Genomic DNA, 72,089 nt, shown 5'->3' with positions numbered 1-72,089 from the left:
AGTGCCAGAACTTTCCTTTGTTCTAAGAGTCTAGAGTGGAGGTTGCCAGAGAGTAACCAGCAACAGGTCGGAACTGTGGACAGCTGAATCACTATTCAGAACTAGCGCTTCATCAGGAACGAACCGGTCCTCTTCCTGACTTGCTGGGACCCACAGTCATCTTTTCTCCTGTGCACAAACTGTGCTAGTTAAAGCCAACACTAACTAGCTGGTCAGTGAGCATCAGCAGCGCACCGTCGCAAGCCGCACAGCACAGCCTGGCACACAGCCAGAGAGCGCGGATTGGACAGCAACAGCCTGCAGCTGATTCTTTGTGCCCGCTGGAGATCTGAATCCCCAGAGATTGGATGAGTATTCAACTTCAATGCATTACAGCTCGAGAATTCAATTGCTATCCCAACCAGTTGATATCAATTTAATTCCTAAGAGTTATGTACTTGTTTTGAGTATCTAATGTAGAAGTTGTAACCAAGTTCATTTATGAAACGGTCTAAATGAATGATATACTGAACGTATGTCCTCTTGATGTGTAACACTTCGTAACTGATTGAATATATACCTTTTGTATTCTGATAACCCTCTCGATAAGATCTGTTAGGTTTATATGCATATTCTATGTATTAATAAATGTATCCTCGTGTATTAGTACCTGTGTGTGCGCGTTGTTTGAGTTATGTCGCATGGTTGGATTCTAAAGCCATCAAAAGAATCAACTTTGTGATTTACTGCTACAATTAATAATTGTCTCAGTAAATGCCCAAACCCTACAGAACTGGTGCCTTCAGAGAGCCACTATGATTACATATTTGGCGTCCCTGAACCGGTTTTCCTACATTTTTGGCGTCCCTGGGTGGGCGTGGCAAGACTGAAATGAATCAACCAAGCGGAATAATTCAATATAAAACGCCGCGGGTTTCATACACGATAATACAGTGTGCTGAAAGCCGAAAGAAAAAGTTCCCCTTGCTCTTTAAGCAGTGCTTGAGTGTTTTGTGATCTTTTGCGATCTACAGGGTTGATTGCATATTTGATCTTGTGGTTTTCTGTGGTAAAACTGTGATTTCGTACTTAAAAGTAATACTCTTTAAGTTTAACGATGGTTGCTAAAAGGTCTGAATTCGATTCGCTATTAAGCACTCTCTCTAGCAGCGACAGGTCTGACCACGATCTCCGTCATATCTCCGTCAGCGGAGAAGCTAGGAGAATAAATCTCCATTCTCTGAGAGAGCTAACGAAGGACATAGAGAGATTTGACCCTGCAGTGTCAGAGAATAATATCGAGAGTTATATTCAAGACCTCAGGTATAACCTGCAGTACCTGCCAAACGCCACAGAACAGGAGAAAGTGTTTCTGGTCAGGAAAACTACCAGCAGAGCTGTACATGAGTGGATGGCTAGGCAGATGAAAGAAGTCTGTAATGACTTTGAACAGCTTTGTCATGCACTTATCGAAGAATACAGTGCGTTTATTGACCCGACTGCCGCGATAGCCGCCGCTCTTAACATTAAGCACGAGAGAGCAGAGTCCCCTCGCGAATATTACGAGAGACTTAGACGAACTTATTTTGCAGGGCGAAATGATGAGGGTTGCGAAGAGAACATACATTTCAAGGGTTTATTCATTGCGAATCTCCACCCATCAGTCAGAAAGATGATCTTAATGCATACAGATGCACAGACCATGAAAATGACTGATATTAAGAGATTCGTGCAGAAAGCCTGGGAGTATGATGTCCAAAGTCGCTCTGAGCAAAAAGCTGCTAAAGCGACTGTGTTCGCCGTCAGAGCCAGCAGGGTTAACTCCCTCCTGCTCGAAGGAGCACAGGCTCCTGAGCTGGCTAAGCCCCGTTCCAAAGCAGGCACACAGGACCGCACCCAGCGTCCTAAGAGCCATGAGAACACTGGGGGAGGGAAAGGGCTAGATAAAGCTGAGCAAAAGGATTCAGTAGCCGCCCGCCTGGCCAGGCTTGAACAAGTTTTATTAGGACAGAGACTACCGCTCCCCAAGGCTGCCGGAAGCGTGAATGAGCTGATACTCTCCACTGGAGGAGGCGGAGACCTGCCCCCTCTCCCTCCCTCAGTCTATCTGATTGAGCGGAAGGGTTCCTGCCTGGATGAGGTCAGCCACTCCCAAGCGAGTGCTGACTCCACCCCTGAAGTCACAGAGCAGGCAGTAAAACACAGAGGAAAAGCAGGAAGCTTTTACCTTAAGGCTGCCATGGGAGATGTCTTACCCAGTGAGACACTGATTGACACTGAGGTTGAAAGGTGTTTGATGTCACACGGCAAGCTCAAACGTGTAGAAAAAGAAAAGGGTATGCGACTCAGAGTGGAACCTTTGGTGGATCGCCAGAAAGGCAAAGTGTGGAAACAGGTCAAGGCTCCTAAGCCTTCTGTACAGAAGGAAAGGGGGGCCAAGAGGCAGACTGTGCTCACACAGTGCCCACCGAACACAGAAGCCTATGCGGAGATTCCTTCTGTTCCCTCTGGACAAGAAATAAAAATATTTTCTTGTTCCCCGGATATACAGGGAAGTCGTGCCCTGGCCAAGGTCCCAACAGCCTCCATGCCACAGGAGCGGTGCTCCGAGCAGCCGCCTGATCCACCAGGTAAAGCACACACCTTTTACATCCCTAAAGAGGAGCAGATCTCCCCACCTGGCGATGAAAAGGAGCTTTCCCTGTGCACCCTGGCACCCAAGAGGGGTCAGGAACACCACCCTGCAGTGGTGGAAGGGATCCAGATGGCAGGAGAGCAGGTTGGTGATGTAGCCCTCACCCTTAGCCCTGAGAGGTCCTCTATTAGTGAGGATCTGCTTGAGCAGCTGTCACAGGGCCACCGCCAGGTGCCCCTGGTGCAACATTCACAGGTTAGACAGGAGGTCCAGCTGGACGCTGAGACTACTGCGCTGTGGACACACCTGATCCCAGATGCCGATTCCCTCTGCTGTGACCCAGGGAACCTGCAGTCATGTAACATTATTTCTCACAACTACCAGGTAGTGAGTGAGACTGACCTGATTGTTCCTGCCTCAACGGCAGGGTTGCCAACACACCCAGTCCCCCAGAAGGGACAGGGAATGAAAGCCGAGCCGGTTTTCTTACAGCCACCAGCTCAGTCTGTCAGTCTGAGTCTGACCAACAGTGGTTCAGCCAGACTGGAGCTGGATGGTCAAGTCACCCGCCTGCCAGTGCAGGACATCGCAAAGAGGGGTGTCAGAATCCCCGCCTGTACTGACATGGGCCTGGTGGGTGATAGTAAGTTCAAAGACAATGAACTAGCTATCCCAGTGCTGGGGCAGCTCCCTGAACCCTTAGCGAGGGAAGGGGGGAGCGAGCAGGTGTCCTACACCCACGCCCAGCTAACGATTGTAAACATGCCAATAGAGGGATTCCTCAATCAGGAAGTGTGCAGGGTGGACCTGAACAGTGAGAATGGGGTAACAATCCCAGATCACTCAGGTGCTCCAGATGACCACTCAGCCGAGGGTCAGGCATGCTCCACCGCTGCACCGCCCCCTGCAGGTTTCCTAGAGCACAGGCATGAACAAATCGAAAAAGTAGATGCCCTGGAAAAGGAGGAGCAGCATCAGCAGCTGCGTCAGATCTCCCCAGATTTCCAGGATGTTGGTGCCCAAGATGCCACATGGCTTACTGAGAAAGACACCATGTACACGCTGCGCCAGCTTAGAAAGGCGACAGTCACTCAGAAGGAGATGACTGGGATCAGCCACCCGAAAAGACTTTTGGGAGGACTGATTGCTGCCGCCACTGTTGCACGTTTGCTTTTTCTGGTAGGTTTGTGTGCTACTGGCACTCTCACCCTGACTGCCCCAAGAAGGCAGGTGTCAGAGATACCAGAGGGTAGTGACAGACTGTATCGACAGCAGCAAAAGTTGGAAAGCTTAGGGAAAACCCTACAGGCAACTTCCTATGCAACAGGGTTAAACCTTATTCCCCAACCAGTGGACATGATTGTTGGTGTTATACAGTGGGTATATGCTTGTGTGCAACAGGCCAGAATGTTGACACAAGACCTGTTAAGGGAGTTTAGTGCCACTGTAGCCAGTCTAACCACGGCACAATTCCCAACCCACTTGATTCCACTCTTCTCAGTAGAGGAGTGTGTGACATTAACCCCATCGCTCATAGCTCACCCAGAAGGCAATCCAAGATTGAATTTGGTTCCAAATCTTGAGATGGGTATGGCTACCAAAGCTATCCATTGGCTGTGTCTAAACGATTCACCAATGAAGGGTGTAAAGCTACTAACGAGCAGAGGAAGGTTAATGAACCCCATGAAGAGCAGGTGGGAAGTAAATGGCTGGTCAGCACACCACGTTTAACTGACACTGTGACTTGTGACAGGCATGATGCAGCTACCTAATAAAACAGTTCCTGTAAGTTCCTGAGGAGGCCATAGTACAGCATGGTAACTTAACACTGTACGGTCTGGAATCAGACAACATAAGACCAAACTTGAGGTCATGGATGCCTTCAGGTGCCACACTAAGGAATTGGATAGAAATCCAAGAAACAGTAAGCCCTGAAGAGGTACAGGTAGTTGAGTTTGCTTTAATGGAACAAACCTCCAAACCACCCTAGCAGATACCCAACACAGGTGTTGTGGTTTATCGGGGGGCTGGGAACAGGAACTGGTGTTATTGTAACACTGCTGCCGGGTAGCTGGATCATGACTGACAGTGTACTCTGAATGATGTACTCTTACATCAAGATGTACTCCGGGTAGCATGAATGAGTCAAAGGTAGCATGCCAAAAGAAAGGAAGTGACTTCTCCCCAAATATCTACCACAGAGGTATCAGATATTGACAGTGAACTTCCTGATGTGTAATTCCTAGACTTAGATAATGTCTCCTACCGTGTTTATACATACTCCAGATGTTATTCATCCTGTTTGTATCCAATGCTGGTTCCGGTATGAATTCTCGAGGAGTAATGTGGACATTTAAGATTAATGTTCTAATGGCAAGGGACATCACTTAACTCTGTTTTGTTTTGAAGGCAACAACGCCTCAGGACCTCGTGACCTTCAAAAAGGGGGGATATGTAGCGGCGAGGCTTAATAATAAGGCAGAATTAAGTGTTTCTGAGCTTCCCAAATGAGGCCCCATTTCTCTGTTCATCTCTGTGGTGCAGCCACAGAGAAACTATTCATGCAAGATGATTTAAGGTTTCCTAGGACAGCTCCCAAAGGGGGATGCAAGTAGCTAAGCCTGGCTATCATGATCAATGGTCATCCATTGGCGCCTATCTGTCTAGGGAGTGCCAGTTGGACATCTGGACTGCATTACTAAGTGTCAGGACTAAGTGACTCATATCTCACCTTAATCAACCAATCAGGGACTGGTAGGGCCGAGTAACCCACGTGGGACTCTGATGCCCATGGAACTTTCAGCCAATCGACGAGCTGAAGTTCCTCCAGGTAAAAACAGGCAACACAGAGAGCCTGTGAGATTCAGATTCAGAAGATTCAAGGGAATTCAAAGGAGAATTCCAGGGCAGGACGGCCCAGGAGCAGAAGGCTCCCAAGGGCAGGACATTCTCGCAGCGTGCCTCCTGACCATCCTGAGACTCAGCCCGGACAACCACGGAACGGCCAGTGTGTCCGAGTGCCAGAACTTTCCTTTGTTCTAAGAGTCTAGAGTGGAGGTTGCCAGAGAGTAACCAGCAACAGGTCGGAACTGTGGACAGCTGAATCACTATTCAGAACTAGCGCTTCATCAGGAACGAACCGGTCCTCTTCCTGACTTGCTGGGACCCACAGTCATCTTTTCTCCTGTGCACAAACTGTGCTAGTTAAAGCCAACACTAACTAGCTGGTCAGTGAGCATCAGCAGCGCACCGTCGCAAGCCGCACAGCACAGCCTGGCACACAGCCAGAGAGCGCGGATTGGACAGCAACAGCCTGCAGCTGATTCTTTGTGCCCGCTGGAGATCTGAATCCCCAGAGATTGGATGAGTATTCAACTTCAATGCATTACAGCTCGAGAATTCAATTGCTATCCCAACCAGTTGATATCAATTTAATTCCTAAGAGTTATGTACTTGTTTTGAGTATCTAATGTAGAAGTTGTAACCAAGTTCATTTATGAAACGGTCTAAATGAATGATATACTGAACGTATGTCCTCTTGATGTGTAACACTTCGTAACTGATTGAATATATACCTTTTGTATTCTGATAACCCTCTCGATAAGATCTGTTAGGTTTATATGCATATTCTATGTATTAATAAATGTATCCTCATGTATTAGTACCTGTGTGTGCGCGTTGTTTGAGTTATGTCGCATGGTTGGATTCTAAAGCCATCAAAAGAATCAACTTTGTGATTTACTGCTACAATTAATAATTGTCTCAGTAAATGCCCAAACCCTACAGAACTGGTGCCTTCAGAGAGCCACTATGATTACATATTTGGCGTCCCTGAACCGGTTTTCCTACAAGTGGAAGACAGCGTTTATGACAACCCATGGACACTACGAGTATTTGGTCATGCCTTTTGGTTTGGTAAATGCCCCGGCAGTGTTTCAAACCTTTATTAACGATATTTTTCGGGATCTGATACAAAGGTTTGTCTTAGTATACCTTGATGACATTCTAATTTTCTCTAATACCTTCCAGGATCATGTTCTACATGTCAGAGAAGTACTCACCCGGCTCATAAAGAATAAACTTTATGTTAAACTGGAGAAGTGCACTTTCAATGCTTCTAGGATTCACTTTTTAGGTTACATCATCTCTCCAGAAGGGGTGGAAATGGACTCGAGTAAAGTCTCCGCTATTACTGATTGGCCCACACCCAAGAACCTTAAACACATACAACGGTTTCTTGGCTTCGCCAACTTCTATAGAAGGTTTATTCAAAACTTCAGCTCGGTGGTTGCTCCCATAACCTGTTTAACCCGCAAAGGACACAGACAAGGTAAATGGACCCAGCGGAGCAAGAGGAGATTCGCTCAGTTTTGGATCAGCACTGGCAAGCCTTACTCCAGTTACAGGCTTCCGTACAACAGATTTCTGCGCACCTGTCGGCAATGCCACCTACTGGTAATAGTGTAAGTAACGCTGGAGCTGCCACTTCGGCTCCGCCTCCGCCTGCTTCTACACCTGCTCCTCGACCTCTTCTACTCACACCCCCTGACAGGTTTGACGGCAACCCTACAAAATGCCGGGGCTTCTTGGCACAGTGTGTGCAGGTTTTCAGGCTCCATCCGGTAGCTTTTTTTTCTCCTCAAGACAAGATTGCCTTCGTAGTTTCTCTGTTAAGGGTTCGGTAATAGGGACCGAACCAGGTAATGAACCCACTTGCAGGAGCGAACAAATCCGAGTCGTAATCCGTAAGCAAACCGTAATCGTAGGAACGAGCCGAGAGTCCAGGGGAAGCAAGATATCCGAAGGGAACGAGTACCGAAGCCGAAGGGTGATCCGAAGTCGTAGTCCGTAAAGCAATCCGAGAATCCAGAGGTAGCCAGTGATCCAAAGTAGAGCGAAAGTACCAATCCAAGCCGAGATCCGAAAAGCCGAAATCCGAAGGGAAAAACCGCAAACCGAAAACCAAGACAAACACAGTGTAGATGAAGTGCAACCAGGAAGCTCGAAAGGGAAAACCAATACTGAGCCAGGAGGTAGGGAAAGACTAATGCTTAAATACCAGATGAGACGGAGGTGTGGTGGTGAATGCGTACCGTGATAGGTGGACTGATGAACTAAGGCTACGCCTTCTTCTGCCTCTTTCGTTGCCGAGAGGCAGGGATCGTAACAATTTCTCTGACCTCGGAAGCCTTTACCCAACTATTGAAGTTATCGCTCTATCTGCGCTACTTTACCAAAAGCTGTTTGTTTTTACCACGCCCCCTGGCTGCTTAAATCTTTTGGATGTGATAGACGCTCTCAGCAGTGGGGTTTATCTTCTGTAGCTCTTCTGTGTAGAAGGAGCCCTTAATGTCATCGCCTGCGTAGTCCTGCAGTTTGTAATAGTGTCTTAGAGCCGGGGTCCACTCTTTGACAATGAAAATTTCATCTGTGAAGGTCTGTTCATACCCCTTCTCAAACATTCCCTTTTATTTTGGACACCCGCACATGATCACCCACGTTAAATGAAAACTTAAACTTAAACTTTTCGCTTAAAGTGTTCGCCATAGACGGTTCTCCACATTTCAAGGGAGTTATCGGTCGTAACAGATGCCGGGGTTCGTTTAATAGTCATGTGGTAACTATGATTATAAAAGTAAATAAGATCAGACAGATCGATATATCGAAAGGTGTTTTTGTGTGTCAGGTACCTCACATTTTTGTTTTAATAGTTCGGTTAAACCTCTCTATCACACTACTGCTCGGTGGGGGAAGGCAGGACATCCGCCCTATAACAACACCATTGGTTGAAAAGGGGGCGGGACATGGGGTTTTAAAGTTTTGACAGAGGCTGCACACCACAGTGGGGCAGACTTGAGTTTTTCAAGTAGCTCTTGGTTACCAGCGTTGGCTAGCAAGGTGCCCGGTACGTTGATTTCGGCCATTGCCCCCGTGAACACATCCCAACCTTTTAGCTTCTTACCGGCCGCAACTGATTGATCTTGTCAGAGCTCTCACACAACAGCAATCATGTGAGAACCCTCAACGGGTGCCCCCTTGTACACAAATTTTCCTTTTTAATTCCAGGCTATTAACGGTTTATTGTGTGCCATAGTCTTTAACAAGATCTCGGCATTTCTCTGGAACCACTGAGACGCGCTGTCTAAAATATACCCAAAGTCAGAGTCTGTTGATGACGGCTGTTGTGGTAACGCGTGTGATAGATTGGTGGGTGCATTTTCTGGTAGTACAACAGTTCAAGTCCCCTTTTCAGAAACCTCCTGGCGTACTAATGTCAAATACCGTTGTAACACCTGATTATAGAATTTTACTTTTTCATATTCAGGCAGATGCGAGTTCTGAAAAATGTCTCTCATTTCGTCATCCAACCTGTGGGTTATTTTTCTCACATCGCTTTCGTTGCCGGACCGGTCTCGGAGTCGATCGAGCTGTTTCTGAGGTACAAGTACATTTTTTTTCAGCGTGGTCCATTATCGGTGTTGTAGAAGCCCCGTAATCAATGGTACTGCAATACTCAACAGTGTCCCAATAAAACTGCCGGACTGGTTCACCAAGAGTCTTTCTTTTAGGAGAAAGACCCTTTTGACTCTTTAAAAGGTGTTTTTGTGCTTTCTCTTCAGGGTGCCAAACTGCTAAGCAGATAACGGTATGTTCCCTTTCAAGGTGTTCAAGGTGATTTTAGCTATTGCCTGTACAAGATCACCTGAAGCCCCACAGAGAATAGGTTTCTGCTGACTGGGGCTGGCTTTCACCAGAAAATGTAAGAGTCAGGTTTCGCTGAACTCGTGAAGACATGTCGACGGACCGAATGTGTTTTTTTTTACCGAGTCTATGGTGGCAAGATCACAGACTTTTAGATTTTTTTAAATACGTAAGCCGTGGGTACATCTGGGGGGGAAAGACCTGTTCGCAAGCGATAGTCATCTGGGGTGTCGGCATTTAAATCCACCAACAAGTAACTGAAAGGTTTTTTAGTAGTGTCATCGAACACTTCCAAAAAATATTTGGCTTTACCGGGGTACATCTGCCGGGACAGGAATGTAATCTGTAGTTTATCTCTAGGGTTTTTAAACAGCACTATGTACTTTGTATTTAATGCAATGGTTCTACTTTTCCAGCCTTGACAAAACACATTTTGGACAATATACATAATGCTAAGGTTTCGGTGGTGTATGTATTTGGTAAAAGCTTTTTCTATCATTATTTTCACAAGCAGACTCCATCAAATCATCAACTGTAATCAAATGTACTCTATCAGGCGGTAGTAACTGATCGTCGGAAAACGACGTTGGTAGACCACCTAAAAGCTGAATGTATGGAAATTTCACAAGCAGCTCCGCGTATAGAGGTTGCCGGCAGCTGTAACACCAGACGATGTTTTCAGGTTTACGAGTCATAACGGCATCACCATTCTCCCAGAGTAGTTTTATAAAATAACTTTTACTGCAATTTGAGGGTCCGGACAAAATGCATGAAAAAGGGTGCTTTACCTCTTACTACCATTGGCTCTACAGGGTTAATTTCCGCCTGGAAGCAGGTACCCCTATATATCTTGCATTTTATTGGAAAACATATATAGAACAGGCCTTGTAGAGAGTTTGAATTCAAGGTAACCCATTGGGTATTAAGTCTGAACCATCTAAACCTTTATATCCCTGACCCAGTACACACCCTAGAGTTGTAAATGCAGAAAAAAAAACAAAATGCTTTTGTTTTTTATATTTTCCATAGTCAAAATTTGAAGTTTTAGTATTGGTAGAGAACTATAACTTTGTCCAGGCCTTCTGCAATATGTCTACAGCTTTGCGTAAAAATCTGGAACTTGTGAAAAACAGTCAATTTCTGCATGGGTTTTTAGACAACCAGGTCCATGCGTCCCCAAAACCTCTCCAAACCTCTCACAACTGTGAATTTGTGCCAATATTGGTGGCCAACCATACCTTGGTTTTATGAGCAAAATTTAGGGATGTCATTTTCTGTTATTATAGATATTGTACTTTGCATAAACATTACAATTCTCAATCCCCTTATTTTCCTTTTCAATTCAATATTCTATCCAAAAGATGGCCTTTTTGGAGAGGTTTGGGTACCCCTGTCAAGACACTTACTTCCACTCAATTCTGTAAACTAACAGACATTTTATGTGTATTCATTAGTACAAGTTCTGATTTACTTGACAAGTTTTTTTTTGTTTTACCCTATCAGATATTTTCTCAGTCTTTCAAAGTAAGCCGTTTTTCCCTGTGAAGATAATTCTATTGATCATTTGAAGTTGAACTGGTTACCATATTCTCTCTCCACAGCCATTCACACTTCTTTTGTGCTCACAAGAGATAAAGGAGGTTGACAAAAAAAGGCCTCACCCTTTTGCTCACTCCATTGAAAACACCAGGCAGACAGGAAGAGAAACAGCCCACTAATTAGATTATTCAAATCCACAAATAACCAACAGCAAATTTATCCTTATTTGCTTGAATTTGAAAACATCAAAAAGAAAGACATGGAGACCTTTTTATCTATGGTTTTTACTAGCTTTTCAAAACAAAAAGTGTAAAAAAAAAAACAAGAAATGTAAAAAAACAAGAAATGTAAGAAGTGAAAAACAGTTATATACAAAAACAGCAATGAAATAGAAAAGGTGTCCTATCTACTTTTTCTGGTGCCACTCTCTGAAACAATTCCTATCAATAATCAGGCCCAATGCCACATCACACCTTTTGCATTTCCATGGAGTTTTGATCTTATGCTTTTTTTTTTGGTGCAGACAACACATATCTTATGCCCTAGTGTTGCCTTTTTTGAGGTGACCAACACCTGCCCGTGGGAGAATGAGACGGGCACACAGGTTGCTGCTGTGCTTGCTGATGCCTCCCGTTTTCCTTCATCACCCAAACTGCCAAGCTGTTTGCACAGCTCCTCTCTGAAAGCTTTATGAGTCAGAGCCTGATGGTCACCTCACGTGTGTCCATCCACTTGGTGAATAGTAGTTCTCCAGACCTTATCCAGCGCAAGGAGCCCCTTTCAGCCTTTCTAGGGAGAGTGTTTTGTTTTGTGCAAGGGAAACCCACATGGTTCTCTCTAATAGTGCCACAGGCACCAAATTTTAATTTTGAAGAGGTCCCGGAAAAGGGCTGAGCTACTGTAAAAATTATCACCGAAAACATTATAACCATAACCCAGGTATGAAACTTTCAAAAGGTTCACAACCGAGTCATAGCTCAGCCCTTTTCCGGTGGCAGAGGGTGATTTCCCCGTGTAAATGGAGAAGTCACAGATGTAACCTGTGGAGGCATCAGCAAGCACAAACAGCTTGAAGCCCCACTTAGTGGGCTTCCCCTTCATGTACTGCCTAAATCCTATTCTTGTCTTTGAGGCCACCATCCTTTCATTGACAGACAGATTCTGGAATGGCTGATAAAATGATCGACAGGCAGTTAGGATGGAGTCTAACAGGGGTCAAAGGCAGCAAAGGGGATCATACTCTGGGGTCCCCCTTTTTAGATCATTTCCCCCCCATCTTCCTCTGGATCACTAAGGTGAAGTGTCCAGGATATGGCCTCAAATTTGGATCGGGTCATAACCGACCTGCAGAATGGTATATCATAGGGCTCCCGAGGAGTCCAACAGTCTCTCATATTATGAGCAGTAAGGAGCCCCATGAAGAAATTCCTATATAGTTATATAGATCCACTATGGACACCAGCTGCCACTGTCTCCATCCCCTGGGGCTTTCGCTTGTCTGCATTTTTATTTGTATGATTGCACAGTGTGCACGTAACGTCCATTTAAAAAAACAGCTGGAATAGGTCTAGCGGGGTGTATGTTTTTGAAGTGTCCAGCTGGACACCTGGTGTCAGTGCTGGACTGAACCTAAACCTTTCTGGTGCTACATCCTCTTCTGCCTCGGTCTTCCACCTGTCCTCTGGCTCTTCTGCTGGGGGGGTTGGGCTTCTTCTCTTCCTGCCCCAGCCGGGTCTTGTGGGCTGGGGTGGAGCGTTTCTCGGGGTGGGAATCTTCCGCATTCTCTTTGGCCGAGGAACCTCAGCACTTGTTGAGGGGGTGGGTGGTTCTTCGATGTCCTCACTGAAAAACAAAAGGAAATTAGAAATAAATACTCAAACTGGGAATGAGTTTCATTATTTTATTACTGACCAACAGCCTTTATTGCTAGGTGACAAAGTTAGGGCAATAGGATTGCACTCCACATGTGTAATGATTGAGCTGCAGACCAAGGCCTTGGAGAATGAGCAAACGTGGCCTGGTTGTAATTGCAGACTAGTCTGTTTACTCAAACTTTAGTGCCAGGTGCCCAAGGAACCCTTCTGATCTTATAAAAAAAAAACCTAAGAAATATGCATAGAAATATAACAACTCACAGAAAATAGTGATTTCTAAAACCATATGTCTAAGAACTGTAAGATGCAAAAAGCAGCAGTTTCGGATGTTTGTGAATATCTTTTACTCAAAACCATAATAGCCAAACTTTTGTCTTGTGTGCATTGTCCAAGAGACTCAGAAGGATCACCATTCAATATTTGCAGTAAAAAAAAAAACAGGCCATTTTCTCATATTCGCAACATATACGCAATGTATTTCTCATTCTCATATATACAGATAACTTCATATAAACATCAATAACAATTTTAGAACTAATAATAGCAAAGGTCTGGATTCTGTAGTGTGCTCTCTGAAGACCAGCTAGTTAGTTTTGGCTGAAACTAGCAAGAGTTTGTGCACAGGAGAAAAGATGACTGTGGGTCCCAGCAAGTCAGGAAGAGGACCGGTTCGTTCCTGATGAAGCGCTAGTTCTGAATAGTGGTTCAGCTGTTCACAGTTCCGACCTGCTCACGAGGCTTGCTGCTGATGCTAACCTCGGGTGGGTCCTCTGGTTACTCTCTGGCAACCTCCGCTCTAGACTCTTAGAACAAAGGAAAGTTCTGGCACTCGGACACACTGGCCGTTCCGTGGTTGTCCGGACTGAGTCTCAGGATGGTCAGGAGGCACGCTGCGAGAATGTCCTGCCCTTGGGAGCCTTTTTGCTCCTGGGCCGTCGTGCCCTGGAATTCTCCTTTGAGATTATCCTACTGGAATAGTTCACTACAGGCTCTTTGTTGCCTGTTTTTACCTGGAGGAACTTCAGCTCATTCATTGGCTGAAAGTTTCATGGGCATCAGAATTCCACGTGCGTTACTCGGCCCTACCAGTCCCTGATTGGTTGATCAAGGTGAGATATGAGTCACTTACTCCTGACACTTAGGAATGCAGTCCAGATGTCCATCTGGCACTCCCTAGACAGATAGGCGCCAATGGATGACCATTGATCATGATAGCCAGGCTTAGCTAAGTGCATCCCCCTTTGGGAGCTGTCCCTTATCAAAAGAAAACATCTTTAAATCAGCCTGCATGAATAGTTTCTCTGTGGCTGCACCACAGAGATGAACAGAGAGAGATGGGGCCTCATTTGGGAAAGCACAGCAACACTTAATTCTGTCTTATTAACAAGCATTGCCGCTACAATTGTATAAATAAAACAAAAATACTCACAAATCCAGCAGTGGATCCAGTCCTTCATGAAAGGCATCTTCTGTAAAAGAAGACGTGCTGTCCAGATGTAAGAGCACATCTGATTCTTCTCCCGAACCTCTCTGATATCATTCTTCGATTACCTGAGCAGCCGTCAGCTTTTTAGCCTTCTTGGGTGCTTTGCTTGCCATTTTTAGTGTTTCTTAGCAAAAACCAAAAAAGAAAAATGTTTTCCAGTAAGCCGTACAGGTGCGTAACTTATCATTGGGCAGCTTTAGTCATTATTCTACTTATTATACCTTTATATAATAACCTTACCCAACTGATGAACCTGGTTGAAAGCCCCATTTTTTGTAGTACTCTAAACATACACTCATAAGAGATACGATCGTAAGCTTTCTCAAAAAAAGTTTAAGACAGCTAAATAATGCTAAAATATCCCAAAAGGCCCTGTAAAACTCAATGGATAGACCATCCAACCCTGGAGTCCTGCCCGTTTTGAAAGTCCTCAAATTTTCCATTAACTCTTCTACAGAAAGGTCTTTTGACAAAACAGTATCGTCTTTTACACTCTTTGGAACCACTTTCACAGATTTTTCTAACAAATCCTTAGACGCTTGTTTCCTTCTAAACAACTCCCCATAGAAATCCTCAGCTACAGTCAACATGTCTTTACGTAGAAGTTTTCAAAACCCCCTCTCGTCCCTTTAATGCTGACATTAGTCCTCTCCCTGCAACCCTTTTCTTGAAAAAGAATCTTGTACATTTTTCACCTTCTTCAAGCTCTTTCACTTTGCTTTGAAACATGATTTTTTTAATCTTTTCTCTAGAGAGATTTAAAAGCTCATTCTTTAGTTCTTCGATTTCCTCACTGAAGTCCCACCCCTCTTCCAATAACTTAACATACCTCTGTAATCTCTTTTGTAATCCCTTTTCAACCCTTCGTCTCCTAGCCTGTATTCTGCTCCCCATCTCTATGAAGAATGCTTTTGAACGCTCCTTCACCTGCTCCCACCACTGTGCTCTTGTGCCAAACAGGTCGTGCAAAGACTGCCATTCCTTATATCTTTCCCTGAACCTGCTCCTCACTTCCTCATCCTCCAGAAGTGAAATATTCAGCTCCCACACACCCTTCCCCACAGTAACAACCGTTGGAATAGCAAGTGTACATGACAGTAAACAATGGTCAGAGAAAAAAACAGGGGTTAAGCCTGCAGTTGTGCAAGTAAAATCACGTATCAAAAAATCTATGCGTGAGTCTTGGGTCCCATTAGACTTGTGCCATGTGAAACCTGCCCTCCCCTGACTATGAAGTTTGAGGGCATCTTTCAGTTTAAAATCTTTACATACCGTTTGCAATAATATTGATGATTTATCAAATTGGACCCGTCTCTCACCCCTCATTCTGCCTTCTCTTTCTAAAAGGCAATTAAAATCCCCAACTAAAACCAGTGGTTCCAATCCCAATAAATATTCTCTCAATTCCTGAATAAGAACATAACTGTCATGTGGGCAACCCGGACAATACACATTTAAAAGTTTAAGTTTGATATTCATGAAACCCAGATACACCACCAGTGCTCTCCCTGGTTTCACTACAAGGTACTGACGTACCTTTACCATCTTATTTTTAATTAAAACAGCTATACCATCAGATTTATTCTCATTGGACCCACTCCAAATTGATGGTCCCAATGCCCACAGTTCTTCCAGATCCTTATAGCTGTTTTTAAAAGGTAATCCACACTCCTGTAACATAATATCAGCATTTACCTTACTCACAAATGATAATATAGTCCTTGCCCTTAACTTGGATCGAATGCTTCTCACATTTATGGACACAATGTTCAGAGCCATACTTAAAGTAGGACCAGGGGAGACTAAAAACTCTGGCTAGAATCATTCAGTCTGTGACACCTACTATACAGGCCTTTTTCTTTTTCCATCTGCTCTCCTTGCCTCCTCCTCCTCCACCACCACCCCCACCATCAATAGGATGGTTCTCCACCTGCCCTCCTTGAGTCTCTAGTTCTAAAGCTGGATCAGTAGGATTGGAGAGAACTAATCCCATGGGAGAACCTGCCATCTGAGGACTCTGAAAATGATCTTCCCTCACTTTTCCACTCGGAGTTAGATCACTTTCTAAATCAGATGTCTCAGCAGACCTTTTAGACTGCACCCTCTGTCCTGTACATTCCATTTGAGCGCTTTCAGTCTCCACAGGTGGCAGACGATCAGGAGAGATGCTACCACTCAATTCAGAGTCCACCTCACTTTCCACATCATTATCATTCTCTTCTACCTCCCCCTCATCCCCTTCACTCCATTCTGAACCCTCACTCTCTTTCCCACTACTTTCTTCAACATCAACCACATCCAGTTCCTGATCCAGAACCACTGCTCCAGCCCTAAATGCCTCTTCAGACTCTTCCTGTTTTTGCATCGGTCTTCCCAGTTTTGTTCTATTCGCAAAGGAATTTGGACAGTCTTTAAACACATAACCTTCACACTCACAGAGATTGCATTTCCTCACGCTTGTACATTCAGTATATGCATGTCCAATTTCCTTACACTTCCCTCACACCACCTTTGTACAGGCATCCACAAAGTGACCCAGCTCCCCACACCTCCTGCACAGTTTTGGCTGCCCTTGGTAGAACACAAGGCCTCTATTTTCACCTAATCCAATCAAGGAAGGAATGTGTTTAAATCCACCATAACCATTTTTGTCTTCATGCAACGAAATAGGTACTCTCCATGCACAGTTCCAGATGCCATCATCATCCAAGACTTTCTGAGGCTCACCTTTCACTAAACAATACTTAGACAACCATGTCACAATATCTTCCTTCATCACCATCTCATTAAACATGCGAACAATCACAGTCCTATTAGAAAGATCCATCAGCTTCTGCCATTCAAACATTCAAATCAGGCCCACATCTTTTTTCCTCTTCCATTTTTCTCCAAAATTCTTCCAATAACTTTGCCGATTTGAAACTAATGTCAAAACCAATTCCCTTCGGCAAAGTAATTAAGCAATTGACATGTAATGCCTTAACCTTTAACTCTTTCTGTAACACCTTCCTTGAAAAGTCCAACCGTGAAATATCACCCGAGTGAGCCGAGCCCTCACCACTTTTGTACACCAAACGCGCGCAAAAGTAACGGCGCATGCCGACCCTACAGGCCGCCATGGCCGTTAAAAATGTATCAAAAGCAAACCAAACCAAACCTAAACCTCTTCTGTACACCAAACCCTAATCCCTTAATCTTATACTCGTACAAAAACTCTACTCTCAACTTCTAACTTTTAAAAGTTTTTATTGATACACAAGCAATAACAAGTTACACTATTAAGTTCTTACATAAAATTAAATAAAATACAAAAGCGAAGAATAAGAACACTAGACAGATTTTGTGCAAGGCAAGAGGCATCACAAAAAAAAAGTTTCCAACATGACCTGCTGAAACATGACCTGTGATCCATCACCACTTGATTGCAACATGCTTGGGCCATAATGTCAACTTCCAGACCCTCTCAGTCTCTTTCTCCCCAAATCTTCTCCGGTGGATCAAAATGTAGTCTCTCAAATAAGACACAGCCTTCTGTATCACTGACAGAGGCAGGGTTTTTTCCATTCTATATACCAATGTAGTTCTAGTCTTCCATAAAGCTTCCCTTAGGCAACAGATGACCTGCCAGGCTTTGCTTTCTTCCGATTTTGATAGCTTCTCAAGTCCATGTCCATAGAGCACTACCTGGGGGTCACTTATACCGCAAGCCAGAAAACACCTTATCCAGCTGTTAGCCAATGTCCACACCTCTTTTGCGATGCCACAGTCCCACAGGACGTGCCGGATGGATTCTTCTTGTCCGCATCCTTCCACTGGACACCTTGATGTCTTCCCCATGCCTCTCGAATGCATCACAGCCCTTGTTGGTAAAACTTCATGTGCAATCAACCAGCACATATCTCTGTGTCTATTCAACAAAACTGTGTGGCCAACCCTTTTCCAAACATGGCTGGGATCCCCAGCCACGAGGCCACGAATGTGACATACTGCACCTCTACCCTGCACAACAAGTTCCAACCTTCTTGCGCTTGTCAACACATCCAGTGCCTCATTCTCCAAATTCTGTTCCCTTAAAAATTTCTTTATGATAAAATAAGAATACGGGAGGTTAAAAGCAACGGGTGCTGTTAAAGGGATCTCTAAAACTTTCAATGTCCTTAAATAAAAACCACACAAAAAGCGAGACATAAAGGATACTTTCCCCCTGTTCCCTACCGCTAAAGACAAATGTAATGATACATATTTGTACATTAGGAAAGTGAACAGTTCAGGCATGCCTTTTCCACCCATTTCCACCTTTTTTTCTACAACCACCCTCTTTACTCTCTCCCATTTTGACCTCCAGAAAAAATAAAAAATAGCCCTCTTTAAAACCAGTAAAACAGACCTTGATGGCATAAAAACAGCACTGACAAACAACAGTAGTGGTAAAATTACAGTCTTGACAACTAAAACCTTGCCTTCCATTGTTAATTCCCGTAAACTCCACAGACCGATCTTGCTTTTGACTTTCCCTACCACCCTCTCCCAATTCCTACTCCCCATCCCATTTCTGTCAAAGTTTATTCCCAAAATCTTTATTTCATCTCTACGAATTGTGATTCCCACATTTTCCTCTTCACTCCAGTTTCCATATTGCATCAGCACACATTTGTTTTTATTCAGCTTGGCCCCTGATGCTCCGCAAAACTGGGTTGTCACCTCCAAGCTATTTCTGACTCCCTTATAATCTGTACAAAAAACATTTACATCGTCCATGTATAGTACAGTTCTCACCTCTTGGGCCCCACTCCCAGGGATTTTAATGCCTTCAATCCCATTCTCCATTCTCAAGGCTTGTGCCAGTGGTTCTATACAGCAAACAAAAAGGAGTGGGGATAACGGACAGCCTTGGCGAACACCGCAACTCACATTAACCACATTTGACATGCTGCCATTAATCATTATTCTACTTCCTATACCCTTATATAATAACCTTACCCAAGTGAGGAACCTGGTTGAAAGCCCCATCTTTTGTAGTACTCTAAACATATACTCATAAGAGATACGATCATAAGCTTTCTCAAAATCCAAGTTTAAAACCGCCAATCCAATATTCCTCTCTCTCGCATAACCTATGGTATCTCTAATCAGTATCAGGCTGTCCGTGATCCTCCTCCCTGCCACTCCACAAGCTTGATCTGGATGAATGACTTCACTCAGGACAGATTTTAATCGAAGCGTTAAACACTTGGAAAGCAGTTTAAGATCACAATTCAATAAAGTTATCGGTCGCCAATTTGCCAGGTCTGTGCGATCATTCTTTTTGAATAGTAAGATCACAATTCCCGTCTTAAAGCTGTCCGGCAGTTCTTCTAAAAACTCAAAAACTCAAATTCTTTAAAAATGGTTAAAAGATCCAATGCTAAAATATCCCAAAAGGCCCTGTAAAACTCAATGGGTAGACCATCCAACCCTGGAGTCTTACCCGTTTTGAAGGTCTTCAAACTTTCCATTAACTCTTCTACAGAAAGGCCTTTTGATAACACAGTATCATCTTTTACACTTTTTGGAATGACTTGCACAAATTTTTCTAACAAATCCTTAGACACTTGTTTCTTTCCAAACAACTCCCCATAGAAATCCTCAGCTACAGTCAACATGTCTTCCATACTAGTTTGCAAAACCCCCTCTCGTCCCTTCAATGCAGACATTAGTCCCCTCCCTACAACCCTTTTCTTGAAAAAGAATCTTGTACATTTTTCACCTTCTTCAAGCTCTTTCACTTTGCTTTGAAACATGATTTTTTTAATCTTTTCTCTAGAGAGATTTAAAAGCTCATTCTTTAATTCTTTGATTTCCTCACTGAAGTCCCACCCCTCTTCTAATAACTTAACATACCTCTGCAATCTCTTTTGTAATCCATTTTCAACCCTTCGTATCCTAGCCTGTTTTCTCCTCCCCATCTCTATGAAAAATGCTTTTGTACGCTCCTTTACCTCCTCCCACCACTGTGCTCTTGTGCCAAACAGGTCGTACAAAGTCTGCCATTCCTTATATCTTTCCCTGAACCTGCTCCTCACTTCCTCATCCTCCAGAAGTGAAATATTCAGCTTCCACACACCCTTCCCCACAGTAACAACTGTTGGAATAGCAAGTGTACATGACAGTAAACAATGGTCAGAGAAAAAAACAGGGGTTAAGCCTGCAGTTGTGCAAGTAAAATCACGTATCAAAATAAAATCTATACGTGAGGCTTGGGTCCCATTAGACTTGTGCCATGTGAAACCTGCCCTCCCCTGACTATGAAGTTTGAGGGCATCTTTCAGTTTAAAATCTTTACATACAGTTTGCAATAATATTGATGATTTATCAAATTGGACCCGTCTCTCACCCCTCATTCTGCCTTCTCTTTCTAAAAGGCAATTAAAATCCCCAGCTAAAACCAGTGGTTCCCATCCCAATAAATATTCTCTCAATTCCTGAATTAGGACATATCTGTCGTGTGGGCAACTCGGACAATACACATTTAAAAGTTTAAATTTGACATTCATGAAACCCAGATACACCACCAGTGCTCTCCCTGGTTTCACTACAAGGTACTGATGTACCTCTACCATCTTATTTTTAATTAAAACAGCTATACCATCAGATTTATTCTCATTGGACCCACTCCAAATTGATGGGCCCAATGTCCACAGTTCTTCCATATCCTTATAGCTGTTTTTAAAAGGTAATCCACACTCCTGTAACAACATAATATCAGCATTTACCTTACTCACAAATGATAATATAGTCCTTGCCCTTAACTTGGATCGAATGCTTCTCACATTTATGGACACAATGTTCAGAGCCATACTTGATGTTAGACCAGGGAAGACTAAAAACTCTGGCTAGAATCATTCAGTCTGTGACACCTACTATACAGGCCTTTTTCTTTTTCCATTTGCTCTCCTTGCCTCCTCCTCCACCACCCCCACCATCAATAGGATGGTTCTCCACCTGCCCTCCTTGAGTCTCTAGTTCTAAAGCTGGATCAGTAGGATTGGAGAGAACTAATCCCATGGGAGAACCTGCCATCTGAGGACTCTGAAAATGATCTTCCCTCACTTTTCCCACTCGGAGTTAGATCACTTTCTATATCAGATGTCTCAGCAGACCTTTTAGCCTGCACCCTTTGTTCTATACATTCCATTTGAGCGCTTTCAGTCTCCACAGGTGGCAGACGATCAGGAGAGATGCTACCACTCAATTCAGAGTCCACCTCACTTTCCACATTATCATCATTCTCTTCTACCTCAGCCTCATCTCCTTCACTCCATTCTGAACCCTCACTCTTTTCCACTACTTTCTTCAACGTCAACCACATCCAGTTCCTGATCCAGAACCACTGCTCCAGCCCTAAATGCCTCTTCAAACTCTTCCTGCTTTTGCATCGGTCTTCCCAGTTTTGTTCTATTTGCAAAAGAATTTGGACAGTCTTTAAACACATGACCTTCACACTCACATAGATTGCATTTCCTCACGCTTGTACATTCAGTATATGCATGTCCAATTTCCTTGCACTTACCACACACCACCTTTGTACAGGCATCCACAAAGTGACCCAGCTCCCCACATCTCCTGCACAGTTTTGGCTGCCCTTGGTAGAACACAAGGCCTCTATTTTCACCTAATCCAATCAAGGAAGGAATGTGTTTAAATCCACCATAACCATTTTTGTCTTCATGCAACGAAATAGGTACTCTCCATGCACAGTTCCAGATGCCATCATCATCCAAGACTTTCTGAGGCTCACCTTTCACTAAACAATACTTAGACAACCATGTCACAATATCTTCCTTCATCACCATCTCATTAAACATGCGAACAATCACAGTCCTATTAGAAAGATCCATCAGCTTCTGCCATTCAAACATTCAAATCAGGCCCACATCTTTTTTCCTCTTCCATTTTTCTCCAAAATTCTTCCAATAACTTTGCCGATTTGAAACTAATGTCAAAACCAATTCCCTTCGGCAAAGTAATTAAGCAATTGACATGTAATGCCTTAACCTTTAACTCTTTCTGTAACACCTTCCTTGAAAAGTCCAACCGTGAAATATCACCCGAGTGAGCCGAGCCCTCACCACTTTTGTACACCAAACGCGCGCAAAAGTAACGGCGCATGCCGACCCTACAGGCCGCCATGGCCGTTAAAAATGTATCAAAAGCAAACCAAACCAAACCTAAACCTCTTCTGTACACCAAACCCTAATCCCTTAATCTTATACTCGTACAAAAACTCTACTCTCAACTTCTAACTTTTAAAAGTTTTTATTGATACACAAGCAATAACAAGTTACACTATTAAGTTCTTACATAAAATTAAATAAAATACAAAAGCGAAGAATAAGAACACTAGACAGATTTTGTGCAAGGCAAGAGGCATCACAAAAAAAAAGTTTCCAACATGACCTGCTGAAACATGACCTGTGATCCATCACCACTTGATTGCAACATGCTTGGGCCATAATGTCAACTTCCAGACCCTCTCAGTCTCTTTCTCCCCAAATCTTCTCCGGTGGATCAAAATGTAGTCTCTCAAATAAGACACAGCCTTCTGTATCACTGACAGAGGCAGGGTTTTTTCCATTCTATATACCAATGTAGTTCTAGTCTTCCATAAAGCTTCCCTTAGGCAACAGATGACCTGCCAGGCTTTGCTTTCTTCCGATTTTGATAGCTTCTCAAGTCCATGTCCATAGAGCACTACCTGGGGGTCACTTATACCGCAAGCCAGAAAACACCTTATCCAGCTGTTAGCCAATGTCCACACCTCTTTTGCGATGCCACAGTCCCACAGGACGTGCCGGATGGATTCTTCTTGTCCGCATCCTTCCACTGGACACCTTGATGTCTTCCCCATGCCTCTCGAATGCATCACAGCCCTTGTTGGTAAAACTTCATGTGCAATCAACCAGCACATATCTCTGTGTCTATTCAACAAAACTGTGTGGCCAACCCTTTTCCAAACATGGCTGGGATCCCCAGCCACGAGGCCACGAATGTGACATACTGCACCTCTACCCTGCACAATATCTTCCTTCATCACCATCTCATTAAACATGCGAACAATCACAGTTCTATTAGAAAGATCCATCAGCTTCTGCCATTCAAACATTCTAATCAGGCCCACATCTTTTTTCTCCTCTATTTTTCTCCCAAATTCTTCCAATAACTTTGCCGATTTGAAACTAATGTCAAAACCAATTCCCTTCGGCAAAGTAATTAAGCAATTGACATCTAATGCCTTAACCTTTAACTCTTTCTGTAACACCTTCCTTGAAAAGTCCAACCGTGAAATATCACCCGAGTGAGCCGAGCCCTCACCACTCTTGTACACCAAACGCGCGCAAAAGTAACGGCGCATGCCGACCCTACAGGCCGCCATGGCCGTTACAAATGTGTCAAAACTAAACAAAAACCAAACCTAAGCCTCTTCTGTACACCAAACCCTATCCCCTTAATCTTATAATCGTACACAAACTCTACTCTCTACTTCTGGGCTTTAACCCTGTAAATCTCCAACACTGGCTGGAGACTAGTTGGGTCCGTGCTCAGCGGTTATATAGGACAGGACTCAGCGCGCAGCAGGTGCGGCTCATTGCTCTAAGCTCCCCGTGTGGAATGCGCGCATCCTCCTTCCAGACTCGTAATACCGCTGCATACATCCCTCTTAAATCCCAGAAACAGAAACTCCGGGGTGTTTCTGTAAGTCAGTACTGGGTTTCTCTGTTCGAGGTTACAAGCAAAAACAAAAAAAAGTGCTGAAAGCAGGAAGTTATTTCTGCTCGTAGGCATAAATGTGTAAAAATAAATTTTCTGATTCCTAAAACCCTAATAAAATCCATCTAAGTCTCCCTTTCGTTCCCAATGCACATAACTGAATATAAACCAGTCAAGTTCAGGTACTTTCTGATGTATCTGAATAGTTCTGGCGCAGCTGTTAAAGATACTTACGAACTTTTTTTTTTCATACGAGCTCTTGCCGTTTTTAAAGTGAATATTTTTTTGAATTCGCTAAATCACACGAAACACCAGCATCACTCATCGTAAGCATTTGATCAATTACATTCCTGAATTTTAAACCCATTAAAGTATTATTTAGTATTTATTTTTAACTTGTTTTATATATATTTTAAAAAATTGTACACACCTGTTTTAAGTATTCTTGCCATTTTTAGCATATTGTAAGAGGATTTTTTGCAAACATTTTATTTTTTAAATCACATGAAACACAATCAACCCATTGTAACTTCCCATTGCTAATTCCTGAGCTTTATAACTGTGTATTATTTCTTTATACCTTGTTTTATTTTTTTTTATTTTTGCATTTTACAGAGCTTTTTAATATATTGTGAGCATTTTAGTGTCATTTTTAAACAGGACTATGAATGCTCCTGACTTTTAAACCTGTATTTATTCTGACATTATTCTCTCCACCTGCAGATGAGGGAGGTATTTGATTTTAAATTTGTTGATTTGGGGGGACAATGTACATTCATTTCCTTGTATGTATCACCAGTGGGAAACTTGGCATTTTTGGATGTATTGCAATCTTTACTGCAAGGCCTTCAGACTGATATAGAAATGACGGGAGATTTAAATGACACATTTGATAAATCAGACAGGAACAGCATAACATTTAAAAAGGCAGAACCCTCAAAAGTACTGAAACATTTCAGGCACATTCATAATAAATAAAATGTATTTAATTTAAACCATAAAATTTGCTTTAAAAAGAAAAACACAATATGTACGATATCATATTTCAATATCAAAGTTCAGATGAAGAATTTGAGGATAAGAAAATCAATGGAGAGTACATTGATTTTGGGACAATGTTTGCATCTGTATAATCCTTCCTCCTGGAAAAAAGGAAAAAAAATGTTTTGAGTCTCAGTCTTCAGGATCCAAAAAAAAAAAACGTGAAAATGTGTTTCCAATGTATTTTGGATAAAGATATAACTCTCATAGTAGATACATTTTATCAGTTGAATGCAGTCGATACTTTCGACTTTTTATATGATGACAGGACCTACATTTAGGGCTCAGCACTGATAACACTGCTGCTATTGATGGAGTAGAAATAAGTGATGTACTAGCAGTTTTTTTTTTCTGAGGCAAGAAGTCCTAGAACACCTCCTATAAAAATGTTAAGATTCAGAGCAAGAACTATTTCTCCACCTCACCTAATGCTATTGTATTAACGAGGCTGAAGTTGGCTTCTTATTCGCCAGCTGCTGCTTCGCGTTTTTCGTTCCATCTTAAATGCTGCTGCTGTGATGTTATGTCGTCATTCGCCTGTAGATGGCTCTCTACAGTCATTTTTAAAAATACTTATCCGGATGTATTACTGTACATATCCTCAGTAAAGGGGAATATGTAAGTAGAGACTGTCCAAATTGCATTTTTGTATGAAACACATTTCAGAAACACAACTCACAATAAAACAAACTGGCATGTTATTTCTGCTTATTGCTGTGAAACTACCTCCTGGTTATAAAAATGTCTAAAAATTCTGACACAGATGTGTGAGAGACAATGGAAAAGACTATCAAAAACCTGAACTTCAGGACATTTTACTGTACCATTTTTTAAATACGACCCTCTGAACATGGCATGAGAGAATACATTGTCAAATGGTAAATGCAATGTTTGATATATTGCTAGGGCCCTCCCTCCTGATTTTAAAATCGTCTCATATTTCTGACATCAAGGTGTGAGATACAATATAACAGACTGTCAAAATCCTGAACTTCAGGACATTTTACTGTACCATTTTAAAAATATGACCCTCTGAGCATGGCATGTGAGAAAATGGCATGTGAGAATGCATTGGGAAAAGGTGAATGCAATTTCTGCTGAATTGCTATGGCCCTCCCTCTTGATTACAAAATAGTCTCACAATTCTGACACTGAGGTGTGAGACACAATGTAACAGGCACTCATAATCGTGAAGTACAAGAAATTTTACTGTTACGTTTTTTTTTTAATAATGACCCTCTGAACATGGCATGTAAGGACTTGTAGTCAACAAAATAGCACACATTCTGCCAATTTGCTTTGTCCCTCCTTCCTCGTTACCAAAACATCTTAGTATACCGACACTAAGATAAATGTCTCTAAATCCAGAAGTTAAGTTTTCAAAGTATATCGGAGTCAACTGATACTGATCAGGTTCTGCTGCTGTTGAGCCCGCAGCCTTCACCATAAGGTCCAATTCCCCAAGCCTGCTGACCATATATGTCCATCCCTTCTCGTCAAAACTCGTATTTTCACAGGGTACCCTACAGAAATCGCAGTATAGAATGAAAAAAAACTCCAATAGATCTCGGCTGCTGTTGGTGATTTTCCTTTAAAAACAAATGAATGTTTGGAAATGTATCACTTTCACAGAGACCAAGAAGTGTTAAGCTGTACATGAGTCTTTGTGGCTCAGTTGTTAACCAAAAGGGTGGTGGTTTGAGCCCTCCCAGGGACGCTATGAGCCTTTTAATGAACACACCCTCCTCACTTCATTTCTCCACGGCAGGTCTTGTACTGCAACCAAATACAGAGCCCGCAGGGGGCAGCAGGCTCGCAAATATAGCTCACTGTGTATATAATGAAGAAGCGGAGGTCAGTTTCTCATCTGCATGTTGCAGAGCCTTACGCAACTCGTACCATTAGCTGAGGTTTGATCCCTGCACGGGCTATTAGTTGAAAGACCATTATAAATGACGTGTAAGAGATTTATCCAGCTGGCTTTTATGTTTCACACTAAATTGCTATCTTGAAACCAAAATAGTTAGAAATATGGAACACAACCGTTGTTCCCCAAGAAGGAAAGCTGTTGTGTACTGACATCACTCCTTTTTATTTAACCCAGATTGTGAAGACAACTCTGCCCTATCAAAGGAAAATGTTACACAAAAGCTGGAAAGCACACTCTGAACCCATCTGTATTTTTGATTCCCATGATCCATTCAAAGCTGCTTAGTGTTTCGCAAGCAAATCATTTCAGGGAAGAAACTCAGTTTAGTGAACTACTTTTGTATTTTCACTTATTGAATTTGATCTTTGTACTCTCTTTGCATTCTCAGCAATAATATTTCAAAACTACAGTTTGGATATATTGGAAAACTTCACAAGCATTATTAGGTTAGGACTGTAAAATTGTATTTTAATATCTTGGTATATTTACCTTCATTTTAATATAGATATAACCATAAATGTTGTTAAGCATATTGTACTTTTGTCGTACTTTTTAAAACATTTTAGCTGAGGACGCATGGCGACTATCAAACCTTGTGATACATGCAAGACATCTGTAAACGAAGATGTAATTACAATAAAATTGGCAATTAACAGAAAACCACAATTTGTACAATATTATTCCTCGATACCGATGATCAGTTGAAGGATTTGAAGAAACTATCAAAGAAACAGCAGCAATAGCAGATGATTTTGGTTTTGAACCCATCTTTACACCTCAATAATCCATTTGTCCTCAAAAAAAGAAAAGAGAGGCATGTTTTGAGTCTCATAATTATCCTCTTCTTGATCCAAAAGAAACGCAAACATTTGAGTGCTTCTGTAGTATTTTAGATTTTCTTATGAAGATCTCACGAAGTATTGCCAGGATCTATATCTAGCCTTCGGTACCGATAAAACTGCTGATATTGATTGAGTAAAAATCTATGATGTATTGACAGCTTTATCTGAAGCGAGAAGTCCTCGGACGCCGCTTATGAAGTGTTGGGATTCATACCGAGAAATACTTTTTGTTTTCCCACCCAAAATGTTGCTATTGCATTACACATTATGTGAACATTACCAGTTTTGGTAGCTTCTGGGTGCGATTTTCCAAAACTGAAACTAACTACAAAATGATTTAAGATGAACCATGTCCAAAAATTGTAAATCATGACTAATATTAATATCAACTGAAATTACTAGAGTAAAAAAGATTTAACCGAAATATTCATAAGACTATGCAAGCCTAAAAAGTAGAACAATTAATTTCATATAACTTTTATTTTTTATTTTTTTAGAAATGGGCTCACACCTGAAGACACTAACGTTTCTCTCCGTTAGAGTATGTGAATAACAGTTTAACCCAAAATGTTTGTAATTGTGATTTTGTTAAAATGCAATAAATATCTATCAGCAGTAAGAAATTATTAAGAAAGTAAGAAATTGTTTTATTTCATAAACTGTAAGACATGAAGAGAGTTTACAGTTTGAATCCTTCCCTTTGTCTTTTAGCTTAAGCGTTCAGGATCCAAGGCCGTGTGCGGACGGTTGTGTTTCTTGAATCTCTTGTAATCATCAAAAGTCGCTGTTTAGTCCTTCAGTTTTTTCTCGAGTTGTACCATGGATATTTCATACGATCCATACTTTTCATGCTCTTTTGAATTTTCCTTCACTTATGGAAAAAGTTCAAGGTGTTCTTGTCACTGTGCTCCACATCTAGACGAGAACACATGTAACAGTACAGGACACGCAGTGAGGAATTCGCACAGCTTTTAGCTCAGTGTGGAGTGCAGAAGGAGGACTCGCTCGCTGAATGACCTCTCAAGAAATCCCGGGTGAGATTCAACAGGTGGCTTCTTCAACAGCCACGACAAGTCTGAAGACTTTCTCTGAATTTCCTGAATATGACGTTAAATTAGTTCAAATAATTTGGTAGTTAACACAACTAAATGCTTTGGAGGTATATTTAAAACAGCAGAGCAAGACACTTCAAGTATGCATTAAATTAATCGTGTAAACCTTGATCTATATGAAAAAGAGTTCTCTTGTTCATAATATCTTTTTATATTTGTTAATTGAATATATCAATTGAGTATACCTGTTATATTTTTGAATGGGATGGGACTTTACATAATCCTATTTTAACGTATCCTGCATTTTAACTTAGTGAACAGATAAATTGAAATGTTCTGATTCAGAGCCCCTGCAGTTCGTGCTAATTAGAACCACAACAATGCTCCTGAGTCCTGAGCACCACACTGAGCACACGATCAACTGGGCTCTGACTTGTTCAGCACGACTTCTTGTTGCGGTTGAGCTCAGAGCTGGAGATGATCTCCATATTCTACCTAGTTCTAAACGTAGTACACAGTACACAGTACACACTTTTTCAAAACAATTTAAAATATTACACAAAGGCTGTAAAGCAGACTCTGAATCGATCCAAATATTTGATTTCAGCGATCCGTTTAGGCAACAACAGGCAACGTGGCGCTTCTCCAGCAAAGCATTTCTCACTTTTGTGAACTACTGGTGCTTTTAACACACCAATTTATGTAGCTTATCAGGATGGCTGAGTGGTCTAAGGCGCTAGACTCAAGGATTCACGTCTTTCCATTGCTTGGGTGTTCTGCTCTCTGTCAAAGAGGCGTGGGTTCAAATCCCACTCCTGAGAGCTAATACCTTTTCCCTGTCTTGCATTTTTCCCGTCGTCTTGTGGTCGCTGACAACGACAGGAAGAGGAAAACGGAGAAACCGCTTAGCAGGCACATGATGGGCAGGGAAATGCTTCATGAACACTTCAATGTGATTAGCAGAAAGACAGGAGGGACCTGTTTACATCGAGAGTGGTCAGAGTATGGAACAATGATCGTGATCGTATAGTGGTCAGTACTTTGCGTTGTGGCCGCAACAACCCCGAATCCGGGTCACGGCAGAATAGGGGCATCTGCTTTTACTACATGCACGAATGAAGGCAAAAAAAGCCAATTGATGTGGACCAACGGCACTTTACAGAGGAGTACTGCCTGACTGGATCGTTGATGAACGACAGAGGCCACTCCGACCTCTTCTCGGTTTTCTTCAATGACTTACTAACGATCTTCTTCACATTCGCCCATGCAGGGGAAGCCAGTTACACCAAAGCAAACGCAGGAAAGTGCTTTTCAAGCAGAGACCAGGAAGGACCTCTTTACACCGAGGGTGGTCGGAGTATGGAACAATGCGCCCAGCCCTGTTGCTGGAGCCGATTCTTGATGAGATCTTGGGCTCACTAAGAGGCCCCCGCTGGATGCTAATCTTTCTGTTGTTCTCGCAGGTGCTGCACTGCTTTTGAGCTGACAGAGCTTGTCTTGGTCTGTTGGCACAGCCCAATTGCAAATGATCGGCTCCGCGTACAGAAGGAACGTGCGTTTGGTACAAGAGTGCATGAAGGCACCGGAAATACATTGGGAACAAATGACCGGTGGCTCAAGACCTCTGTGAAGTACAGCAGCATGCAAAAAGAGGCTGTTTCCTCCCAGTCTCGAACCGGGGATCTTTCGCGTATTAGGCAAACGTGATAACCGCTACACTACGGAAACCTGCGGGGGGCCCTGTTGGTGTCTCGCTTGCGTTTCAGGCTGAGAAAGGGAAGCCTCACTTTAGGCAGGGGGCGCTGGAGAGAGGAAAAAAGGGCGCGATGAAACAAAATGTCGAAACCCAGGAGTGAACCAGGGACCTTTAGATCTTCAGTCTAACACTCTCCTAACTGAGCTATTTCAGCTATGTGCACAGTCCACAGCCACCTGCTCCAGTCTTCCTATGTTGCGGCATGAGTGCACCAAGAGGAGCGGGAGAGTGTTGCGGGAACATCACTCAGAAGGAAAGCCACCCAGCTGCGCCCTCTGAGCTCTGTCCAGCGCATCTTCCTCGCGTGGACTCCTGCCTGCGACGGGCAGGAAGCAATTAGCAAGAACAGAACAACACCCCACGGGTGTCTCATGACCACACCTTAGCTTCGCCAATGCTATTCAGCTGATTCCAGTGTCTTTGTTGGGGTGCGCTGATTGACCATGCTCTCTCACCAGAGCTCAGCATGCCTGTCATGGACGGAGCACGATTCTCACTGGAGCCTGGAGACGACATAAGCAGCACAAGGGAAGCTGCAGAGTGCGAGACCACGGAGGTACTGCGCAGAGACTTCTAATACCTGAAGGCAAGGATCTACTGGTTCAGTAACTGACGACCACGGGAGACATTGGCATTGGAACAGAGGTACTGTACAGAGACTTTTAACACCTGAAGGCAAGGAACAAGGAAACTGGCACAGCTAGCCAATTCAAACTGAGGGGAATGTAATACAGCCCGTAGAGGATTCCTATTGTTACCTGAACGGAGACTGGGGAAATAGGACTCGGTGATACCCCTCTCCTCCATGTGGGCCATCAGAGACTACAGGGACTAAGTAGAAATGTTTGTGTGGCCCTCTTCAGTATTTTACAGGGAAGACTGCTGCCCCTCTGTATTCAATATGACCCTGGGAAGGACCTTTTGCTGCTGTGAATGCTGTTTTTCGATGTGTTTTTGGGTGACAGTGAATGTGAATGTAGTTAGAAAATAAAAGGGCACTGATACAATACAAATGCTTGTCGCTGGTCTGTGTGTGCATTTGGTGATTCTGGGAGATAAACAGAACCTGTGGTAATGTAGAGGGGCCCTAGCACCCCGTTTGTATTGCTAGGTGGCGTAGTCGGACACGAGGCAGGAACATTCCTCGCCCATAGGGTTCACCTTACTGTGACATAAACATTAAAATAAGCCCCTGTAGGACCAGCAGTAGTGAGATACAACATCAAAAGAATACATCAATTAAATAAACTAAGGGGATCTCTTTAATTCAAGACTCCAGCCCAGCCTGCACTCAGGGAGCAGTCCTAGGGGTGTCAACTTCACACCTGCCTTCCCTGGGGAATGATGAAGGACCGGTTCCTCTCGGACAGGAGCTGGGCGCCTGTGTGTGCGGTTCTGCAGGCTGGACGGCTGTCAGGAGACGTGGAGAGACACCACAGCCCCCTGCCGGTTTCGTTTCCCCTGGACTCTGCCTTCTTCTGAAGCGCGAGCCTGCTCAGTGCCGCTGTGCCCAGTCCGCCGAGCTCCGAGCAGCAGGACTGGGAGTCTGGACAAGAGAACCATGCCCGCTCTCTTCACGGAGGTCAAGACCACCGAGATCTCAGGGAGAGCGTGTCTGGCCCCTGTGGGCAGGGGTTCGAACAGTGAGCGGGCTCCGAGGCCCAGGTATCCCAGGGGAACTAATCTTCTCAACTCGGGACCGAGGAACAGCGGCTGTCCGGATCTGAAGGGACAGATTCTGAACTGCTGACTAGAACTGCCAGAGAACTGTTCTTTTTCTTCCCAATCACATTTTTCCTGAGAGTAACACGTTGATGAGTAAAGAGACTCAGTCACAAGGCATGTGTCTCTGTCGAGCAGGACTCTCAGCCTGAGGGTTAGGAGTTCAAGTCCTGGCTCTGTCCTCTTGTTAACTTTCAATTTAGTTCTAAGTGACAGTAACTTAGTTTTCAATTTAATTCCTCCTGAAATGTCAACACACTGATCAGTAAAGAGACTGGTCCTGTGAGTGTGAGGCTAAAACTGTGGGCTCAGTGTCAGAGCCTGTGGGGATCACATCCTGCTTCTGAGTGCAAGCTGGTTTTCAGTTTAATCCTTAGTGACAGTCGCACATTGATGAGTAAAGAGATTGGGGCTGGACTTTGTGGCTCTGTTGAGTAGGGGCTAAGACTCTGAGCTGTAAGGGTCTCGGCAGGGCTGTGCGGTTCAGTAGGGATAATAAAAGGAATAATAATAATTGCTTACACTTATATAGCACTTTTCTGGACACTCCACTCAAAGCACTTTACATGTAATGGGGAATCCCACTACCACCCCCAATGTGCAGCCCCACCTGGATGATAGATGACACCAGCTCTCAGTGGGGAGGAAAGCAGAGGGATGAAGCCAGTTCAGAGATGGGGATTATTAGGAGGCCATGATTGATAAGGGCCAATGGGAAATTTGGCTAGGACACCCCTACTCTTTTCAAGAAACACCCTGGGATTTTTAATGACCACAGAGAGTCAGGACATTGTTTTTTTGTCTCATCCAAAGGATGGCGCCTGCTTACAGTATAGTGTCCCCCATCATTATACTGGGGCATTAGGACCCACATGGACTGCAGGGTGAGCACCCCCTGCTGGCCCCACTAGCACCTCTTCCAGCAGCAACCTTAGTTTCTCCCAGGAGGTCTCCCATCCAGGTACTGACCAGGCTCATGCCTGCTGAGCTTCAGTGGGGGCTGCCAGCTAAGAGTTGCAGAGTGATATTGTTGCTGGCCGTAATAGGGAAAACTACTTGGGCACCTGATACTAGTATTTCATGCGATGAAAAGCCAACTCAGGAGATGTCTTCACAATTCCTTCTCAATACTAGTATGTATGAATACTCGTGATGTATTCACAATGTCGGCGGATTTCATCAGAGCAGCCGGTTCCATCTGACCTTCCCATGGGAGCTGAAATGTCCTCTGTGAAAGATTATGGCATGCCATTTTTTTTAGATGTGTAATCTACTGAATTATTAATGTGATGGCTGCTTATTTCCGTAAACAGAATGGACCCCGATCCCCATCTCCAAATCCAGTCAAACCCCCCATGAATCATTCCAGACGAAAGAGAACCAGCCTCTTTCCTCCTCCTGTGTTTTACACGCAGCTGGGGGGGGAAAGTCATGGTCATGCCCTGAGCATCGGGATGGTGGGGTGTCTAATTAGGCAGATAGATAGATAATACTTTATTAATCCCATAGGGAAATTGGCAGACAAAGGTCTGAATTAAAGCCGATCAGAAGAATTAACTTCATGGTTTCTACCACTACTGTGCAGGCAGGAAAACTCTGTGAGATTCAGAAATGTAGAAAAAGACTAAGGTGACACACCTGGGCCAATTTTCCTAGACGTCAATGAACTCACCAGCATGTCTCTGGACTGTGGGAGGAAACCCACATGGACACAGGGAGAACGTACAAATTCTACACAGATAGAGCACTCCAGGAGTCAAAACCGGGGCCGCAGCGCTGTAAGGCACTGTGCTGTGCTATATAACTGAAGTACAGCCAGTGGGAAGAAAGCTGACCTAGAGTCCTCAGCTTCCTGGCTTGAAGCAGTCACCTGACCAATGGTCTGCCTCCAAATCAGTCAGGTGACAGAGGATGGCACAGGTTATCCCCCCCCCCCAATGCCTTCTGGGAAATGCAGTTTCAGACACAAGCCGCCATCTTTGTCAGAGCCTCGCACCCTCTTGCGTCACATGATCGAGACAGCAGAGGACCCGCTGATGGGCAGAGGATTGAAAGAAGAGGTCCTTGAGGCCCATCTGCCTTCACCAAACAGAGGTTCGACGAAAGGTGCATCATTCCCCCCAAAAAAATAAGGGGTCTCACCGGCCTCTTTTACGGATAATCACTGCAAAAAAAAGCCACTATGCAAGAGGTGCTGACCGACTTTTTATTGAGTGTGAACAGCATCACCGGAGCCTCACGAACTGGGGGCGGAGGAAGGAGTCGACCCCTTCAGAGCGGTCGATATCCCAGCAGCCCCCCGACTCGAAGCGCCTCCCTACTTCAGCCCCTCAACCGCCTTCCCAGCAGCTTTTTCTGGCAGCTCCCGGATGGTGGGGGGGTTCAGCTTGTCCAGCTGCGCCACCACGCTGTCGTACTCCTGCTGCCACTGCTCCTTGCTCAGGGCCGAGGGGCTGACCTCCAGGAACCTGTAGGCCTCCTTGGACTGCAGGATGAACATCCCGCGGACGTGCATGCAGACGTTGCAGAAGCTCTTCCAGATCTGCGGGGGGGGGGGGGGGAGGGGGAGGAGGAGAAGCACAGACGTGAGGTCGACCTGAGCGGCACGGGAAACACGAGATCTCGCTGTACTAGGCATTAGGACCCATGTGGACCGCAGAGTGAGTGCCCCCTGCTGGCCCCAGTAACACCTCTTCCAGCAGCAACCAGTGGGGATGGCAGTTGCCATCTTGGGTGCGAGAGGGGGTTTGAGACCGTTCAGTGAAGGGCAGTTCAGAGCAACAAGATTTATCCCTGCCACACAGAGGCCTGGAGAATAACGTGGACCATTTGGAATCAAAATGCACCCATCAGCCCGCCAGGAATCATCTGCTCTCTCGGGGGGACGCACCTCTATCCCAGAAGGCATTGGGGCGGTCCGCGTGTCTCGCAAACCCTTGCAGCGATAATCCACCTGCAGGATTATCCCTGACCCGTGAAAGGATCTGACCGAATTCTAGCCCAGAAGGCAATGGGGGCCATCTGGATGTTTAGCACATGACTTCTCCCTGATCCACAGCTACAGCTCATGATCACCTGCGTCCCCTGTGAAACCTCCCACCTTGCTCTTCAATCTCGTAGCCTTTGGTCTCCATCGCCTTAGGCTACACTTTTGACTCTCGTTTTTCTTATTCCACCTGACAGAGTGATGACAGAACAGCCTCCCCACGACACCACCCGCGCCTATACAGGACAAGCACTGCACCCATCAGAAGCCACAGTAACCACCGCATCAGCAGCTCAGGGGCTGCCTGTAGGATTGTTGGTGCTGCAGCACAATGTCTGGACAAGTCAGAGTGTCTGGGGTGTGCAGGACAAAGATCTGGGCCAACAGGTACCAGATCAGAGAAGCTCAACCCGACAGAGAGAGACGCCAGGCAGGACAGCTCTGTCCACCCCCGCTCTGAGATTGATCTACCAGAATCACGCTGGGAAAAAAAACAACACTGACCGGCTCGGCCTTATCCAGGCTGGACAGGAAGTCCATCTCGCAGTCCTCCAGGAAGTCCAGCATGTCCTCTCCGGCGAAGGTCCTCTGCTTAAGGTTGTCCAGCGCCACGCCGGTCGTCTCCCAGAACTTCTTCATCTGCAGCAGGATCTCCTGGATCTTGGTCAGGCACTTCTGGACTTCCGCCAGCTGCTTGGGGTCGCCAATGGATCCTGGGAAGCAGAGGAGGAAAACAGGAATTGCTGGAGAGGCTGGATCAAGAGGCAAATGTCATTTTTAGATGGAAAAAAACGGCAGATTTCGAGAATGAAGCTGTTTAACTCTGGTGACACTTCAGGTCTGTTATAAGCAACCTCTTAACATGTTATCACACTGTTAATTACACATTATTACAAACATTAGTGCATTTCTCTAAGTCTCTGGTTAGCTATGGACAGGACTACTGCTGAAGCCTTTTAAGCTTACTGCAGAGAAATTTACATTTTAATTAGCCTTTGCAGCGTTATTGTTCATATTGATTTATGTTCATGTTGATTTGAGTGCAGATAGAACCCAAGAGGCTCTTCTTTACACAAAGGGTGGTGGGCATGGAGAACAGGCTGCCCAGCCGTGTTGTTGAAGCCGATAACCTGGCTCCTCTCCAGACACAGCTGGGTGAGCTCCTCCAGTCGGGACAGGAGGCTCTTCTGTACACAAAGGGTGGGGGGAGTGGGGAACACACTGCCCAGCCATGTGGCTGAAGCCGACACCCAGAATTGGGTCAAGACACAGCTGGACAGGAGGAGCTTCTTTACACAAAGGGTGGGGGGAGTGGGGAACACCCTGCCCAGCCATGTTGCTGAAGCCAACACCCAGAATTGGGTCAAGACACAGCTGGCTGAGATCTGCTTCTCAGTCAGTTACCGATCTGCCAGCCAAGCCTGGAGGTTACACACAGGACGTTTTCATGCATTGAGCTGCCGGACCGGGACAGCACTGTCCTGAGCTGCCGGTGGGAATCAGGGTCACCGAGCCTGTGATCTCACCCCAACAGACAAACCTCGTCCCAGCGGCCCCACAATCCGGCAACCCGCCCGCCTACCGATGTCGATCTGGACCTTGGCGTAGTCCAGCTGCAGCCGGATCAGCTCCTTCTCCTTCTGCCACAGCTCCGACACCTTGGCGTCCCTGCGGCTGCGCAGCTCCTCCAGCTGGACCTTGAGGGACTCCACGGCCGCCTTGTCCTTGGGGTCGTTGGCGGCCTTCTGGATGGTGTTGATCATGGCGCCCAGGATGGGCACCACGGCTGCCACAATGCCAAACTTGCGGTCGCGCTCCCCGATGCTGTTGATGAGGCCCTGCAGCTCCTTGTTCTTGTCCTGGATGTCCTTCTCCAGCTGGTTCCTCTCCCCCTGCAGCTGTTTGACCGAGACGTCCAGCTTGCTGCACTGTCCCTCCAGCGCCCGGGCCTCCGCTGTCTTCTCCTTCTCCTGACGCTCCTTGTCTGCCTTGGTCTTGACCACGTCGCTGCAGGTGTCGCCCACGCCTTTGCTCAGATTCTCGTACCTGGAGGAGGAGACGGGGTAGAGAGCTGTGACCCCTCTCTTGTGTGGAAGCCTGCAGCCCGCCCCCTACCCGAGACCGTACGGGACAGGAGAATCTGGGCCAGCGATCCGAGAGACGGGGGGGGGGGGAGATGTCCACCGGCTGAAAAACAAAGGCTGCTGCTGGGAGAGGTGTTAGTCAAGCCAGTAGGGGGCGCTCACCCTGCGGTCTGTGTGGGTCCTAATGCCCCAGTATAGTGACGGGGACACAGGACTGTAAAAAGGCTCCGTCCTTCGGATGAGACGTGAAACCGAGGTCCTGACTCTCGGTGGTCATTAAAAATCCCAGGGCGTTTCTCGAAAAGAGTAGGGGTGTTACCCCAGCGTCCTGGCCAAATTTCCCATTGGCCCTAACCAATCATGGCCTCCTAATAACCCCCCTCTCTGAATTGACTTCATTACTCTGCTCTCCTCCCCACTGAGTTTTGATGTGTGGGGAGAGGCCTGGAGCATCATCCAGGTGGGGCTGCACACTGGTGGTGGTAGTGGGATCCCCATGACCTGTAAAGAGCTGCACACTGGTGGTGATAGTGGGATCCCCATGACCTATAAAGCGCTTTGAGTGGAGTGTCCAGAAAAGCGCTATATAAGTGTAAGCAATTATTATTACTATTATTATTATTATTATTATTGCTGCTTGAAAGCAGCCTGGGACCCAGTGGAAGGAATCTCCCCCTGTTCGCCACCAGAGGGCAGCAGTGTGAATGATTCACCACTACAGCTGCTGAACTCCACTCGCCTCCGCGTTCTGCTCTTCTCACTGGCGTTACTGTACTTATCGTGATTCTACCGTCCAGTTGTTATTGTTATTGTGCTTGGCTGTACATGGTGGTGGGCTGTCGTGACTGTCGTTATTTACCTTTTTGTAATGTGCCGTGCACACTGTGGGGCGTCGTCTTTTTGTACTGTACGCCTCCCGAGAGAACGGGGCCAATGCGAACTCCTATGCACTGCATATGTGCATACTGCAGGGCAATCCTACTCCGCTGGGGCCCCTGAGCACGGCCCTGAACCCCAGATGCTCCAGGTGGCGCAGTATAAATGGCCGACCCTGCGCTCTGACCCCCAGCTTCTCTCTGCCCTGTCTGTGTGTCTCATGGAGAGCAAGCTGGGGTTTGCAAAAAGACCAATTCCTAATGCAAGAAATTGTAAAGGGCCAATAAAGTGATCTTATAAACTACTCTGCCTCTCATTGGCTCCCTGGTTTGTGGTCTTGAAGTTACTGGGTGACCGATGAAGAGTTTTGACTGGGTTGATGCATTCTCATGCGTTTGACGCCAACAGCAGAAGAGGATCTTGCAGTACTTTCTACTAGTTGGTAAAATAAGGTATTCAGTGGTGTCAAAAACAACTATAACGGGCACCCTGGGCTTAAAGTCTAACTAATATGAAGCAAACAGCAGCTCCCGAGACAGTATGGGAGTGGATAATTCAACCCTAACAGGGCGTGCTTTACACAAGGGGTGGTGGGAAGGTGGAACAAGCTGCTCGGTCGGAATGCGTCCCGATATCCCAGGGTATCTGGCTGCTTGCGGTGATGGGCTCCCCCACAGCAGAGCCGGAGCTCTGGTGGGGGGGGGTCTTACTTCTCCACCGATCGGTCCACCTGGTGGCAGATGTCTTCGATCCAGCCCTTCGACTTGTCCAGGAACTTCTTGGCCAGCGCCACATTCCTCTTCTTCACCGCCATCCGGATCATCGGCAGCATGGTGCCGACGATGTTGGTCCCCGTACTGGCGCACTGCGAGCGAGATCAAGCGCCAGTGCAGTTATCTCTGTTTTCCAATGCTGACCCCCTGCTGTCTCAGAGTCTCCAGTGCTGTTATTCCAACAGGGAAGACACCCCGGTTCTAGATTTTAGGATTGGGATGTATTTTACAGGAGACTATCCATCCATTTTCCCACAGCTCTCTCCAGTACAGGGTCACAGACTGGGGGAACTAGGATATATTCCAGCAAGCAACAGCCACAAGACAGGGTTCACCCTGGACAGGACACCAGTCCATCACAGGACACACACACACACACACACACACACACACACACAAACACAAACACACACTGGACAGGACACCAGTGATCACAGGACACACAAAGACAAACACACTCACACACCCTGGACAGGTCACCAGCCCATCACAGGACACACAAAGACACACACACTCACACACCCTGGACAGGACACCAGTCCATCACAGGACACACACACTCACACACAGCCTGGTCAGGACACCAGTCCATCACAGGACACACACACACCCTGGACAGGACACCAGTCCATCACAGGACACACACACACTCACACACACCCTGGACAGGACACCAGTCCATCACAGGACACACACAAACTCACACACCCTGGACAGGACACCAGTCCATCACAGGACACACACACACCCTGGACAGGACACCAGTCCATCACAGGACACACACTCACACACACCCTGGACAGGACACCATTCCATCACAGGACACACACACACTCACACACACCCTGGACAGGACACCAGTCCATCACAGGACACACACACACTCACACACCCTGGACAGGACACCAGTCCATCACAGGACACACACACACTCACACACCCTGGACAGGACACCAGTCCATCATAGGACACACAAAGACACACACACTCACACACCCACACCAGGGAGAATGCACCTGCCAGTACGATTTTGTACTATGGGAGGAAACTGGAGCACCCAGAGGAAACCTGCATGAACACAGGGAGAACATGGAAACTCCATGTAGGAGTTTGGAGGACTCTATGGAAGCCTCCCAGGGACATTTCCTGTACAGCCTGAGCAACAAGAAAATTATATTTCAATAATGGAATCTATGAATACAGCAAGGCATTTAAAATTTAGTGCTCCCTTTCTGGTAAATTTGACAAAATTGCAACTTTTACCAAAAGTGTGATCTCCCAAGACCCAACTAAATGTATGGGATATAAGTTCAATTGTAGAACCCATTTGAAAATGATATTTTATTCAGATTTTAAATTTGAAAACCAAAGAAAAACAGAGCAGCAGCTGCACACACAACTGAGACACACACACGTGTAGCAGCAGGTACACACGTACACGTACACACACACACACACACACACACACACACAACTGAGACACACACACAGACTCACCTGGAGCAGCAGGACCTCGGAGGAGGCGAACAGCTGCTGGCTCTCGGTGGCCTTGAGCCTCAGCTTCCTCTCCAGCTCGGGGTGGGTGGCCAGACACAGGTAGGACAGGTGGAAGAGCAGAGCCGTCTTCTCTGCGGCCGGGACCATATCTCTGAACATCTCCATGTCGTTCATCAATTGCTGATCCGCAGGCACTAGGTCTGAGAGAGAGACATTCAGCAAAAAATCACCCCCGCGCTCACCCATGTCAAAACCCTCCCAACCCAGAACACCTTGAGCCCCTGAGTCCGTGTGAAACTTTCTGCATGTCTGCCCTGAGCAAACACCTTCAGTAACTGAAATCAAGACAGTACACTGGGGTTCAGCTCCTGAGTTCTAAAGCCTCACCATACCTCTGTAAGACAGCAAAGGTTCAAAAACCACAGCTGAAGTCAGAGAATCACAATATCTGATTCGGGTTAATGGATCGGAACACACTTACCGCGACACTGAGACATCCTGAAGCAAGTTCGATGGGACCTTCGGCACCAAAACGTCTCTCCTGCAAAGAGAAAGAAGTTGTTTATTTATTTAAGGCAAATATCAAGAATATAAAGTAATTTCCCTGCCGTTCCTATGCCAGAACACCAGCTCGTCACCGATGGAGAGCAGCTGGGTTTGAGATGAATGACAACGCAAGCTGAGAGACCAATACACTGCTTGAGATACCCTACTGGGGAGGTATCAAGTGGAGAAAGCACACACCGGTTTCAAGTCTACACAAGTTTAAGCCGCATTTTTCTAGCGACCTCACAGCTCACTGGAATGCTGTGCAAATCTTCGTAAACCGAGCACCTGGTGTCCTCTTAACGACTAATCCTTTTCTGTGACCAGCGGACAACACACACACACCCTCCCCCTCCCCCCACATTAAGACCAGGAGAGACAGGAGGACTACAAGACTGTCCGGTTCAAATCGAAAGCACATGGCAAAGGCAGCTCCTTACTGTCCCCCAAGCCCGTCTACATGGGTGACAGGGCCTTCTCCTGTTATACCCCCAAGCTCTGGAGCTCTCTGCCCAAGGATATCAGAGAGTCACCTTCTCTAAACTCCTTGAAATCCAGACTCCAAACCTTCTTCTTTAGAAGAGCCTTTACTGAACTGCTTCTATTACTGAACTGGTTCCATTCTTCACCCCTCTGCTCCTGCTGTATTTAGTACCACCATCCACGGTCTCCTCTGTGTATTGTAATTGTGTTTTATCTGGTGTATGTTTTTTTATTTATTGTTGTTGTCATCCTGTAAAACGCTTTGAGAAGCCACCTTTAAAGGCGCTATATAAAATAAAGTTTATTATTATTATTATTATTATTATTATTATTATAAACGGATAAAGTAAGGCATCCCAGAGCGTATTAATAAAAAAAAGTGTTCAGACTCACGGCTGTACGAAGCTCTCTCAGCTCTTCCTGGAGGACTGCGACAGTGTGCCCTCCCTGAGTCTGTTTTTTAGTGCTCCTAACAGGTAAGAAACGCCATATAAGGCTCACAGGGCTGGAGAACCCCGCCCCTACTCAGACTGCTCCAGGGGAAACATCTGTAGGGGAGGGGGCGTCTGAAATTCGGAGGAGGGGGGGAGGTGAAATGGAGCCGCCGTGACTGTCCCAGTGGAATTTCACAACCAGGCCCCCTGACGATTGTGATCGAAGATACCGACGAGCCGTTTGGTGTTGAGGGAAGAAGCCCGGTTTCACGTTCACCGGCGCCCTCGCGATTATTATTATTGCCCGGAGGGGCGAAATACCCCGTGCGTTCGTTCATCTCTGTAGCTGCATCGAGGTTCTGAATCGCTAATAATAATAATAATTGCAAGTGGAGCTATATATCCTGAGGTATAATAATAATAATTAATAATTGCTTACACTTATATAGTGCTTTCCTGGACTCTCCACTCAGAGCTCTTCACAGGTCATGGGGATCCCCTCCAGCCCCACCAGTGTGCAGCCCCCACCTGGATGATGCTCCAGTTAGCTCAGCACACAGCAGCTCTCAGTGGGGAGGAGAGCAGAGGGATGAAGCCAGTTCAGAGAGGGGGGTTATTAGGAGGCCATGATGGGTAAAGACCAGGAAGGAATTAGGCCAGGACACTGGGGTAACACTCCTACTCTTTTCCAAAAACACCCTAGGATTTTTAATGACCACAGAGAGTCAGGACCTCAGTTTTATGTCTCATCCGAAGGACAGCGCCTATTTACAGTATAGTGTCCCAGTCACTATACTGGGGCATCAGGACCCACACGGACCGCAGGGTGAGCGCCTCCTGCTGGCCCCAACTAACACCTCTCCCAGCAGCAGCCTTAATTTTCCCAGGAGGTCTCCCCTCCAGGTTAAGAAAACAGAGCTGTGAAACCAACAGCAAGCACAGATTCCTGTAACTACCGTCCTCGTTATAGAACGACTGTAAGTATCGGGATAAACTCCTGCAAGCTATCGGTCCACCTGAGCCCACAAGATCGAAATAATGCTGCAAGGGGACAGGCGGCGGCTTTCTTCCCTGCTGAAGGGAAAAGAAACGTTGTCTTTCCTTTCTTCTCTTTGCAGCAGGGAAGAAGCCCGTTGCCTGTCCTTTTGCAGCCTACGCATGCTGACGCAGCTCCCTACTGGAACTACTTCATCGTAATGCGGACACCCAGGAACCATGGAATAGGTGCCGTTCCTGTACGGATAGCCCTCCGGCACGTGAGACAGCCGCATGCAGCGCCTGCAAATTTGGGGGTTCATGTTCATTATCTGACCGTTGACAAAGCACATCTATTTTTTTAGGGCGCGAGTTAAGTAAGCGAAAGTCCTTTTGTCCAAAACTGAGGGGGCAGGACAGTTCAGTGGAGGGGGCAATGCCCCCTGCTCGTGGCACTGGGTCTGGACTGCTCTGCCCCCACCCCCTTCGGCAGACACCTCTACCAGGAGGCATTCCTGCAGATGCTATTACAGTGTTCTGACACAAGCAGCCCACTGTGTTTCTCCCACTAATGTACACAGCTGTGTGGACAGGGGCTCACGTGAGACCCTTTTCTGTAAGGTGTCAGTGAAATCACCAGAGTCATGTGTGTTAACAGCAATGTACAGCGATTTCAGCAACCAGATACGGTACATGTCAGGGTCTGAGGGAGCTTTCGACTGTAAGATGAGAAACTGCAGCCTACAGAAAATAAGTACTTTGCTCAGGAGTGGGTGCAATAATGAAAAAAATAAAACACAAAACTCACTTATGAGAATCGGGACCAATAAATAATCCAGTTAGTTTTTTGTACAACATGAAATCATATTTCAAATTCATAGAAACATGCCAAAATGGAGGAAAATTAAATACCAAACCTGTTCTAATATTATTGAAAAAAATTAGCCAATGTTTGAATACAGGTCCTGACCAGTTGAAATTAATGACAGAAGCGACTGGGTTCACTCACTTACAGAGCACCAGGGACTTGTGCAGACCTGAGCTTCAATTGTGGCAGGAAATGATTTACAGCTGTCGAAGAAGCCTGACAGAGCATATTCCCAGTCTCTTAAACTCTCGTCTCTGTTATCAGTATGCTTTCAAAATGTCTTTACTTCAGGCCTGGGGATGAAATCAACCCAGCAGACGTCTGAAAAAGTGTAGAGAGACAGGAGCTCCTTGAAAGAGCATTTGGAACTCAGAGACTGAGACACCACACTTTACACTGAGGGCGGCGGGGATGGGGAACAAGCTGCCCAGCCATTGTGGTTGAAGCCGATACACTGGCTTCTCTCCAGACACAGCTGAGTGAGCTCCTCCAGTCAGGACAGGAGGCTCTTCTGTACACAGAGAGTGGTGGGGATGAGGAACAAGCTGCCCGGCCCTGTTGTTATAGCCAATACCCTGGCTTCTCTCCAGACATGGCTGGGTGAGCTCCTCCAGTCAGGACAGGAGGGTCTTCATTACACAGAGGGTGGCGGCGGTGGGGAACACGCTGCCCTACCCTGTTGTTGAAGTCGATACCCTGGCTTCTCTCCAGACACGGCTGGGTGAGCTCCTCCATTCAGGACAGGAGGCTCTTCTGTACAGAGGGTGGTGGGGGTGGGGAACAAGCTGCTTAGCCCTGTTGTTGAAGCCGATGTCCAACTGTGTCCTGAGAAAAGGCTGGGTGAGGTCCTCCAATTGTTTAACACTGATTGATTATTTAACATCAATAAAGTAAACAGACTGCCTAGCAGGGACCTGGACTACAGCTGCCAAGTGACTAACTATACTGCAGAAACAGCAGAGGCGCTGTAGCTGTGAAAGAGCTTGTCCCAGTACTCAGGGTGTGACAGGGACCATTACAGAAGATCATTCGTGCATTCTGCCATAAGACTTTACAACCCAACCACGGTATGTCTGGGCAGGGGCAGCAGTGACCTGCACACCTGAAACCTGATTCCTCTGTAATCTGTAATCAACCAGTGCTCTGTTTTACTGGCGCTCTGTCTACATCTAGGTTATAGTGCAATACTTGGAAGTGGAATGGGTAATTCATTTATTATTCACTTGGGAGTGCTTGGGAGTGTGCAACATCTATACTGTGTGTTACACCTTCCTTGTGTTCTGTACATTCATTTTTTTTCTTTGTGTGCCTTTTCTGTTGTTTGTAATTCTTTATTCCATTTTAGTTAGTTATGGTATTGTATTACTGTATTACTATATCTGTACTGTGCTGTGTTGTTTGTGCCTGGCTGCTGTAGCACCTGAATTTTACCGGATGAATAAAGTACCTATCTGTTTTCATCCTGGAGAGAGACGGGAAGGAGCCGGCTGCCTCAGACTCCGATGGCCGTGTCCTGGGTGAGGCTCAGCTGCTCCAGCTCTTGCAGGGCCCAGTCATACTCCCTCTGCAGCTGCTCCGCAGACAGACTGGAGGGGCGCAGGGCCAGGAAACTGTAGGTGTCTTCGCAGTGAAAGAACTTCTCCCACACACTGGAGCAGCAGGCACACAGTACCTGGAAGGGCTGCAGTGTGTGTGTGTGGAGGGGGTGTCCCACATTGACAGGCTGAAGGAACAGAGTCTCTTTAGTCTGAAGGAACTGAATCTCTTTAGTCTGAAGGGGGTGTCCCACACTGACAGGCTGGAGGAACTGAGCCTCTTCAGTCTGAAGGGGGTGTCCCACATTGACAGGCTGGAGGAACGGAGCCTCTTTAGTCCGAAGGGGGTGTCCCACACTGACAGTAAAATGTTTTGTTTCATGTTCTGTCAGTGACAGAGTACTCAGTACTCATAAGCAAGGTACCCATTTCCTGAGGGAAGAGTGTACAGTATGTTCGAATATCAGGATTTCCACAGCTGGAGTCAACATCAGAATGATATTATCTTCTACATTCATGATGTCTGGAGCTTCAGATTTCAAGCCCTACAGAAAATAAGTCCTTTTACCTTTCAGGAGTGGGCTCAATAATAAAAATAAATAAATCATAAAAACTCTTCTTTACAAGAATCTGGAACACAATACAAATCCGGTTCGTTTTTTTTTTTTTGGGGGGGGGGCATAATTTTAAATTAATAGAAACATGGCAAAATACCAAACTGGAGGACAGTTAAAAAAAGGCAAAAACCTGTTCTCATATTGTGTGAAAGAGAGCCAGTGTTCAAACGCAGGCGAGCTGCTGAGGTTGATGACGGAGACGGCTGGGCTCACACACTCACAGAGCGCCAGAGACATGAGCAGGAACATAACAGAGGGGTGTACCCACCTCAGCAGCCACAGTAAAATGATCTGTAGTGACCTGAAGCTATTGAAGGGGCATGACAGAACACGCCTCTGGCCTCTGACACTCTAGCAGTGGACTCTGTTAGCAGGATGTTCTTAGCATGCCTTCCCTGGAGGCCCCGGGGACGACGTCAACCCAGTGGATGTCTGAAAAAGAACAGAGATACAGGAGCTCCGGGAAAGGGCATATGGAACTGAGAAACAGAGACACCGCTTTACGCTGAGGGTAGGTGGGGGTGGGGAACAAGCTGCCCAGCTATGCTCTTGGGAGCTGGTAACCCCAGCTTCTCTCCAGACACAGCTGGGTGAGACCCTCCAATCAGGACAGGAGGCTCTTCTTTACACAGAGGGTGGTGGGGGTGGGGAACAAGCTGCTCAGCCCTGTTGTTGAAGCCGATACCCTGGCTCCTCTCCAGACACAGCTGGATGAACTCCTCCAGTCAGGATATGAGGCTCTTCTTTTCACAGAGGGTGGCAGGGGTGGGGAACAAGCTGCCCAGCTAAGCTGTTGGAGCCGATACCCTGGCTTCCCTCAGGACACAGCTGGATGAGCTCCTCAGATCAAATAACTTCTAAATACTGTAAAGGCCGGATCTTCTCACCTTTATTGGGATCATATTGTTGTGTTTAACAAAGTGCAGATATGAAAATACGCACCATAAACGATCTTCAAAGTCCTAGCCACTGTTATACTTGACGATATTCCAGCAGATCAGCTGGCATTGTAGAAACCAAGAGATTCGAGCCTGAAGTGACTATTCGTCCAGCCAAGCTTTATTGTCTGCATACAAGAACCACAATAAGGACCATAGTAGTCCTAGTAGCTCAGAAGGGACATGACTCTACACAGCTTATTTATACACGTTTCTCTCCACCCTCCCCCTCCTGTCTTTGAGATAGCTTTCTCAAGAAATTCCAGGACTCAGAAAGCACTTAAAACATTCCTTTCTTATCAGGGAGTTTAGTGTAAACATTCCCCATTTGGGAATTTAGGACAGGAAGAGAGAAGCATCTGTGCTCAAGCCAACGTGAAGGTTAGAGTTTAGCATGTGAATGCAGCAGGAGTTCACAGTTCCTGCCACTATCTGGGTACAGGGTAACACACAGATTCTGCTAGCAGACTCCATCAGCATGTATGGTGTTGAAGCTTGGAAAAGAATGAAAGCCTGATTGAATTTTTAATTATAGGCTCGTTTCAATTGATGTCTGCGGATCATTGTTTCCTGCTCCATTAAATTCCACTTTATCTCAACAAAATGTCATCCAAATAGCCTCAGGCCATCGGGGACCTTCTTAAAATCACGTTTGTGCACGTTACCAGTCAGCATTTGCGATTGCAGAAGTCACTCTAAAAAATAAGGCTTCAGTCTGTCTGGCTGGTGTCCAGTTTCAGTTTTTCCCCAGTATCATACTGCTCATGGTGAAGCACAACCCGGGGTGGGGTACAAGCTCAAACTGCACGAAAGTTGGTTGAAAACTGGACAGCAGGCGCTTCTTTACACAAAGAGTGGTGGGGGGTGTGGCCAGCAGCCATCTCACCTTGCAGCTCCCAGCTGGCGTGAGCCTAGCCAGTACCTGGAGGGGAGACTCCTTGGAAAGCTGAGGCTGCTGCTGGGAGAGGTGTGAGGGGGGACAGTAGGGGGCGTTCACCCTGCAGTCTGTGTGGGTCCTGATGCCCCAGTAAAGTGACGGGGACACTGGACTGTCCTTCTGATGAGATGTAAAACCGAGGTCCTGACTCTCTGTGGTCATTAACAATCCCAGGGTGTTTCTGGAAAAGAGTAGGGGTGTTACCCCAGTGTCCTGGCCCAATTCCCCTCCTGGTGTTTACCCATCATGCTGCAAAGGGCCTACTCACACCTGGACAGGGCTGGCTACACTGTAAGGATCATGTTTTTCGACTTCTCCAGTGCCTTCAATACCATACAGCCCTTACTTCTAAGGAGGAAGCTGGAGGAGATGCAAGTCGATGCCTCCATGACCTCGTGGATCACTGACTACCTGACAGGCAGACCACAGTCTGTGAGACTTCAGAACTGTGTGTCTGAACAGGTAGTGAGTAACACAGGGGCACCTCAGGGGACAGTTCTTTCTCCATTCCTCTTCACCCTCTATACTTCGGACTTTAAGTACAACTCAAAGTCATGCCACCTGCATAAGTTCTCAGATGACTCTGCAATTGTGGGATGTATCAAGGGTGGGCGGGAGGAGGAGTACAGAGGACTGGTCAGCAGCTTTGTGGAGTGGTGTGAGGTGAACCACTTGGAACTGAATGTAACAAAGACAAAAGAACTGGTGGTAGATTTCAGGAGAAAAAAGGTCAAACCTACTCCTGTCTACATCCATGGGAGTGGCGTGGAGATGGTGGACTCGTACAAGTACCTGGGAGTGCACATCAACGATAGACTGGAATGGTCTAAGAACATCGAGGCCATCTATAAGAAGGGACAGAGCCGACTTTACTTCTTGAGGAGGCTCAGGTCCTTCAATGTATGTAGTAAGATGCTACATATCTTCTATCAGTCGGTGGTAGCGAGCGCCGTTTTCTACGCAGTGGTATGCTGGGGCCCTGGGATTAGAGCAGTGGATTCTAAAAGGCTGAACAAGCTCATCAGGAGAGCAAGCTCTGTCATTGGGTCTGGCCTGGACCCAGTGGAGGTAGTGGCTGAGAGGAGAATGGTGTCCAAACTAGAGGCCATCATGGACAACGTCTCCCATCCCCTCTATAACAGGCTTGTAGAAATGAAGAGCACGTTCAGCAGTAGACTGATTCATCCACGGTGCGACAGGGAGCGCTACAGGAGGTCATTCTTGCCTTCTGCCATAAGAATGTACAACGCATCCACCTTGTGTCTGGGCAGAGGCAACATTGACAGGGACCTGTTTCTGGACTGAACGCATCTACACATCTACTGCTACATCTGTTCTCTTTCTTTTTCCCGTTTACAACCGTTTTTTGTGCAATATATGCCAGGGACCCGTGCAATACATTTATATCTATATCTATATCTATATTTACATCTATATTTATATTCATATGTATGATACGATTTTTCTGCATACTGTTCTGTTCTTTGTGTGTCCGGACTGTGAGTAACTCTTTTAGTGCACCCCTCACTGTACTGATTGTATTGTATGTATTGTACTATTATTATTATTGTATCATTCGTTACACTGTGGCTGTGTTGTCTGTGTAAAGCTGCTGTTGCACTGCAATTTCCCTCACGGGATCAATAAAGTATCTATCTATCCCTCTGCTCTCCTCCCCACTGAGAGCTGCTGTGTACTGAGTGGACTGGAGCATCATCCAGGTGGGGCTACAGGGGATCCCCGTGACCTGGGAAGAGCTGGAGAGTGGAGAGTCCAGGAAAGCGCTATAGAAGTGTAAGGAGTTATTAATTATTATTAACAGGCTGCCCAACCTGTTGTTAAAGCCTCTCTCAGGACACAGCTGGATGAGCTCCTCGGAACAATTAATTCTTCACCAGCAAACGGGGCGGAAGGGTCCCACGGGCTGAACGGGCCCCTCGTGGATGCAGGTGTGTTCACATGCAAGTGAAAGGCGGGACGCGACAGAGACTGGGGACGCGCCCCGAGAGACACCCCAGTGGGCATTGATTCGTCGAATATACGTATATTCACGGCGAAAATACGGCTATACGTATATATACGTCGCCTCGACGTATAATCAACGTCGAATTGCAACCGTAAAATCGACGACATTAATAAACTCATATATAACGTCGAAAACACATCTAACACAGTGCCTGAGGCTTTTTACTGTACAGTATGTATCGTGTGTGCCGCAACTAGGAGTATACGGCACTCTGCACAGTGTACGAAGTAAATTATTTTGCAGTAATTAATTTACACGTGTATAATAAATATAGTAAATATAATAAATTAATTACTGCAAAATAATTTACTTCGTACACTGTGCAGAGTGCCGTATACTCCTAGTTGCTGAAGTCCCACCCTACATCAACAGAAAAAGAAATAAAGGAGCACGCAATGTGTTACTTGAAGAATGCATATGCAAGGCAGGGGGCCAGGAGATCTGGACACTGAAAATAATAGGTTTTTGGTTCTAACTGTTAGGACAATTAGACAGGGTTTGCAAATAGTGGACAAAAATCGTCTTAACTTCCATTGTAATATTTTTTTTCTTGGAAATATAGAAGTTGTACATTTTAAAATGTATATTTGAATCAAAATGTGGTTTTGAGTTAGTGTGTTAATGTAATTAGTTTGTGTTTGTCATTACTATACTGTATATTGCCATGTTACCAGAATTTGTAGCTGAAGTTTAAGACTAGTTGTGTTTTTTATGATTATTGCCCATATGTTGATTGTTGATTGATTGTATACAATGTATAATTTGAAATACATATGTTTCAGGTGTGAATGTGTATTTTCAGAATAAATTTCTAAACCTAATCATTGGCTTGGTTTGTTTCTACACCTATAAAACCTATCTTTGATGTATAATAGACCTCTAACCATATACGTATAATAGACCTCTAAAGTTATCCGTATAATTGACCTCTAACCATATACGTATAATAGTCCTCTAAAGTTATCCGTATAATAGACCTCTAAAGTTATCCGGAACTCCAACCATATATGTATAATAGTCCTCTAAATTTATCCGTATAATAGAACTCCAACCATTTATGTATAATGAACGTCTAAACATAGACGTATAACTTTAGACGTATATTAGAATTTCATTCTAGACGAATTGCAGACCACATTTAGACGTCTAAGGTATGCGTTTAATAGACGTATATTATACGTCTTTTGCCCACTGGGACAGCTGGGTTGGACAACGGACGGTTGGGGAAAGCCGACGCCTGTTCTTATCTTGACTTGCCTGGAAAACTCCCACCTCTTCAGAAATCACCCGTTTCAGCAGGAAAGGCTGCGTGTCGCGCGGGGTGAGGGGTTCGAGGGGCGGGGCCGCGCGCACACAGGTGTGTATCGCCAACCTGCCCCCCTCTTCCTCCTCTTGCACGCTTTTATTCCTTTCCGCCGCGAAGATCAGACCATCTTCAGCAATGCAGCCGGCTCCGCGCGTTTCCAGCAGCTCCTCGGTGCGTATTTGAGCTCGGTCCTCTTCTGCGTGGCTGCTGCCCCGCGCGATCAGCTTGCCCATCTCTCCGCGCTTGATCGGGCCGGCCTGCGGGTTTGCGGGTTTTGCTCTGCATTGTGTGTCGGGGTGGGTACGCCGATATTAATCCACGATCCAGGGTCACACGGACGCGCCGATCCTACGCGAGCACGGAGTGTGTGTCCTGTGATGGACTAGTGTCCTGTCCAGAGTGTGTGTGTGTGTCCTGTGATGGACTGGTGTCCTGTCCAGTGTGTGTGTGTGTGTTAAGCAGGCTTAAAAGTTAACTACACGCCGAAACGTGGAGAGAAAAAAAAACCCAGCGTGTCCGTTTCTGCTTTTCTGAGTGGAATGAACCCGCGCTGCATTCTTTCACGGTGCAGGGCTGTGGGTGTGTCGGGGTTCCTGTTCCAATCAGAAAGGTTCAGATCTGCGTCTGTGGGGGGTTTTAATGACCGATGCGTAACGCAATGAGGATTAAAAAGGGACACGCGCGTGGCTTTCTTTCGGGTTCCCCTGTCTCGTGTGAAGAGCACTAGAACTGTCATTCGGTAAGAATTTGCAACTTCACTCCGATCCCCAGCAAACGCGGTAGAGGCAGCAGCTATAAAATAAGATGAGATTACTTTAATTAGCCCTATACAATTTCTTGCATGAGGAATGTGTCTTTTCACAGACCCCAGCTTGCTCTCCATGAGACACACAGACAGGGAGAGAGAAGCTGGGGGTCAGAGCGCAGAACCGGCAGACCCTTCCAGCCCCAGGCGCAGATCCTGAGCTACAGAGCCACCGCTCCGCGCTCCGCCCTCCGCTCCTTTGTATATAAGGAATTAATTCATTAGATACAGCGAGGCACCGGCAGAAACACACCAGCGACCCTATATTCACGAACGAAGACGCAAACACGCACGTCGGAGCCGCCCCTATAATGAAGGACCCTGGAAAAGTTTAATCTTACCCAAAAGGGGGGTGCAGCTCATATTATTCAACCCCCTTCCACCTATATAGCGCCTTTCCGGACTCTCCAGCTCTCTCCAGGTCATGGGGATCCCCTCCACCCCCACTAGTGGGGAGCCTCGCCTGGGTGACGTTTAGGGTGACAGAGTTGCAAGGAAAGGAAGAGCAAATACTTACCACACATTTTTTAAAAAGACGGGGGAGGGAGAAACCAAGCTATTAAAAAAAAAAACATTTTGATCTCCGTCTCTCTCTTTTCCAGAAGTAAAGAAGATCAGCAACAAAAATGGCGGAGAACAAAGGTAGGTGTGTTGGTACCTCCGAGGTCGAAAAAAGGATCACCGACTGCATGCCATGTGCGTGACAAGTCGGCTTAAAGATCAGACGCTGTTAAACGAAAGAACTTCTCATCCCGTTATATTATAAAGACGGAAGTCTGAGAAAATCAAAGATGACGTTCTTGAGCAGCGTCAAGTGAGATCTAATTTACAAAATCGAAAATGAATGCCCCCCAAAACAGCCGCGGGTGGTTATATTGTCCTCGGGAATCTCTTCCTTATGTCAAAATGGCTTAACTGTGGGAACGCATAGACCTGATGGAAGTTTGATAGGACTTGGGGCGCCCTCTGGCGGAAAAGGGCTTAATTATCAGCCGCTCGGCTCTCTTCAACAATGAGGCGTCCTCAAACAACAAGTAAAAAAAGTTACTCGTTACTACTAAAAGACCCGCTTATTAGATCTTGGTTACCACCATTTCCTCATCGATGTTCTAGAAAATTAATTTTTATTTTTGGATTTAAGTGAAAACAGCGCTGTGGTTCCCCCTTCTGGAACGGCGCAAACTCCCGGTTCTTTCCTCCCTGCTGCTGGGACGAGCTTTTCCTGCAGCGGCCGAAGCAGCTGCATTTGAAGGGTCTCCTCCCCTCCCATCTTATGGCCCGCGGCAGATTTCTTAACACAGCCTCCTGTCCGGTTTCTCTCTCTCTCTGCCTGCGTGCGCCCGCAGTCCAGGCCGGCTTCCACGCGGTGCAGTCGGTGATCCAGCTCCAGGAGCTGGTCTCCGTGGTGCAGAAGGCGGCCGTGCTGTTCAAGGTGTCCTACTTCAGCCTCTGCCTGTACCCGGATCTGGAGACCAAAGTCCACCAGCGGGGCACGGAGTCGCGCAAGCTGTGCATCTCCACGGCGGCTACGTTTTTACAGGTAGGCGACGCGCCCTTTAAATATCATTATTGCTGGCCCAGCAGCACTAATAGTGATGCTCGTGTAGTGGACCACTGCCTGGAAGTGTATTTAAAACTGATGGGGGGGGAGGCAGCACGTCTGTACTGACACAGCTGGGTGAGCTCCTCCAGTCAGGACAGGAGGATCTTCTGTACACAGAGGGTGGTGGGGGTGGGGAACAAGTATCTTTACTTTTCTCTCTCATTTCTGGTTCTTCCCCCCCGAAGTGCGCCAACGTGGGGACCGACGTCATGAAACGGGTGTTCCCAGCGATTCGGCAGGCGGTGAGGGACCAGCAAACGCAGCGGCCCGGGTCAGCCTGGAGCTGTCCAAGACCCTGATCCAGAAGGATATAATGCATAATGTCGTGGAAAAGTACACATCTTTATTTCCTCTGGGGAATTCCAGCTCGCGGCTGCTGGGTCTGTTGATGCTCTCTTGGGGAAGAGGGTTAAGTATCATTCTCATCATTTTAATCAGAGTTCAGTCAGCCTCAAGGTGGAAGGGTACAACTGAACAGCTGTGCAAATGGATAAAGGCTACTGAACGATACGTCAAGTCTCACGTTCGTTTCCCCCCCCCAAGGCACTCGTTTTTCTCTGTCGTGAGAACATAAGAAGGGCCAAGTCTTCTTTTTCATTTCTAACTGGTCTAGCCTGTTTTAATGGTTATTGGATCCGAGGCTGCAATGGTGTGAAAGTAGCCAGTTTTCAACCACAGAGCTGGGCACCTTGTTCCACACCCCCACCACCCTTTGTGCAAAGAGGTGTTTTCTGTTCTCCGCTTTCAAACACTTTCAGATAGTTTTACACTCCCTTCAGACTTAAAAGTTCCTCCAGCCTGTCAGTGCGGGATTCGCCCTTCAGACTGAAGAGACTCAGTTCCTCCATCCTGTCAGTGTGGGACACTCCCTTCAAACTAAAGAGACTCAGTTCCTCCGGCCTGTCAGTGTGGGACACTCCCTTCAGACTGAAGAAACTCAGTTCCACCGGCCTGTCAGTGTGGGACCCTCTCTTTAGTCTAGTCTCTGTCACCGGCTGGATGAACCCCTGACTATCTCTCTCTCTCTCACTCTCCTGGCCGCAGGTACGAGAGCCTGAATGGCAGCGTGGCCAGCACCTGCAGCGACGTGAAGGCGGTCCGGGAGAGCGAGCAGCAGGAGAGGGAGAAGAAGACGCAGGAGGCGGAGGCTCTGCGGGCACAGGCCCACGCCCTGAAGGACCGGCTGGCACGGCTGAGCGAGGAGAAGGCCCGGGTGGGCCGGCAGATCCAGGACAAGCTGGCGGAGAAGAGGCGGCGCCAGGGCGGCTGCTGGGCCTACAGCGACAAGAGCAACAACGCCCGCCTGAGCGCCCTGGAGGGCGAGCTGCGCCACCTCTTCGGGGAGGACAACCGCCTCGCCCGGGAGATCTGGGACAACGCGGCCGAGCTCAACCGCGTGCAGGCCGTCCAGCGTGTGTGTGTGTGTGTCCTGTGATGGACTGGAGTCCTGTCCAGCATGTATGTGTGTGTGTGTGTGTCCTGTGATGGACTGGCGTCCTGTCCAGGGTGTGTAAGTGTGTGCGTGTCCTGTGATGGACTGGCGTCCTGTCCAGGGTGTGTAAGTGTGTGTGTGTGTCCTGTGATGGACTGGCGGCCTGTCCAGGGGGTGTGAGAGTGTGTGTGTGTCCTGTGATGGACTGGCGGCCTGTCCAGGGGGTGTGAGAGTGTGTGTGTGTCCTGTGATGGACTGGCATCCTGTCCAGGGTGTGTGAGTTTGTGTGTGTCCTGTGATGGACTGGCGGCCTGTCCAGGGGGTGTGAGTGTGTGTGTCCTGTGATGGACTGGTGTCCTGTCCGGGGTGAGTGTGTGTGTGTGTGTCCTGTGATGGACTGGCATCCTGTCCAGGGTGTGTAAGTGTGTGTGTGTCCTGTGATGGACTGGCATCCTGTCCTGTGTGTGTGTGTGTGTGTGTGTGTGTGTGTGTGTGTGTGTGTCCTGTGATGGACTGCTGTCCTGTCCAGGGTGAATCCTGCCTTGTGCCTGTTGCTTGCTGCCCACCCCTCTCCCTCTCTCCCTCTCCCTCAGGGAAGCTCGGGAAGCCCAAGCAGCTGCAGGAAGTGCAACGCTGCCTGTCCCGCGTCCAGCAGATCCTGCTGAGGCTGCACAACTTCTGCGACACTGCCCGGGTGGCCATCGCCAGCCTGGGGCAGAAGACAGAGGCGGGAGAGAGCTTCCTGGATTACATCCAGGACTTCAAGGAGGAGTACCTGAAGAGCCTGGATGAGGCGGAGCAGGTGGGTGGAGGGGCAGAGGGGCAGATCGGTGGTGTGATTTTCTCTCCCGAATTTCAGTGGGAGCCTCCGTCAGTCAGATGGGTAGCTGTCTACAGTAGCTGGAAATAAGGAAACTACGATATTTTAGGACAGTCATTCATTTTAGAGTTAATAACTGCCATTTTTCTCCACACATCTACACACTGTGCACAAATGCACACCACACACATTCTGACTACAATCGCAACGTACACACCAACACAATGTATACACACAATTGATCTGACACAATCGCACTCTACACCCTACTATACTGTATACACACTACACACACAGACACATTCGTACTACATACATCAACACAACGTATACACACTGTACACACAATCACACCCTACACCCCACTGTACTGTATACACACTACACATGTACACACATTCGTACTATATCCATCAACGCAACGCGTACACACAATCACACTCTACACCCAACTATACTGTATATACACTACACACGCACACATTCATACTGTACACATCATCGCAACACATACACACACTGTACACACAACTGATCTGTATTCACAATACACACAACGACACACTACACATGCATGCACATTCGTACTACATACATCAACACATACACACTTTACACACCACTGATCTGTATACACAATACACACAACCACACTCTACACCCAACTATACTGTATACACACTACACATTTGTACTGTTTACATCAATGCAACGCATGCACACGCACACACACACGCACACACACACACACACACTGCAGTCCTTCCAGGTGCTGTGTGCCTGCTGCTCCAGTGGGGGGGAGAAGTTCTCTCACTGTGAAGACGCCTACAGCTTCCTGGCCCTACGCCCCTCCAGTCTGTCTGCAGAGCAGCTGCAGAGGGAGTACGACCGGGCCCTGCAAGAGCTGAAGCAGCCGAGCCTCTCCCAGGACATGGCCATCGACGTCTGAGGCAGGAGCACGAGGACCGGGAAGAGCTCTCTCACGGCCTCTGCGCTTCCTGCATTATAATGGGGTCCCTGCTAGGCCATCTGTCTAGTTTCTTGATGATGTCATGTGGTGATTTATGATGTCATGGAGGATGGGAATTGCTTTTCCCTGCTCCTGGGGTTCTGGTGAGGGGTTATCATGCAGACTAGGATCAAGGCTAGGGTGTTGCTGGTCTACAGCAGGGGGGTTTGGTCATGTCCGTGTTTCTAGTGTGACTGCAGAAAATTTCAAATGCACCTTTTTGACTATGTTCATTAATGGTATTTGGACAGCTTAAGTGAGGGGGGTGACTGTCACGTAGCTCCACAATGTCATACTTGGGATCCCCCACACGCGGTGTAATTCATGTGCCTGATCCCCATCTGTATGGTGTGAAATAATGGAACTGCACAATAAAATGGTCTCGATGGGAGCAGTCTGATTCCTTTGCCGTCTGTGATACAAGCTGCCCAGCCCTGTAGTTTAAGCCGATACCCTGGCTTCTCTCCAGACACAGCTGGGTGAGCTCCTCCACTCAGGACAGGAAGCTCTTCTGTACACAGAGGGTGGTGGGGGTGGGGAACAAGCTGCCCGGCCGTGTTGTTGAAGCTTATTCCTTCGCTTCTCTCCAGACACAGCTGGGTGAGCTTCTCCAGGACAGGAGGGTCTTCTGTACACAGAGTGGGGCAGGGGTGTGGAACAAGCCGCCCATCCCTGTGGTGGAAGCCGAGACCCTGGCTTCTCTCCAGACACACCTGGGTGAGCTCCTCCAGTCAGGACAGGAGGCTCCTCTGTACATAAAGGGTGGTGGGGGTGGGGTACAAACGTACCCTTCCATTTGACTAAACAACCTTTTCTCCATATCCCTGCTTTACCCTGAGAGCCAAGAGGGTGGAGTCCCATCCAAATAACAAAAGACACATCTATTCAACTGACACTCAGAGGTGACCGAACACATTTCAGGTTTACACCCCAGTTAAACGTGCCTTTCCTTCATTTCAGATCGCTCTGCTCCCCATGATCTCTGAAAACCCACTCTCACACACCACGCCCTCACATCGCACATGGCTCTACATTCACCAGCTGTAATACAGCTACGAACAAAGACAGACATTGAAGTTCGCCATTACTAAATGACATTCGTATTAGTTCATGCATGTATTAATGTTCACTGGAAAGCAGTTTCAGTTAAATATTAAAATGTTCCCAGCGACAGCTGCATAACAGACTCATGACAGTAGTGACCGTATTATGTCCACCCTATCTGGGGATGTTCTAATGTGACTCCAGCTGCTTAAACCACATGAAGAGGTGATGTCAGTTCGTCCCCCTACTTCAGTAACCACTAGAGGGCAGCAGCTCTTGCTCTGAGTTCGCTGAAAGAGAGACTTACAGAAGACACAGGCACAAGAACGGAGCCTGGAGAGATGTTCAAATAAACGCCGCCCCCCAGGGAGACCCGACTGTGTAAGAGCCTGGGACCTGTGAAAAGAGTCTTTTATATTTCTATTTAAGTGATTTTTTTAATATTTATTTTGTATTGCTGTACGCATCTTAATTTTTCGTCTATTCTGGTGTCTGGTTTTCTGTTTTTTTTGGCTTGTCTTGGACTGCTGTAACACATCAATTTCCCTTCAGGATCAATAAAGTCCTATATATCTTCTGCTCTGTTTTGTACCTTACAGAATGATGAGTTAAAAGCTAAGTCAGCCATTTACAGAGCAACACCCACACTAACACAGATGATTTTTTTTAATTCCCACAATAGATAACAGTATATTCAAACAAAGCAACAGCAATATAATAAACCTGACAGGAGCTACTTTAACACCTCACGCTCTTTCACACTTCAATTCTCTCAACAGATGGGCAAAAAAAAATTCCAGCAAAGAGATAAGACTTTTATTGTCCCCTGAGGGAATTTTGTATGGACACCCAGCACTCCTGTACATTTAAATAGCATGCACAAAAAGAGAGAAGAAAATAAAATCATTGCACATTACACTATTACAAAAAATAAGAAAAACACTGCACATCATTCTATTGCACATGTACAGTAGAACACATAACATGGAACGTTTATAACACATCGCAAAAACATATTGCACTCAGGTGGGTTGTAAGAGTCAAAATTGTTTATCCTTGACATTTTTGTGTTGACAGCTGTAATGCATAGTGGAACAAAGGAATCTTTGTATCCGTTTCACTTACCTTTGGGAACCCTGAAACGTTTGCCCGAAGGAAGAAGTTGGTATTCAGGGTTGAGGATGTGGGAAGGATCTGATATCATTGTTCCTGTCTGTCTGATTAGGGATTTTTCAAAGATGGCCTGCGGGGAGGGCTGCTGTTTCACTCCCTTGACCTTGAAAGCTGTCTGGATGAGGCGGGTCATTTGCCATTTAAAATGAACTGATAGATGACCGAACCACACTGAAATACCATATCTGATAATGCTCTCGATTACAGCTCCAGAGACAGATAAAGTGGGTGACCGCAGCTACTGTCTGCAACACAGTGTGGTGTGAATGATACAGGGTGTAAAGACCTTTTTCAGACGAGCTGCGATCAAATGATCGGAACACATAGGAGACGAAACTGGAAATTAGACCATCTAACAACCCAGCAAACAGGGCTGAATGGATAAGAAAACCCATAATTAATGAAGAAATATAAGGTAACCAAATGAGGAATCACAGGAGAAAATATATGAAATAATTTAAAAAACAGGAGTATAACAGTGGAGCTGATGTATGATATGCAAACAGACAAAAGGAAAAAAAAATCATTGTAAATGGAAAGAAAAAACATTCTAAGCAAGAAATTATTCTGCAGACTTCATGCTGTCAACACTAAAAACAATTCAAGTTAAACAGGGGGCTAATTTCAGCGGCCACATTTGTTGCTTCTGGTCTTAAGGCTGAATTCCAGTTTGGGGTGCTGCTTTCAGTTCATTACAACTGACCCCAGCAGGAAGGGCAGCCCCTACATCACAATTCTCGCGAGCTCTCACCCGTGATGAGAGCAGCCTTGCCCTGATCTCCACAAACATGGCGACCATACAGGACTTGCACAACGTTCAAGAATTTGTGAAGGTCTCGGAATTTCTCACATTTTGCAGTACCCTCAATAATTTCTTCTGAGACGGAGATTTAATAACTGGTTGGAGACACTGGGGCAGCAATCCCCGTTTAACACTACAAAGTGTACATTGCCACAAACAAAATACGTGTTCCTAAAAAACGTTGCAAACGCAAAAGATTCCCAATAGCCTCTGAACACAACTATAAAGTTTACTTTTACAGCGGTAAATCTATTTGGTAATAAACAAACAAGCCAATAGCATAATACCTTAACGCCCTCGCCCAGTGGTGAGGAGGAAGCGCACCTAGGCGCTCATAGTACCGCAAAGCAGGCTGGGAGTTGTAGCCGGGGGGAGTCTGAGGGTCAGCAGGATGATATGTATCTGCATACGTAAATATTGTGATAGTAGTTTTAGTGTCCTGTATAGCTCTATAAGTGTATAGCCCGAAGTTAACGAGTTACCACCCTAACCACGTGTAAGTGTTCTGTCGGTCTCCTCATGTGTGTATAGCCTGTGTTTGGTTTTTGTGTGGTTTTGTTTGGAGAATAAAGCCGTTGCTTGGTTTACGATCATGTCTCCACTTGTCCTTTGTCCTGAGGGAACCTGAAAAATGTTACATTGGTGTCAGAAGCGGGCAGGATGGACAGACCATGGCAGACATTCACTGATTTTGTCAAGCGCCGGCTAACCCTAAAAGAGACTGAACCCACCGGCAGCGCACATACAGAGCCTGAGCAACTCCTGGGTGCGACAGGTGGCCACAGCCCTTACCAGGGCTACCCAGTAGTGGTCTCGCTGGTAGAATTGGGGCGACTGCCCACTACTCCTGCCCAGTGGATGCCCAAGAGAGAAGATGCCCTCCCTGCCGGAGTCGGCCAGCTATTCCCACACCCGCCAGCGCGGGTGCGACCCGGTCGCTACGACGGGGAAGCGCCTTGGGAAACCTACGAGGCTCAGTTCCAGCTCGCGGCCCGGACAAATGGCTGGAGCCGGGCAGAGATGGCCGGCCACCTGGCGGCGGCGCTGGAAGGAGTGGCCTGCCAGGTTCTCCTGGATGTCCCAGAGGAGGACTGAGGTGAATACGCGGCGCTGGCAGCAGCTCTCCGGCTGGGCCCGGTCGCCGCTGATGTCATGTTCCTTGCCCGCCGAGGATACCCGGCTTTCCCCCGGGAGGCGCAGCGGGAGATGGCTCTTCAGGCCTTTCTCAAGGCCCTCTTACCCGAAGAGCCGTGCCGAAACAGGGAAACAGGTGCTTGCCTTCCGTCTGGGTACAGCGACGGTGCGCCTGCTACCTTGCACCCATCCAGGAGGACTGCATCCTGGGGCTGGACCTGCTGCAGCGAGTGGGGACCAGTTTGGACTTGGGATGGCAGGAGTTGGTGTGGCAGGGGGAGCGACTTCACCTGGTGGAGGGCAGGCCCGGCGAAGGCCGAGGGACACGGGCTTGCCGGAGACGGGAGAAAAAGAGGCAGTGGCGGTGGCAGTCGCAGGGGCGGACCGGGCCTGCGAGCCGGGGAGCGAGCGTGCCGGATCCTGCCCCTGAATCACCCGGGGGGCCTGACAAGGTGGCGGTGGTGGTGGCGGGGGCCGAGCATTGCGTGGAAGCGAGGCGCGCCATTGAGGACCTCTACCAGCGAAGCTGCGAGGGCCTCGATTGGGACCAGTGGCAGCGGCTCCAGGAACTACTCGCCCAAAACGAGGACCTCTTTGCGGCAAGGGATGAGGACTGCACCCGCACTGCCCTGGTCCAACACAACATCAACACTGGCGACGCTCAGCCCATCTGCATCCCACCGGGACACATGGCTCACGCCAAGCGTACTGCCGCCGAAGAAAAAATCTGGGAGATTGTCACAGCGGGGGTGATTGAGCCTGTGGTCGGCGCCAGCTATACTTCTCCGAAAAAAAGACGGCTCGTGGAGGTTCTGCGTGAACTACCGCAAGGTCAATGAGGTCACCTGGAAAGATTCCTACCCCCTGCCGAGGATAGACGACGCCCTGGACTACATCACCGGGTCGACCTGGTTCAGCTCCCTGGACCTCCGCTGCGGCTACTGGCAGGTACCGCTCGCTCCCGATGCTCGACCGAAGACGGCCTTTTCCATCGGCCAGGGCCTCTGGCAGTTTACTGTCATGCCCTTTGGCCTGTGCAATGCCCCGGCAACTTTCGAGACGCTGATGGAGAAGGTGCTGGCATCGGTCCTGTGGAACCAGTGTGTGCTGTATCTGGACGACCTGCTGGTTCATGCCAGGTGTTTCGACCAGGCCTTGACGAACCTCCAGGCGGTGCTGGCCTGCATCCGCCGTGCTGGCCTGAGGCTCAACCCCCGCAAGTGCGAGCTCCTGCGGCGGGAGGTGACATGTTGTTGGACAGCGAGGGGTGGCTACAGACCCAGGTAAGGTCGCCGCAGTGAGGGGCTGGCCAACTCCCCGCACCGTCGCAGAGCTGCGCAGCTTCGTATTATCGGTTGGCTTCGTATTATCGGAGGTTCGTCCAGGACTTTGCCAGCATCGCTCCCCCACTGCACTGCCTCACCAACAAGGGCCACCGCTTTGACTTGGACTCGGGCTTTCGGCCGGTTAAGTGAAGCTCTGGTGGGGGCCCCCGTGCTGGCCTACCCCGACCCGCGGTTACCGTATGTCCTAGATACCGACGCGAGTGACTCGGGGGTTGGGCGCGGTGTTGGCGCAGGAGGGGCCAGATGGGGAGCGTGTAGTTGCCTACTGCAGTTGGGCTTTGAATAAGGCTTAACGTAACTACTGGATGGAGTACCGAAAACTTGAAAAAGCTCTCGCAGTTAAATTCTTTTTAATGTTTTTAATGTTCTTTTTCTTTTTGTTTTGAAGTTGTTTCATTTGTTTGTTTGTTTTACAGTTTTCAGTGGGTTTGTAATGTTGTATAGGGGCTGAATTACTTTGTTCCATCCAAATTCCATTATGTGAATTTATGCTTTTTTAATATAAGCATTAACAATACAAGGCGTGCTCAAAAACTGTTACTTATTAGCTTAAGAAGCGGCAGTGTTTTGACAAAGTGTGGTATTCGAACAGTAAATGCTGAAGTGTTTAATACTTTCTTGAGAGCAGATCTCCCTCGATTTAGACAAACTCTTGTTCGGCCGATGATTTCAGATCAAAATCTGAATCAAGTGGAAAGAAAGCTGAATTACGCAAAGGTCATATAAGGCACTGGGTATCAGTGGGTACACCATCAGGTCCTGCTAGGAGGATTGGGAGGATCAAATTGACACAGAGGGACCCAATGTGGGGGCTGAACCCACAGTTCTGAGATTAAGAGATTCATGCTCTATCGACCGCGCCTATATAAATCTTGTGCTACAGCAGTAATGTTTCTGGGTGTGGATGAACATGACATAATAGGCTGACAGTAGGAACACGTGGCCCACAGGCAGTGATAGTATCACTATCACATTTGGCTGCAGTATATTGTGTTGAGAGCAGCAATAACTTTCCTGCAGAGATGGGAGTGCCTTTAATACAGCTCTTTCAATTGGACAGAGTAACAGGAACCGACCTAAAGTTTCGGCTGTGAATCCATCTCCACATGGGGAAAAGAGACAGTAAAATAGCGATGAAGAAACAGAAAGAATTGTGCTCGCTGCAAAGTAGGAAAGAGGTGGTCAGACACATAAAACAGCTTGGTGATAATTTGCAGCGACAGTTTTATGTTATTTAGTACACAGATTTCTCTTCATGTTCCTTAAGATGTGTAATTTGTATGATGGTTGTATGAGAACAGTTTCTTCTAAAGTCCTGTCAATTGACAGTGGAGAGCTAGCTGGTGCACATCTTCAAGAAGACTTTCTTTAAGGCGATTACAAGTTTCTTGAACAAATCTGTGTCATATTTTTAAAATAATTTAGCTAATGAGCAACGAGAGTATAAATGAACTCTCCCACCCTCCATTCAAAGATAAAACTCCATGTGCGAGTCTAAGTTTCTTTGTAGCTACTGATGTTTGTCATTATTGGACATTCCCGGTGATATTGACTAAGGAGCTCAATTTTTACGTGTTGTAGTTTAACATGTGCAAAACATTTGTATCCCCTGCAAATATCGGCAAGGTCAGTGATATTCTCAACAATGTGTGCCATTGCAATTCATGCCATACGTTTTCCCAATGTATTCTGACATGCCAAGATCAGAGGGTCATATTTAAAAAACTGGTGCATTAAAATTTTTTGTACTTCAGGATTTTGATAGTCTGTTACATTGTCTTTCACACGTCGGTGTCAGAACTGTGAGACATTTTCATAATCGGGGGGAAGGCCGTAGCAATAAGCAGAAAGTGCAATCACCCTTTCCCAGTGTAAGTCCGTGTTGTGATGAGTTTCTAAAATTGGTTTGCGATTTTCTGAAATATATTCCATACAAAAATATAATTTGGACAGCCGCTATTTATTTGGATATTCCCTTTCACTGAAGATGTCTACAGTATTCCAGCCGGATTAGTACTGATCGACGAGAGCCATCTACAGGCGAAAGGCGACATAACATAACAGCAGCAGCATTTAAGGTGGAACGAAAAACGCGAATAAGAAGCTGGCGAATAAGAAGCCAACTTCAGCCTCGTAGCAGACCCTGGGAGGCACGCTCAAAATAATCATCTTTCCCAGTACTTCAGAGTCATATTTAGAGCGCTTTACTGCAATTTTATGTGATCGATGGAAGATGTGAAGCCATAGAGCCTGTACTGCGCTTTCACATTGAAATTGAAGCCATTTCTTATGCTTTCTCTCAGTGTCGGGGCTGCAATTGCGTGTAAAGGAGGCGACTTGAAAATGAAACGTGTAATCACCTTACAGAGGGTCTTCACGACGGGGTGCGTCAGCTAGTTTTCCATTATTGTCAATTTACTGGACTTCTGAAGAAACCTATCGACATCGAAAATACAAACTGCACAGCTTAAGGCACATGAAGAGAAATCCGTGTGCTGATTGACTCAAAAATGTCGCTACAAATAATCCGCCGGGTTGATTTACTTGTCCGACCACCTCCCTCCGTCCCTCTTTGCTGTTAGCACAATTCTTCCACTTTCTTTTCTTGTATTTTCCTTGCTATTTTACTGTTGCTTTTCCCCATGAGGAGATGGATCCACAACCGAAACCGTTTTCACCCTGTGTTTCTGCAGCGTCAGTCTGTATGAGAAGCACAGCTCCAGTGGCGCAATCGGTCAGCGCGCGGTACTTATATAACAGTGCACAGCGGAGTCATGCCGAGGTTGTGAGTTCGAGCCTCACCTGGAGCAGTATAGCCTGTCTTTAGCTACTGAAAGCAACTGTCGAGTTTAGATACTCTTAGGTATTTGATGGAGATAAATTAACATCAAACGAACAAGTAAAGGTAAAGGTTTATTTCGAGTCACGATCAAAGAAGGCTCCACAGCTGAAACATTGTTTCCTTCTCTTTTCAGCATGGAATAAACCTATACTTTTCCCTTTGCAGCATGCCCACGCATGCTGACGCAGCTCCCTACTTAAATTACTATCAGCTGTGTACTGTAATATGATTTGACTCCACGCTTGTGTTTCTCGGGAGACAGCAGAAATATTGAGGATTTGCGGCTACAGAAAATAATGTGAACTTTACAGGCAAAAGTAAGGTTACGTTAAAGAAACAAAAACTTATTGTCACCCTTTTCAACTTGATTATTTAAGACATTTGTTCGGAATAGTATATCTTCTCGTGTCTGTGGCTGTTGTCCTACAATAACGGTGGTGAAATAGCAGGAATGTGCAGAAAGAATCGGAGATAGAACAGAAGACTCATCTAGTCGATAGTAAGGTTGTGTAGGACCTCACACACGTCGATGTCAGTGTTGAGTAGTGTGGTTTAAATCTTCTTCACGAACCAGAAAGGAGTAGAAACCTAAAGTCTTCTGATCCGTAATCAGACACGTTATCTATTGTGCCATTGGCGTTTGCATCGCGTTCCCATACAGCACCACATTCAGTTCAGAGCCGCTACTATTCATGTGTTTTGTACGTGTGTCTTATTACTACGTCTTTCATTATGTCTGGTTTAAAATAATGTATCTTTAAAACAGACAAAGGGTTTATGAGTCTCCCTGAAATTCACACACGAAGAATAAAAGATATCGCGTTTAAAAAGAACACAGAGATGCCGGCGATAGAAAACGGAGCGTCTTAAGTGCGCGCTATCACTGAACTAAACTCCCGATCGGTAAGTTTGTCGGCGGCTTTTTAATTGTGTTAGGAAGAGCAAACAGTCCACAGTGTACATTTTAAAGGTCTAAGCAAAACAATCAGACGTGAGGATTATTCAGAACAGGAGCCTCTACTTCTTTGTATACTGAGTTTTCGGGTGAATGTCAAAGTGAAAGACAAATGAGCAATTTTCACTTTTTGATTAAGGAACAAGAAAACACCATCCTTCAAACTGGATTCAGACCTGGGATATAAGAAATACTCGCTGCTTTTTCTACAGTCTTAAGAGCTAGCAACTGAGCTATCGAGAGGTCGGAAAGTAAATGTTTTGTCACACGCGTAGCCCAATGCAGTGTAGTGTTCCTCTTTATTTAAATCCCAGTTCGACATCAAAATACTCACTCCCATAGTCTCGTTTAGTAGAAGAAATGGACCAGGCTTCTACTGTATAAACGTCCAGAGTTCTTATAAAACATTTGAAGGGATATCAGTGCAGGAGGAAATTGACTCTTTTTCTAGTGGGATCAGGATCACATAAAACCTTTCGTTTGGATTGAGAAGAGGATCATGGTGACACTCAAAACATACTAACCTTTGCTTCTTTCGAGGACGAATGGATTATTGAGCTGCGAACATCGGTTCAAATCAAATCTCTCCAACTGCAGTTGCTTCTTTGAGAGTTTCTCCAAATCTTTCAACTGAACGTCAATATCGAGGGATATTGACGGTAAAATCTTACGGATTTTGGTTTTCTTTTGATCGAAATTGTATTAAAATTCGAGCCTCTTTCACAGTTGTATAATACTTTCCCCTGCATCCTCAGATAAAAATTCTAAATACCACAAAGTTACAATATATGGAATAGCATTAATTTTTAACTGTTTTTTAAAATTTGCATTTATTTAGAGCTACATTTAGTGCCAGGTAAAGATAACATTGTTTATATTGATGGGATATAAATGTACGATGAATTTATGAGCTAAAAGGTGTACGCAGGTGCCTTTTGCGTACTTTAATCAAAGACAATAAATAACTTTCACTCAGACGTTGATCAGAAGCTCAATAAATGACGAAGCAGAGGCTCCTGTTCCGAATTCCCCTCACGTCTGATGGTCGTGTTCTGATCAAGATCAATCTAAATTGGTACAAGGGATTTGAACAAATCTGGTCTTTAAGTTCAGGGACTGCTCTGTCTGCTTTGTAATTCAAAAATAGATACAAATGTCAAGTTTTTTATAGATAAAGTGTTGTCTGTTTTCAAAAGTTAGGTACTTAATTGACTTTATGATTTGGTTTTGATTTTGAATCGTTATATTATTAAGTTTGTGCTTTCTCTGTTTTTATCGTATTGTGAAGTTATTTTTTAAACAAACGCTTACAAAGGCAAACAGGGCACACAGTACAAGCTACTGTGCACTTTTGGGAGTATACCAGGTTCGATATAAAATCGCAAAAATGTAAAAGGAGAAAATACCCCAGACTGCGTGTAAAGCCCTCCTTGAGGTATGCTTTCAAAATAGCTGCACCAGGCACTTGGACACAGATAAACACAGGGATTTAAAATTCAGGAATATGAATGGTCAATTGCTTACAGTTGGTTTTTTTACGTTTCGTATTTAGCGATTTGTGTATAAATCTTTTAACAATTCATTAAAATGCTAACAATATGTAAAATAAAAACAACAGCACCGTTAAATGCCGGGGAGATGGGCAGTTTTTTTTTTTACAATCAGATTCCAATCTCTAATGCTGTGTGTGAGAGCTGTGTGTGAGAGCTTACTGTACATAACGTTCCTTTTCTCACATTTTCTGACAACTATTTTTTCTGACCAAAGGGGCACCCTGTCAAGATGTGAGTCGCTCTTGAATCAGAGCTGGGTGACACGGGCTTCTTTTCTGATATAGTTGTACGAGAAGCAGGAGGAATCGCTTCACTCGTATGAAGCATGAGCTGAATCAGGAGTGAGACATTTCGTGTGTTTGTGCATATGTCAACGCCTGACCTACATCGTAAAACTAAAACTAAATTAAAAACTAACATTAAGTTGTCAGAGACATTCATTTATATACAAACATTACTTGTTTCTTTGCAGATATGCATGCTGAAGTAGCTACCCACCTGAATATATTAAACGTTTCATCTATACAATCAACATAGTGTTCTCCTGAATAACTACTCGAAAGAAGCCGCAGCTCAGGTGTTAGAGAGATTTGAAATCAGATCGATGGATTTAGAGTCCAGACTGCTAACCGACAGCTGACACAGGTCTTTTACAGAACTGTTTTGATTTTTTCTACTTTGTCCCCGTGACGTCATTGTCCTGCTCGCAGCCGAGCCCGACACACGGTACCATCTGGTTTCTGTCGCTGGACGCTCACCCTGCGGTCCATGTGGGTCCTCATGCCCCAGTATAATGACGGGGACACTAAACTGTAAACAGGTGCCGTCCGTCGGCTGAGAAGTAAAACTGAGGTCCTGACTCTCTCTGGCCTTTAAAAATCCCAGGTCGTCTCTTGAAAGAGTAGGGGTGTAACCCCGGCATCCTGGCCCAATTTTCCATTGGCCCTTACCAGTCATGGCCTCCTAATAATCCCCATCTATGAACTGGCTTCATTACTCTGCTCTCCTCCCCACTGATTGTTGATGTGTGGTGAGCATTTTGGCACAGTATGGCTGCCGTTGCATCATCCAGGTGGGGCTGCACATTGGTGGCGGTAGTGGGATTCCCCATTACCTGTAAAGCGCTTTGAGTGGAGTGTCCAGAAAAGCGCTATATAAGTGTAAGTGATAATAATAATTATTATTATTATGTAAATTGCAATAAAAATAGAATATTTGATTCAAAATCGATTAATGTAAAAACTGATAAAGCTAATGCTTTTTTCAGGGCTATATCTACTTTTTTTAAAAAAGAGAAGTCTGTCGCGATTGTGAAATTTGGAGAAGATGCACCAGCGGGTGCCTTCACATCTCCAGCTTCAGTCTCGCCTCTAGCTGCGAGAAGGTTAAAAGCACACAAGTGATCTGTAGACGATGTTTGGGGAAGAGATAATTCTGTTTTCAGCACAGAGAGTGAGAATGAGCTCAGTCCGGCTCCAAGCAGAATCCATTCTGGTTTGGTTACTGTTAGACTGTGCGTCTGAGGCTCTTTGGATCGCAATGTGAAAAAAAACAATTCCTCACATCGAGAGGAAGGGAAGATATCATGTTTAAAAAATCAGAACCGAAGACTTGGATCCGGGGCCTCATACTTATCAAATTATTAAAATAATAGTTATTAAAATATCAGATTGTGTTTCTGCAACATTTCGTGCACAGTACGCCATTTTATCTAAAAATAAAACAACAGCCACAACAAGGGCTTTACACGCAGTCTGGGGTATTTTCCCCTTTTATATTTTTGCCACTTTATATCGAACCTGTTATACTCCCAAAAGTGCACAGTAGATTGTACTTAATAAAAATGTACAATTCACCGCTGGTATAAACAGATGTGTGCCGTGTCTGCCTTTGTAAGCATTTGTTTAAAAAATAAGTTCACAATACGATAAAAACACAGAAAGCACAAAGTTAATAATACAACGATACAAAATCAATACCAAATCATAAAGCCAATTAAGTAGCTATCCTTTGAAAACAGAGAACACCTTTATATCTACAAAAAACTTGACATTTGCATTACAAAATGTGTTTTTGAATTACAAAGCAGACAGAGTACTCCCTTAATTCATAGATCAGATCTTGGCCAAAACAAGACAATCAAACGGGAGCTGAATTCGGAACAGGAGCCTCTGCTTCGTCGTTTATTGAGCTTTTGATCAACGACTGAATTACACAGATTCACTATTTTAACTCTTTGATTAAAATACACAAAAGGAACTTTCCTTCAAGCCAGAGTCAAACCAACAACCTAAGGATTCCCAAGTGTTTCCACTAGAGTTCCCCACTCTACCAACTGAGCTATCAGGAGTTGCTCTCTGGCACATACTGCCCAATGTAGTGAAATGTTCCGGATGAGTAAAATCCCAGATCGGCATTGTTTCCAACTCGTTTCCTTAGTATTTTTTACCTTGAATTTAAGCCACAAACCAGGATTCTACTGTATAAACTTCTGGGGATATTAAAACATGTTTGATGGGGCATCAATCATTCCAGGCGGAAATGTACTCCTTTTTTTTTCTTGGGGGAAATGAGGAACAAAACTAAATGCCATTCTGTGTTTCTTAGAAGCATTATCACAGCTAATGCATGTAATGCCTTTAGTATGTGAAGGTGAGAGTTCAGTTATGCCAGGGAGTAAAGAGAACAGAAATTTAGAAAATTCATATTTAAATAGATTGCAAATCTTCAAAGTGTTCTGTCACTGCAAAATTATTACAGGGGTCTACCAGCTGCGATACGTGCTTGTTTTGGGACTATTTCCAATAAGTATCGCATTCGCAGTAATTGTGTGTCCTTACTGGTATCTTTTAAACTGTGAGGGACATTCGGTTATATAGTCATTATCCGATTTTAACGTGTCGTGCATTTTAATTTACTGAACATATAAATTGAAACGTTCTGAGTCAGAGCCCCTGCACTTCGTGCTAATTAGAACCACAACAATGCTCCCGTGTCCTGAGCACCACACTGAGCACACGTTCAGCTGGGCTCTGACTTTGTTCAGTACGACTTCTTGTTGCAGTTGAGCTCAGAGCTAGAGCTGATCTCCATATTCTACCGCACTAAGTACTTCGAAAGTTAGTCCACAGTACACACTTTTAAGTGGAGTCAGGTTTTTAAAAAATTAAACCAGCGCCCTGTCACAGAAAAGTACCCCGGTTTCCCGCGAAACAAGCGTAGGTACTCAGCACTATACTAACGAGGAGCGCTTATTCACAGCTGAGCGTGAGCTCTGTTTACTGTCAGCAGACATTTCCTCATTTCCAATGACGTTTTCGCCTGCTCTCAGCTTTTTAAAGACGGTCATAAACGCTCATGAAGTAATTCATGTCAGTTTGAAGTCTGTTTCTGTTGTCTCGGCTCTTGACGAAGAAAAGCCGTACCTGGGAGACTCCCTCTCTGAAGAAGTTTGCCGTCACCCTGCAAGGGAGAAGAGCCATCAATCACTGAGACAATTAACATTAAACACGTGAAATGCGAGATGTTTTGATTTTTTTCCCACTTAAGGCTTCTATCGTTTCTACTCGAACGAGAAAAGCTTTTCATCAGAAGTGGGATTTGAACAAACGTCTCCAAGAGAAACTGCTAACTGAACTCAACGCCTTTGACAACGAGCCTTCCTGCCTGTGGTTATTGTATTGAATTATATGTTTTATTTATTTCATAGAGGAAACTTGTACGAGCAAATGTAAAGTTTAGAGAAACTTTAAATAAAAAAATAAAAACGATCAGAAATCAAAAGTGCTTATTTTGCGGATCAGTACTGTATATTCCGATACCGGTGGTTCTGCAGAAGAAATAAGCCGAACTCCAAACACTGTTGCCATTACGGCTACTCTGGCTGCAGCTGCTTTAAGATCTACTCAGCGGGCACAGAAAGTTGAAGGAGGTCAGACTGGTTTGCGCTGTCTAAATAACAGTGTGCGAATTTAAACCTATTTAAATAAGATTATTTACAATGTAATACATGCTCCAAAAGCGTTAATACTGCACTGGCTGCTATTTGAAACGCCTTCATAAATGACGCGTAATAGAGATTGATGCAGTTGGCTTTTATGCTTCACAATACATTGGAATCAGGAAAGTATACTGTATTGTAATCAGGAAAATAAATCAATTATTAATATCCAATACAACGTCTGTTCTTAAAAATGATAGCTGTTTTACACTGACGTCGCTCTTTATGAGATAATCCAGATTGTGAAGACGACTGCACCCTAGCAGATCAAAATATTACACGAAGGCTGTAAAGCACGCTCTGAATTGATCCGAATATTTAATTTCCGCGATCCGTTTAGGCTACAACAGGCAACTTGGCGCTTCTCCAGCAAACCATTTCTCAG

At 45.8% G+C, this 72,089-nt stretch overlaps 2 protein-coding genes and 1 non-coding gene across 3 annotated transcripts; 2 read left to right on the top strand and 1 right to left on the bottom strand.

The window, feature by feature from the left end:
• Positions 1 to 34,498: 34,498 nt before the first annotated feature.
• LOC148812795 (uncharacterized) lies at positions 34,499 to 41,990 on the bottom strand. The gene is made up of 7 exons (XM_088908482.1): positions 41,944 to 41,990; positions 41,003 to 41,062; positions 40,522 to 40,721; positions 38,962 to 39,116; positions 36,874 to 37,337; positions 35,796 to 36,004; positions 34,499 to 34,847 (listed from the first exon to the last, which is right to left on the bottom strand). Exons 2-7 carry the CDS (start codon positions 41,016 to 41,018, stop codon positions 34,623 to 34,625), a joined length of 1,269 nt encoding a protein of 422 aa, XP_088764608.1. The 5' UTR covers positions 41,019 to 41,062; positions 41,944 to 41,990; the 3' UTR covers positions 34,499 to 34,622.
• A 7,807-nt stretch (positions 41,991 to 49,797) lies between these two features.
• On the top strand, positions 49,798 to 57,243 carry LOC148812794 (uncharacterized). Its single transcript, XM_088908480.1, has 7 exons — positions 49,798 to 49,803; positions 51,081 to 51,357; positions 52,594 to 52,633; positions 53,338 to 53,531; positions 53,780 to 53,927; positions 54,639 to 55,828; positions 56,144 to 57,243. Exons 1-6 carry the CDS (start codon positions 49,798 to 49,800, stop codon positions 55,027 to 55,029), a joined length of 1,056 nt encoding a protein of 351 aa, XP_088764606.1. The 3' UTR covers positions 55,030 to 55,828; positions 56,144 to 57,243.
• A 7,827-nt stretch (positions 57,244 to 65,070) lies between these two features.
• On the top strand, positions 65,071 to 65,164 carry trnai-uau (transfer RNA isoleucine (anticodon UAU)). The gene is made up of 2 exons: positions 65,071 to 65,108; positions 65,129 to 65,164. It is a non-coding gene; the product is annotated as a tRNA-Ile (tRNA).
• Positions 65,165 to 72,089: the final 6,925 nt, after the last annotated feature.

The sequence above is a fragment of the Atractosteus spatula genome (assembly GCF_055471065.1).
Source record: "Atractosteus spatula isolate fAtrSpa1 chromosome 10 unlocalized genomic scaffold, fAtrSpa1.hap1 SUPER_10_unloc_16, whole genome shotgun sequence".
In the NCBI taxonomy this organism is placed as follows: Eukaryota; Metazoa; Chordata; class Actinopteri; order Semionotiformes; family Lepisosteidae; genus Atractosteus; species Atractosteus spatula.
The sequence above is the reverse complement of the archived record's forward strand: the minus strand, read 5'-3'. Positions and strand labels throughout refer to the sequence as shown.

Bases quoted from the DNA above. Each gene is read 5' to 3' on its own strand.
- LOC148812795 (XM_088908482.1), bottom strand. The intron at 39,117-40,521 runs GTGAGTCTGTGT...TCTCGCTCGCAG, and splicing joins CCGAGGTCCTGCTGCTCCAG to TGCGCCAGTACGGGGACCAA. The intron at 36,005-36,873 runs GTAGGCGGGCGG...TCTGCTTCCCAG, and splicing joins CAAGGTCCAGATCGACATCG to GATCCATTGGCGACCCCAAG.
- LOC148812794 (XM_088908480.1), top strand. The intron at 51,358-52,593 runs GTGCGTATTTGA...TCTCTTTTCCAG, and splicing joins GCGTTTCCAGCAGCTCCTCG to AAGTAAAGAAGATCAGCAAC. The intron at 53,928-54,638 runs GTACACATCTTT...TCCTGGCCGCAG, and splicing joins ATGCATAATGTCGTGGAAAA to GTACGAGAGCCTGAATGGCA.